The sequence below is a fragment of the Nicotiana tabacum genome, chromosome 24 (assembly GCF_000715075.1).
Source record: "Nicotiana tabacum cultivar K326 chromosome 24, ASM71507v2, whole genome shotgun sequence".
Classification (NCBI taxonomy): domain Eukaryota; kingdom Viridiplantae; phylum Streptophyta; class Magnoliopsida; order Solanales; family Solanaceae; genus Nicotiana; species Nicotiana tabacum.
The window spans coordinates 97959528-98031616 of NC_134103.1; the positions used below are offsets into that span (position 1 = coordinate 97959528).

The window sequence follows — 72089 nt, forward strand, 5'->3', positions numbered from 1 at the left end:
CTTTATTTTCACTCCCTTTTCGATCTTGGATGTCAATATCAAACTCATGCAACAATAGAACACATTGCATCAACCGAGCTTTTGAATCTTTCTTGCTCATAAGATAGTGAAGTGCTGCATGATCCGTATGAACAATAAACTTTACACCCATCAAGTACATGCGGTACTTCTCAATTGTAAAAATAATGGCAAGGAGCTCTTTCTCCGTAACAGTGTAGTTGACTTGGGCACTATTCATGGTCTTACTAGCATAGTAGACCGGATGAAAAATCTTGTTGATTCATTGCCCCAAAACAGCCCCAACCGCTACGTCACTAGCATCGCAAATGAGCTCAAAAGGGATACTCCAATTAGGAGCGCTGATAATGGGAGTGGTTGTCAACTTAAACTTTAGCAGTTCAAAAGCTCTCATACAATCATCATTGAAGTGAAACTTAGCATATTTCTCTAAGAGCTTGCACAACGGGCTCACCATTTTAGATATTCCTTTATGAATCGCCGGTAAAACCCCGTGTGACCTAAGAAACTCCACATGCCTTTCACCGACGTCGGAGGTGGAAGTTTAGAAATCACCTCAATATTTGCCTTGTCGACTTCTATACCATTCTTTGAGATCTTGTGGCCAAGGACAATGCCTTCCTCGACCATGAAATGACATTTCTCCCAATTTAGCGCCAAGTTCGTTTCTTCACATCTTGCCAATACATTATCCAAATTTGCCAAGCAATCATCAAAGGAATCCTCGACCACCGAGAAGTCATCCATGAAAACTTCAAGATAGTCCACTACCATGTCCGTGAAGATCGCCATCATATACCTTTGAAAAGTTGTCGATGCATTACATAGACAAAATGGTATCCGCTTGAAGGCGAAAGTACTATAGGGACATGTAAAAGTTATTTTCTCTTGATCCTCCAGAGCAATAAGGATTTGGTTGTTGCCCGAATATCCATCTAGAAAGCAATAGAAAGCACGACCGGCCAACCTATCCAGCATTTGGTCAAGGAAGGGAAGTGAAAAATGATCCCTCCTTGTGACCTTGTTTAGCTTGCGATAGTCCATACACACTCTCCACCCGGTCACCGTTCTTGTGGGAATCAACTCATTCTTGTCATTGGTGACCACCGTCATGCCCCCTTCTTTGGGACACATTGCACCGGAGAAGTCCACGAACTATCGGAAATAGGGTAGACAACCCCGGCATCCAACCAGTTGATAATCTATTTTTTGACCACGTCTTGCATAGCCTCATTGAGTCTCCTTTGATGTTTAATAGATGGTTTGGAATCTTCCTCCAAGTTAATCTTGTGCATGCAAAATGTGGGGCTTATTCCCCGAATATCCGCCAAAGTCCACCCAATAGCCTTCTTCCTAATGTAGAGCACCGCCAATGTAGAGTCAACCTGCACGTTAGTCAAATAAGAGGAAAGAATAACCGATAAAGTAGAGCAAGGACCAAGAAATTTGTATCGAAGATGTGGAGGCAATGGCTTCAACTCCAAGGTAGGAGGATCTTCAATTGAAGGCTTTGTAGGAGGAGTTTTCCTATTTTCAAGATCCAAGGAAAGTTTATGGGGTGCATAGTTGTACGACCACATCCCTTGCAAAGAGTTCACATATTCCATGAAGCCTTCCATCTCGTCATCATCAAAGTTGAGCAAGACGGCCTCCAACATATCACCCACATTAATCGTGGCACTTGTGTCATCAACAATCACATCGGTTACCAAGTCCACGAAAGAACACACTTCATTGCTATTTGGTTGCCGCATAAATTTGTACACGTGGAATACCACATTTTCATCACCCACCCGGAAAGTGAGTTCTCCGGCTTCCACATCAACAAGATCCTTCCCCATAGCAAGGAAAGATCTTCTAAGAATAATCGACACCTCATAGTCCACTTCACAATCAAGAATGACAAAATCCACCGGAAGAATGAATTTATCAACACGAACCAATACGTCTTCAATCACTACCAACGGTCTCTTCATGGTACGATTGGCCATTTGTAATTTCATAGATGTGGGTCTTGGTTGCCCAATTCCCAAAGTCTTGAAAACTGAATAGGGCATAAAATTGATACTTGCCCCAAGATCACAAAGCGTTTTAGCAAACTCGGCACTTCCTATGGTACAAGGGATTGTGAAAGCACCAGGATCTTCTAATTTAGGAGCCATTGAGTGCACAATTGCACTCACTTGATGAGTGACTTTGATAGTTTCAAAATTCATCGACCGCTTCTTTTTCACCAAATCCTTCATAAACTTTGTATAACCGGGCATTTGTTCCAAAGCTTCAACTAATGGCACATTGATCGAGAGACTCTCCATCATATCAATGAACTTTTTGAATTGATTCTCGCTATTTTGCTTGGCAAGCCTTTGAGGATATGGAGGAGGAGGCTAGGAAATGGTGCCTTAGCCTTTTGCACTAACTGTTCCGGTATGTCAATAACATAATCCCTAGACAGGTTCACTTTCTCTTGAGTCTCTTCCACATTGTCATTAATATCAATCCGAACTTCATCATTTGATTGCATCATATTGCCCGGGATCTCTTTTTCTTGTACCACTTGCTCATCATCCACAAGTTGCCTTTGACTCTAGGTGGGTGCATTTTCACTTTTTCCACTTCTTGTAATAACGGTCATGGCATGCCCCGGTTTTTCCTACCCTTTGAGTTCACCACCGTGTCACTTGGTAGTGCCCCCCTTAGGACGAGAATTTAGAGCTTGAAAGATTTTCCCCATTTGCACTTCTATGTTGCGGATCGATGTGTTGTGTGAGGCAAGTTGGGCATCGAAACCGACATTCTTCTCCATCATTTGCTTGAACATGTTCTCAATATGTCTCATTTCATTGTTGGATGTACTAGGACCATGGGAAGGATAAAGAGGTGGGTTGCTTGGTTGTTGATACATCGGGGGTCTTTGAGAACCCGACCCTTGATTTCCTTGATTGTTACTCCAACTGCCTTGATTGTTGCCTCCCTAATTGCCTTGGTTATCATTGTTATGCCAATTCCCTTGATTATTGCCACCACTCCAATTTCCTTGATTGTTGTTTTTATTCTAATTGCTTTCATTGCTTCCACCACTCCAATTACCTTGGTTGTGAGAATTCCATTTTCCTTGATTGTTTTGAGGCCGCCATTGTTGTTGGCTTGGGCCCTGGAAGTTGTTTCTTTGTCCTTGAAAGTTGTTCACATATTGGACCTCTTCATTTTGGTCATTATAAGAGTCATCTTGATCAAGCCCACTATCTTCTTGCACAAAATTGTTCACTCTTTGTTACACTTACGGATCCTTTGTTCTCTGTTTGTTCACCATCATGTTTACTCCCTCAATTGCATTGACTTGCCTCGGGTTTTGCACTTTTTAAAGTTGAGCCTTTGCTAGTTGGTTCATGGTGGTGGTCAATTCGGCTATGGCTTGCCCATGGTCATGCAACTCTTTGTGAAGGTGAATTATATTGGGATCACCTTGTGGAACATTAGCCCGGGATTGCCACACCGATGAACTATCCGCCATTTCATCCAAATTATCACACGCCTCTGCATAAGGCATAGTCATGAAGTTGCCACCGGCAAGTTGATTCACTACACATTGGTTGGTTGTATTGATCCCCCGATAGAAAGTTTGTTGAATCATGTTCTCCGTCATATCGTTGTTGAGACACTCTTTAACCATTGTTCTATATCGTTCCCATATCTTGTGTAGTGGTTCATTTGGCTCTTGCTTGAATGCTAGAATTTCATCCCAAAGTATAGCCATGTTCCCGGGAGAGAAGTACTTAGAAATAAATTTCTCCGCCAATTCATCCCAAGTATGAATGGAATGGTTTGGCAAATGTTCCAACCAATATAAAGCTTTCCCCCATAGAGAAAAGGGAAAAAGCCTTAGCCTCAAAGCACCCTCCATTTGTTCGTTTACTCCCCCAACACGTATCCACGAACCCCTTCAAATATTTGTAGGCATTTTCACCCGGAGCACCGGTGAAGAACCCTCGTTGCTCAAGAAAGGTGAGCATCACGTTGGTGATTTGAAAGTTGCCCGCCCTAATACGGGAAGGGACTATTACACTTGCATATCTTTCATTCGGCAACACCCGGTGTGGAGCCGCTCTTGGTGGAGGTGGGGGTGGAGCAGGCACATTGTCATGAGGCACCCGACCTCGTCTATTGGCTTGAGGTTCAAGAGGAACCTCATCCATTTGATCATCCTCAACGTCCACTTCCCCTAAAGCAATATTTCCGAGCTCATTGTTTGCCATGGTTGCACCTACAATTTCCCAACACATTAGTAACACGGAAGGAAAAGAAGATATTCCAAAAACACGCTCAAATATATATCTAACACCGTTTTTAACTCCCCAGCAACGACGCCAAAAATTGACGTATCGTGCACAATGCACACCTCAATACAAGGTATGAATCGCTCGATTGCAATTATAGTAACCCAACAAAGAGTCGGGATCGAATCCACAGGGACCTATATGGGAGTTAGGAGTATATATTCTAATGCGTGAATTTGAACTATCTTAATTTGCACTTTCACCAATTGGTTTTGTTTATGCTACTATTTAAAAACTAAGATTACAAAATTAAGAAATAAGACTAGGGTAATTGTTTTTGTTGTTTTTCAAGTTTATAAAAAGCCTAGGGCTATGACCATCGCCTAGGTGTTCGCCTAATTGGATATAAACCTTATATTTTGTTGATCGGGGTGTATTATAGCTATCAAATCTCAATTACCCACTCAGTACCTCTCGGTCAAGGAGTAGTTTTTCCCAATTTAGCTTTCTCAAGTCCCAAATGGGTATCACACAAAATGGTTGATAAAAGCTCAAGTCGGGTTATTACTATCTCTAGGTTGAATCATTTAATTGGGTTGATCAATCTCTCGATTGACCCAATTTCTTGTTAGCCAAGTTTTCTAGACTATGTCTCTCTTTCTCAAGTAGAGACTAAGTCAATTAGGCATGAACTAATTTTTGCAGCCATTAATTCCACAAATTAAATCATGAACAAGGCGAAATAATAAACACTCAATCATAAACAAGCACTAAATTAGATACCCATAAGGTTTACACACTTAGGTTGTGTAACAACCCTAGTAAAAATCTAGCTACTCATGCTTGAAATTGAAGAAATAGAAGAAACACTAATTAAACTCATATTGTAAAGTTAAAATGATAAAATCTATAGTAAAATACTCCAACATATAAAAAACTTCCAAAAGAGGTAAAGAAAAACGGCTACAGGACTTGCTGATGTCAAAAGTTGACCTATTTTTGTAAAACTCGTCTATTTATACAAGCCTGGAAATTTCGGACAAAAATGCCCTTTGGGAGGTTCTGTGGTCGCACAATTCCATATACGGTCCGCAAAATATTTCATCTTGCAGAAGCTGAGAATCTGCAGCCGCACAATTCTTAACTGTGGCCGCAAGGCAATGTTTCTGCGGTCCGCAAATTTATTAATGCGGCCGTAATTTGGTCTTCTGCGGTCCGCATCTTTACTTCTGCGGTCGCAATCTCGTCTTCTGCAGTCCACATCTTTACTTCTGCGGCCGCACAATTCTTGTGCGGTCCACAATTTTGAGGGAACTTGGACTTTGGAAATTTTGCAACCCTCTGAAGTTGATCTCCAGCTCGTCATTTGCGGCCGCACAATTTCTGTGCGGTCCGCACTTTGCTAGAAAGCCTGTTGGGGGTTTCTTCATTGTTTGCAGCCGTAGATGGAATTTTGCGGTCGGCACTTTGTGAGTTTTTATGCCTTTATTGCCTTGTGTTTAGATTACTCCTTTTTTGAGTCGGATTTTATTTCGGGAGTACAATTTCCAATATTCCTGCAATTTTGCACATTTCATCAGTTTCGGGAACACAATTCAATATTTTTAGACTAAAACAAAAGCTAAAAGGTGCTAATAAGTAGTCGAAATCCCCACTTATCAATCATGTTCTTCTTTAATGTCAATTATGAGAGCCATTGAAGAAGGTGTAATGGTGAGCATAAATTCTCTGTAACGGGCAGCGCACTAAATACTGTAAAATATTCTCCATTAAATGCTACCAGATCGAAGAGTATTTATTGCATCTTTATGAGCGTTATTCTTTGCGGTGACGGACGGGAAAATTGCCTTCGATTTTAACTATCCCCGTTTTAGATTCCATGTGTCCCTCTTTTTGGACGACCATGTAGCATACCATATTTTTCCCTATTCAACATCGTGTAAGTATTTATGATTGTAGAAGCTCATAGGCTAGCGTCTTCTCGTGTGTGCATCTCCAAGCTACTGATAATGATAGTATATGTAAGATGAGTCCATGCCACCTCATTCCGCCACACGTTTGTATTATGCCACATCAGCCCAAAAATTGCTCTTTAACCTGGTTTTTTTCGGCTTTTCTACTTTAGATGTGTTTACCCGAAAAATCGGATAATGTTAAATTTATGTATGGTTCTAAGGATACGTAATACCCTTTGATATAAAGATAACAATACAAGTATTTTGATTATGAGAATGAGAATGATGAACAGAAAGAATGAATAAGATGAAGTAAAACAAGCACAAGTTGATATCTTTGTATATGAGAAAAGATCTTTTTTGTTCCAATCTCTTCCGTGTCTTCAGTGTTTACAAGGATCCCCTCTTTTATAATAGAGGGTCATTACATTATTTATAACAAAATAATAAAATAAAGCATATAGTGGAGGACCCATGATGACTTGTCTCTTCCTCGATTCCCGCCAAGATTCTCTCTCTTAGTGCGGTTATAACGGCTCTTATCCGTGAGCTCGATACTAGCTCGAACTCGATACTGGCTCGAACTTGTCACTGGCTCGGACCTTCTGTCTTGGCTTGAGTTCGACCTTCGGGATGGGCGTGGCTCATTTCTAACCTTGAAGCAATGCCTTGCAGATCGATTTAGTCACGGGCTCGATAAGATTATCGAGCCGACTCCTCGAGCAGCCTTCGGACTCGAGGCTCGTTTGTACCATCTTCGGAGCTTATTCCCAATATCCTACTCTGGGTTTTTGCCACTCGATCTCGATCGAACGTAGGAAAGTCAAAATCTATTTTGACCGAATACAGATAGTCCCCTCAATTCTCATGAAGGATGCGGTGAGAATCGATATGATTTTTGATGGTTCGATCGGGTAACAAGCTGACGTTTTAACAGAGATCGAATATGACGTATGTGATAGTTGTCCCATCGATTTAGTCTTTCAAGGTTTTTAATGCTTGTCAGACGGTGGTCGGCCACCTCTGATATTGAACCATCATGATCAGACGGTGGTCGGCCACCTCTGATATTGAACCGTCATGATGCGAGCGTATAAATAACCCTTTCTTTTATCCTTTACTACTTTTACATCTTCTACCTTCCAAATTTCCCAAATCCCTTTTCGTACTCTCCAACTTACCAGTAATTCTGTCATTTCGTTCTGCAGAAGCCCCTCTTTAAGTCTGTCAAATTTTTTCTACTTTTCTCTATTCCTTGCTTCTGAATTCAAAAATGGCGAAAATGTCACAAACCATCCCTCAGAAAGAGAAAGCTTCATCTTCACAGTGTGCCGCCGATGATACGCGGGTAAAACCACGGCCTGAGGAGTGCGTTCCCGGGGGGTGCGTCCTTACTTCTGATTTCAAGGTCGATAAAGGCTCATCGGTCTCGGGTCGATGTGAACCGGTATCTAGGTATATATGTTCGATTACCGAGAAGCACCTCCAACAGCTAAAGAAAGATTGCAATTGGGATAAAAAAGAAATAATGATTCCTTCTTCTGACGAAGATATCACTTCGAACGTGAAAGGGTTTTTGAATGCGTATTCTTACCCTTTCATGTTGGGTCCCCTCAATTCTGCTATCATCGATTTCTGTCATCAATACCAAATTATCCTAGGCCAGGTCCACCCATCTTTTTGGCGGATCGTTATCCTGATCCGATATTTTGTGAGCAAAATCGAGGGGACCCTCGACCATCTTATCCGATTATATCGTCCTCGACCCTTTCGAGGAGGGTTAATAAAACTTTAGCATCGGGCTTCCAAGGCTCTATTCTCGAGTATTGACAAGGACAGGGACCGGGGTTGGATGAGAAGGTTCATTCGAGTATGGACTTCGGACCTGATTCCGACTGAAAAGATGCCCTTTCCCGAAGAGTGGAATATGAAACGTAAGTGTGATCCTGATATTACTTCTACTTTGTTTTTTTCATTTCTTCTCTCATCGGCACTCCTCTTTTTATGATGTAGCGGTTCCCTGGATGCCCGGAGCATTTCCTGATCTCAAAAACTGGGTACAAGCTCTTGTTTCGACCTCCACATACGCCGAGCGCTCATGGCGTGATTTGTCAAAAGTCGGTGGGAGGCCAAAAATCATGGTAAGCCCATTTTTTGTATTCTTCGAACGAGGTGGTTTTCAAATATCTTATTAAAATTTCCCATATGCAGGTTTGGGTAAGGATGCAGTTTTGAGGCCTTTGTCCAACGAGGAAGAAATCTTGACCCCTGTCCAAATACCGGCGAAGGGAAACAAAAGGAAAAGGGCCCCTGTTTCCAAAGACCCAAAACCGAAGAAGAGGATGGCTTGCAAGCCGAACAAGGATGCCATTCCTTTGAGTTTGGAATCAGTTCTGCGCCTAAGGGATGAAGATGAAGAAGAAGAAGAAAACGATGGGTCAGCGCTGGCGGCCCGAACGAAGAAAAACATCGATGCCCCATCGACGGCTGGACCGATGATGCTCCACGAGGCTCCGCCTCGCCATGATGGTATACCAAAGAAAGATTTAGTAGAGTCCCTGAATTATCGGAGATCGAAGACGCGGTTCATGGAGCCAACGAGCAGGAGATATGACCGAAGGGGCCCTCGAATCCCTTCGAACCGAAAAGAACGCTCCAGGTGATTCATTTGGGGCAAAAGCAATCGAAGATTCGCCTACTTTTTCCTCTTTTTCTGCTGGGGTGATTCGAGAAACCCAAGTTCTGGGGGCCGTCGATCTAGATAGGCCTCACAATGGAGAGGATCTCTTTCGTGACCTGTTTACCGGTATCGAGGACGTTGCTGGTACTGGTGATGAATCGGACCTTTTTCACGGGGTGCGGCAGGCTTTGAATCATGTAAGTTTTTAAAACTGTTTTGTTGGTACTACCTTCCAGTTTTACTTTTCGTTAACTTCATTTCTTGTTTCTTTGTAGGCAGCGGCAGTTCATCGAGAAGCGTGTTCTTGGTCCCAAAATGAGCTACGTCGATACGAAGTCGACCTTTAACGGGTTATTGATGAGAGGAATTCCCTAAGACTTCTCTTAGGGCAGAGGGACGAGGAAATAAAATACCTCCGAGCTGAGTTAGCCAAGGCTTACCGAGATCAGACCGATTTGTCTGAGCAGGTAATGATACTTTTGAAAGCCTATGGGCTTGATACTGGGATGATGGCTAACCTTTCGGTCTCACAGCTGCAGCAAAAAATTGAGATGATCGGGAAGCTTCGTGAGGAGGTTGACGTGATAAAAACGGAGTCTTTACAGTGGAAAGAAGGTATGGATCATTTTGCTGTAGAAAAAGAAACTGCTTGATCCCAGTTATCATCGGTCGAAGCCCAACTTCAGAAAATGAATGAAAAAGGCTCGGTTCAGGTAAGAAGGATAGACGAGCTTGAGGCTCGGTTAGCCTCTGTACTTTCCAAGGCCGAAACTGATGCCGAAAAGGCAAAGGCCGATGCGGATGCACTCGTGGCCGTCTATCGGGCCGATGCTGAAGCTGCCCAGGTCCAAGCAAGAGAGGCAGCCGAATCCGCCGATATTCGAGCACATCGGGTTGCCGAACTAGCAAAGTGCCGATCCCGAAGGGAAACCCTCGAGGAGATCCATGCTGGTGGTTTCGACCTCGCTAAAGAAATAAAATGGGCCAAAGAGCTCGAAGCGCTGAAGCTTTGGTTTCTGATGGCGATGATGATGACAATGATGATGATGATGATGATGATGATGGGGGCAAAAGCGGATCTGAGAACGGGGGGAGTCTGATAAAGAAGAGACCGCTCCCGACGATCAAGAAATTTAATCCTTAGTTTTTTCGTTGTAATCGACCATGCAGATAATTTTGTATATTGAAAATTCTGCCGACTTGCTTCTGTTTCATGAAGGCTTTTATTCACGCCTTTATGAATATTTTCACAAGGGTCTAAATAACTTTAATCAAATTTGGACTTCGTACTCTCTTTAATGTGGCCTTTAGGCTTACTAGCTGAGTCAACGATTCGAACTCGAAGAAATATAGCCCGTAGGCATGATGGTTGAGTGAGTGCTCGCTCGAACTCGAAATAAAAGTAGCACGTAGACTTATTAGTCGAAAATGATTCGAACTCGAAGTGATGTAGCCTGTAGGCTTAATTGGTCGAGTTCGAACTCGAAATAAAAGTAGCTTGTAGGCTTAGTCGTCGAGTGGATGATCCGAACTCGAAGAAATATAGCTCGTAGGTGCAATGGTTGAGCGAGTGCTTGCTCGAACTCGAAATAAAAATAGCTCGTAGGCTTAGTGAGTGGGTGATCCGAACTCGAAGAAATATAGCATGTAGGCGTAATGGTTGAGTGAGTGATTGCTCGAACTCAAAATGAAAGTAGCCCGCAGGCTTAGTCGTCGAGTGGATGATCCGAACTCAAAGAAATATAGCCCGTAGGTGTAATGGTTGAGTGAGTGCTTGCTCGAACTCGAAATAAAAGTAGCCCGTAGGCTTAGTCGTCGAGTGGATGATCCAAACTCGAAGAAATATAGCCTGTAGGCGTAATGGTTGAGTGAGTTCTTGCTCGAACTCAAAATGAAAATAGCCCATAGGCTTATTAGTCGAGTGAAATGATTCGAACTCGAAGTAATGTAGCCCGTAGGCTTAATAGTCGAGTGAAATGATTCGAACTCGAAATAATGTAGCCCGTAGGCTTAATAGTCGAGTGAAATAATTCGAACTCGAAATAATGTAGCCCGTAGGCTTAATAGTCGAGTAAAATGATTCGAACTCAAAATAATGTAGCCCGTAGGCTTAATAGTCGAGTGAAGTGATTCGAACTCGAAATAATGTAGCCCGTAGGCTTAATAGTCGAATTTAACTTAATTCTGTTTGCATAATAAATCTCCAAATAGAGGAATTTTCCTTGGATATAAGATGTCGGTAAAGAGAGAAAACTTTCCTCGCAAGTCATTACACATGTGTTCATGTTTCGTGCCTGGGTTCGGGCCAATCTACATGAGCATGGTTCATTTCGACCATTTGGCTCTTACAAATTTTCCTATTGGAACCCTGTTGTTAAATAACTCTCTTGCATCTGAATGCCCCCTCAGTATTCGAGGTTGATTGTAAAGAGGCCTCAAATATTGTTGTAAGTGCAGCACGATCAGTGGTTGCCTCATTAAAAACCTTGTCGAAAAACCCATTTGGGATAAAACCGGTCTAAGGGAAAAAGAGTGCAACGCGTGCTTTCAAGCGAAAGATCCATCTTAGCTCTTGTTCGGACTTCTGCAGGGATCAGTTTTGAAATGTAAATGAATATGGAAAGGTCGTACCTTAGCAGTAGTACCGTTTTAGATGTGATACATTCCAGCTGCTTGATAGTTGTTTTCCGTTTATAATGCCGAGCCTGTACGATCTCTTTCCGACGTTCTCCAGCACCTGATATGATCCTTCCCAATTTGGTCCTAGTTTTCCTTTGTTCGGATTTCGGGTATTGATGGTGACTTTTCTTAACACTAAGTCCCCGGGGCGGAGCTTGATTCTTCGATTATAATATCTTTCGATTTGCTGCTTTTGGGCGGCCAATTGGACGAGAACAGCTTCTCGTCTTTCTTCCGATAATTCGAGGCTGGTATTCATGGCCTCGTTATTTGATTCTTCCATCGTGAATCAAAATCTGGCACCGGGTTCATCAACTTTGACTGGTATCAATGCTTCTGACCCATATGCTAAGGAGAATGGGGTCGCCCCCGTACTGGATTTGGACGTCATCCGATATGCCCAAAGGACTTCGGGCAGGATTTCTCTCCATTTTCCTTTAGCGTTGTTCAACATCTTCTTTAGGTTTTGAACGATAGTTTTGTTCGTTGATTCGGCCTGTACGTTCCCACTGGGGTAGTATGGCATTGATAGTATCATTCTTATTTTGTGATCTTCGAAGAATTTTGTTACTTTGCTGCCAACGAATTGTTTCCCATTGTCACATACTATTTCGGCGGGTATCCCGAATCGGCATACGATATGATCCCAAATAAAGTCTATAACTTCTTTCTGTCTTATTTTCTCGAACACTTATGCTTCAACCCATTTAGAAAAATAGTTAGTCATATATAAAATAAATTTGGCTTTACCTGGGATCAATGGCAGAGGGCCGACGATATCCATTCCCCATTTCATGAACGGCCATGGGGATAGGACTGAGTGAAGTTGCTCTCCGGGTTTTTGGATCATTGGCGCAAACCTTTGACATTTGTCACATTTACGAACAAATTCCTTCGCATCTTTGCCCATATCGATCCAATAATACCCTGCTCTAATTATTTTTCGAACTAATGCATCGCCACCGGAGTGATTCCCACAGGTGCCCTCGTGCACTTCCCGTAGGATATAATCGGTATCTCCCAGACCCAAACACACTGCTAACAGTCCATTGAATATCCTTTGATATAGCGTTCCGTCCGAAGCCAATGTAAATCAAGCAGCTTTAGTCCGTAAGGCCCTAGAATGTTTAGGGTCCGGTGGGAGATTTCCGCTCTTTAAGTATTCAATATACTTATTTCTCCAATCCCAGGTTAAGCTTGTAGAATTTATCTCGGCGTGACCTTCTTCGATTACCGATCTCAAAAGTTGAACGACAGTCCCTGAGCTCAAGTCATCTATCTCGACCGACGATCCCAAATTCGCAAGTGCATCGACTTTATTATTTTGTTCTCGTGGAACATGCCGCAGAATCCATTGTTTGAAACGGTGCAAAGTGACAAGCAGTTTGTCTAAATACCTTTGCATTCTACTTTCTCGAACGTCGAAGGTTTTGTTTACCTGACTCACCACCAGTAAAGAGTTACAATTGGCTTCAATGACTTTTGCTCCCAAGTTTTTAGCTAGCTCGAGACCTGCAATCATGGCTTGATACTCGGCCTCATTGTTAGTCAATCTGGTAGTTTTAATAGATTTCCTAATAGTGTTACCCATGGGTGATTTCAAAACTATGCCTAGCCCGTACCCCTTTACGTTCGAAGTTCCATCCGTAAAAAGGGTCCATGCCCCCGATGATGTACCCGATTTCAACAGGAGTTCTTTTTCGACTTCGGGTACGAGGGTTGGCGTGAAATCGGCCACGAAGTCTGCTAAAATTTGAGACTTGATGGTCGTACGGGGTTGATATTCGATATCGTACCCACTGAGTTCGACGGCCCATTTGGCCAATCGGCCAGATAGCTCAGGTTTGTGAAAGATATTACGAAGCGGGTAAGTGGTTAATACGCTTATGGGATGATATTGAAAGTATGGCCTTAACTTTCTAGAGGTGCTTATCAGTGCAAGTGCCAATTTTTCTAGGTGCGGATATCTAGTTTCTGCTTCTCATAAGGTTCGACTCATATAATAAACAAGGAATTGCGTACCTTGCTCTTCTCAAACTAGGACACTGCTTACGGCAATTTCTAATACTGCCAAGTACAAGTAAAGTTTTTCGTCTATTTTTGGAGTGTGAAGTAGTGGTGATCTTGATAGATATCGTTTTAGTTCCTCTAATGCTTGCTGGCACTCCGGGGTCCAAGCAAAATTGTTCTTCTTTTTGAGTAGAGAAAAAAATTTGTGACTTCAATCAGATGATCTCGAAATGAATCGGCCTAAGGCTGCAATCCGACCCGTTAGCCTTTGTACGGCTTTCATGCTGTCCACAACGACGATGTCTTCGATGGCCTTGATTTTATCGGGGTTAATCTCGATTCCCCGATTTGACACCATGAAGCCGAGGAACTTGCCCGAACCGACCCCGAAAGCACATTTTTCGGGGTTGAGCTTCATGTTGTATTTCCTCAAAATTTCGAACGTTTCCTGCAAATGGGTCAAATGGCCCTCTGCGTGCAGGGATTTAACTAGCATGTCATCAATATAAACTTCCATTGATTTTCCTATTTGTTCTTTGAACATTTTATTTACTAGGCGTTGGTAAGTAGCCCTTGCATATTTTAGCCCAAAGGGCATCACATTATAAAAATACGTTCCATATTTGGTGATAAATGAAGTCTTTTCCTGGTCCTCTGGGTTCATTTGGATTTGATTATACCCGGAATAGGCATCGAAAAAAGTGAGGATCTCGTGGCCGGCCGTGGCATCGATCATGCAATCGATGTTGGGCAGCGGAAAGGAATCTTTGGGGCATGCTTTGTTCAAATCCTTATAGTCCACACACATTCTGAGTTTTTTCCCTTTTTTAGGCACTACAACTACGTTGGCTAACCATTCGTGATATTTCACGTCCCGAATGGACCCTATCTTGAGAAGCTTGGTTACCTCATCCTTTATGAATGCGTGCTTTCCCTCGGACTGGGGTCTTCTCTTTTGCTTCACCGGTCTGAACCTAGGGTCCAAGCTTAGCTGATGCGTCGTTATGTCCGGTGGGATCCCTGTTATATCTAAATGGGACCAGGCAAAATAATCGATGTTATCGATAAGAAATTGAACAAGTTTCTTCCTGAGTTCGGTGCTCAACCCCATTCCCAAGTATACTTTTCGCTCGGGCCAGTGCTCGATTAGTGTGACTTGCTCTAGTTCCTCGATTGTTGATTTTGTGGCGTCAGAATCATCGGGAATCATAAAAGATCGAGGGACCCTTTGATCATCATCTTCTTTGATCTTCTGGTTATCTGGCTGGGTCGAAGCCAATGTCTGTGATTGCTATTTGGTGTCCCGTTCTCCTTCTGAGCCCGATCCCTTTATCGGCGAAGGCGAGGATATTGATTTTTCTTCCTCGACGGCGAACATTTCCTTTGCGGCCGGTTGTTCTCCGTACACCGTTTTAACACCTCTCGCTGTCGGGAATTTGAGGGCCTGGTGTAGGGTCAAAGGTACTGCTCTCATTTTGTGGATCCATAGCCTTCTGAAAAGGGCGTTGTATCTCATATCGCCTTCGATCACGTGAAACTTTTTTTTCTGGATGGTTCCGGCCATGTTTATTCATAGGATTATCTCTCCTTTGGTGGTTTCACATGCCATATTGAATCCGTTTAAAACCAGAGTTGTGGGTACGATCTGGTCCTGCAGGCCGAGCTGTTCTACGACCTTCAATCTGATGAGGTTGGATGATTCCTTCTGCATCTTCATCGTCAAAGGACAAAGTCCCCATGGGTGCGTAATCTTGAGTCCGAGATCTCTTTTCCCTCACAATAGATGTTTTAGTACGTTTAAGCACTGGTCCCTGAGGGGTATTGATGCCGCCGATGATCATGTGAATGACGTGCTTCGGTTCTTCTTGCTTGTTTTGCTTGCTGAAATCCCTGTTTTTAAAATGGTTCTTCGCCCTATCACTCAGAAATTCCCGAAGGTGCCCTTTGTTAAATAAGCGGTCTACTTCCTCTCTTAGTTGCCTGCAGTCTTCCATTCTATGGCCATGGGTGCCATGATATTCGCACATTTGATCGGCATATTTATCAAAGCCGATCTTGCTCATAAGTCCCCGAGAATTTTACCCTCGATCAATCCTTCAATTGTTCCAAACTGTATTGCATGCTGAACCGTTATTCACCTGATCTGCGACATACAGTTGATATCGGTCTCTGTTCGACCTTTGTTCTCTGTCGATCTCCCTTTGGTTTTTAGTAGCTGTCCTGTTCTGATGCACGGGTCCATACGGAGCTCCCAACTGATCATCCTCGACCCTGATTTTTGATTGGTATCAGTTGTGTATATCTGCCCAAGTTATTGCTGGATAGTCGATCAAATTTTGTTTCAGCCGACGTGATGCTGTCGAACTTAGCTCGTTCAATCCTTGGGTGAAAGCTTGTACGGCCCAATCGTCTGTGACCGGTGGCAATTTCATGCGTTCCATTTGAAATCAGGATACAAATTCCATCAGCATTTCATTACCCCTTTGCTTTACTTTGAAGAGGTCTCATTTCCTTGTTTCAACCTTTATGGCACCAGCATGTGCCTTTACAAATGAATCTGCTAACATGGCAAAAGAATCGATGGAATTTGGTGGTAAATTGTGATACCAGATCATTGCTCCCTTCGAGAGGGTCTCCCCGAACTTTTTCAACAACACGAATTTGATCTCATCATCCTCCAAATCGTTACCTTTGATGGCACATGTGTAAGAGGTGACATGTTCGTTAGAATCGGTCGTAACGTTATATTTGGAAATTTCAGGCATACAGAGTTTTTTGGGGATTGGTTTTGGGGCCGCACTCAAGGGAAAAGGCTTTTGTATGAATTTTTTCGAATCAAGCCCTTTTATCATTGGTGGAGCCCCCGGGATTTGATCGACCTGGCATTGTACATTTTCACTCTCTTGTCCTTGGTTTCGACTCGTTTTGTGAGTTCCTCGAGCAATTTAGTAATTTCGGGAGTTGTCCCCGATTCTTGCTAGTATGATTTCACTATGGCGGGCTCCGTTTTGGGGGTGATTTCTCGAAGCGGATTGGAATCCGGTCTGCTTTGTATATGAGTTGGGCTCTGTAACTAAGCTATCGCTACTTGTTGGGCTTGTAGCATCTCGAAGATCATACGTAAGCTGGCCCCAATTTCCCCTGCGTTATGGGTGTCTCGGGCTACGGATCGAGTACCGCCTTGAATGCTTCTTTCCGGTTCGGAACGTTGATTTGCCTCCAGAGCTATTTGTGAATTGACATCCAATGGTGCTTCGGCTCGAGTTTCAGGTACTTCGATTCGAGTCTCAGTGCCATCGTTAAGTGGCCTTCCGGCCTTGGGTGCCAAGTTGTTGGTTTCACCTTGGAGGCCGGCTTCGTGGTCGATAGGTAAAGCCATTGCTGATTTGAAGTTGTAAGCTGGTGTGTACTGTAGATTTATATCAAACAATCACTATTATCCTTAGCCCCACGGTGGGCGCCAGACTGTTTATCCGATCGGATTATGTTAAATTTATGTATGGTTCTAAGGATACGTAATATCCTTTGATATAAAGATAATGATACGAGTATTTTGATTATGAGAATGGAAATGATGAACAGAAAGAATGAATAAGATGAAGCAAGACAAACACAGGGAGATATCTTTGTATATAAGAAAAGATCTTTTGTTCCAATCTATTCAATGTGTCTAGTGTTTACAAGGATCCCCTCTTTTATAATAGAGGGTCATTACATTATTTATAATAAAATAATAAAATAAAGCGTATAGTGGAGGACCCATAATGATTTGTCTCTTGCTCGATTCCCGCCAAGATTCTCTCTCTTGGTGCGGTTATAACGGCTCTTGTCCGTGAGCTCGATACTGGCTCGAACTCGTCACTGGGTCGGACCTTCGGTCTTGGCTTGAGTTCGACCTTCGGGATGGGCGTGGCACATTTCCGACCTTGAAGCAATGCCTTGCAGATCGATTTGGTCACGTGCTCGATAAGATTATCGAGCCGACTCCTCGAGCAGCCTTCGGACTCGAGGCTCGTTTGTACCGTCTTCCGAGCTTATTCCCAAGGTCCTACTCCGATTTTTTGCCACTCGATCTCGATCGAACGTAGAAAAGCCGAAATCTATTTTGACCGTATACAAAAGCCTATAAGAAATCCAAGGAAAGTTAAGAAATTTAATATCTAATCCAGAAAATCCCAGGTATTCAAAATTACTCCATATTTTATGCTCCAAGAAAACCAAACAACTTGTTGTTTGTTGTTGCATATTTGCTTTTTAGTTAAAGGATTTAAGTTATATTATACACTAAGACTGCATATAATTCTTATAGTAAGTCTAATTTGATATGTTATAACACGTGACTTACTATTATTATAAATTATTAATCAATGCTTGTTAAATAAAGGTACTAGCAATTGCGTGTTAATCTACTTGATGTTAGTAAATAATTCTTACTATCTCTGCATATTGAACTCTTACTTAAATTAGGGAAACAACGAGTTTATCGCGGAGACAGTGGCGGCTTGATAGAGCAAGAAATAAGCTGCTTAAAATACTACTTGGCGGGAGAGGCATGTTCAAAGTAATTTTGTCTTTTCTTAGTATTGACTTCCAGATATCTTCTTTATTTCTAGAAGCTATTTAAAATAATAATTATCCAAGATCCTCATTTTAATAAGCATGGATTTTGAACTATGAATATTCTACGCATGTGAACCTGTTTGAATGTGTCCGAAGTTTAAGAAAAAATAGATTTTTAGAATTTGTGGTACTAAACAAGTTAAAAAGGGTTCAGAGTATTTGTGTGGTTATAAAAGCTTTTCATTAAAGGTAGAATTGTAAGTTTAAGTTAAATCATTTTCAAAATTAGAAATGAGTTATTCCTTTTTGAACGGACGAAAAATAAAATAGGTTCACGTACACTGAAACGCAGGAAATAATAATTATAATGAGCCACGTGCCATCAGGCACTTGCTTTTGTCTTCTGCACTACTGTTTATTCAATACTCCAATAAAATTTAGCTTCTTGAAAGTACCAAAAATCATGACCTTCATTTGTTTCAATACTTTATTGTGGAAAGTACCAAAAGACAGGAAGTGGACTAGGAAAGAAAGATATATCAATATACAAAGTCCGGAACTAAAATGTAATTCTTTTGGATTCAAACGATTGAAATATGTGAAAAAAATATAATATCCAAAATATGTATAACGCCAAGGGCGCTATACCTTAACAGTCGTTTGCCCGTTAAGGTATAGCGCCCTTTAAAAGACCATTATACTTGAATTTAAAAAGACGGGTAAGTATAACGTCGTTTATTAAGGCACTATAGTATAACTCCTTAATAAACGGCGCTATACCTACATAATAAATCGTCCCCTTCCCTTCCCCACCAAACTAGAACCCCTCCCCCCCCCCCCAAATTAAAACTTTAAAAAACAGGCGGTCCCACCATTAACGACCAAAAAATTTGAGTGGAGCCCACCCGTCCCACAAAAAGTAAAGATTCTCGGTCTCACATCCTAGCTAAGGCGTTATCTCGTTGTGGGTTGCTCGTTTCGGTTTCAAATCATCAAATCTTTAACTTTCCAAAAATCTTAAATCGAGGTATTCCGATTTAATTTTTGTTAAAACTCGTATAAAAATGCATATTAGTTGTTTTTAATGTGTTCTATGTTATTTTGTGATTATTTTGCGATTTAACTAATTTATTATTTTTATCCGGATTATGATATTAGTGTGCTAAAAAAATTAGTAAAAATAGAGAAATTATTATTAGTTGTTAAAAAAATATTAATTAGTTACTTTTTGCTGTGGTATATGTATTTTCGTGAATGTTTTGTGATTAAATTTATTTGTTATTTTTTTTATTCGGTTTAGATTATTTATTTGTTTAAAGACTAGTAAAATAGATAAATTGTTACTTTAGTTCCCTCTAGTGGTATCTTGTGGCCTGATATAATGCTTGTATTTGTAATGTAGTGCCCTTTTAGCGTAGTAAAATGTAGTACCCTTTAGCGTAGTATCCTAGTAGTTATTGAAATTAATCATTTAAGTATCTATTATACCCAAAAATACGTCAAAAAAACTTATAGTTCAAACACAAACTCTGTCCAATTCTAGTCAACAATCGTAAGAAAATAACATGAGAAAACAACAATATTTTGTGAATTAAGTATGAGAAAACAATAATATTTTCAGGATACTTTGATGCTACTAGGCCTCAAATATCGAGCCCGGAACCCATATGTGTATATTTAATAATTAAATTTTGTATAATTATGAAAATTAATTATTTAATTTTAATTATAAAAATTAATTATTTAATTTTATTATAGTAAAAAATAAGTGAGTCATAAACAAAAATATATAATAATAAAACTAACATATAAATTAATAAAACTAACATATACAATATTAAACTAACATATAAATAATAAACTAACATTTAAAATAACAAACATGTTAAGTGATAAATCGAGAAAACTTTCTCATCATGAACACAAGAATTCAGGATATTTTGGTGCTACTAGACCTCAAATATCGAGCCTGAAGTGAATATTTAATAATTAAATCTTGTATAATTATAAAAATTAATTATTTAATTTTATTATAGTAAAAAATAAGTGAGTCATAAAAAAAATATATAATAATAAAACTAACATATAAAATAATAAAACTAACATATACAATATTAAACTAACATATAAATAATAAACTAATTTGTATATTAGGTTTAGGCCTCGGAGCGGTTCCTGCAGTTGCAGCCACCTCTACCACCCTTAGCTCCGGGTGCACCACCTCCTTTTCTCCCTCTAGCTAGGAGGTGGGTTGATAGGCGAGGATATGGACAAGAGTACGAGGTTGGACATAATCTCCCCTTGTGCAGGGATTTGTTGGATTTGCTGGATGGCGCACAGGTAAATGTATACCTAAGTTTACTTGTCCTGGCTTCATATGTGTTGTGTATACTCACGTTTTCTATGGTTACTTAATAGCTGGTTTGCCCGATTATTGCTTAGCCGGTCGAATTATGTGGAGCTCTTCCGTCCCATTGATGTGCCTTGATATTGTGGAGCATCATGCCACCGAGCGAGTACTTCGCCCGTTTGGCCGGCCGCAGCTTGTACCGCCACCGCCCGCCTGGCATATCACACATTACCAGCGGGATGATCGTTCCAGGGTGGACCAGACATATATGGCATGGCTAGAGGCGCAGATCGATACTTGGGACCAGCGACATGACCTGATTCCGCCCCCCTTCACCTGACCGGACGGAGACTGAGCATGATTATATAGGCGGGTACCGCAGCGTTACCCGACCTTTCGTCGAGAATCCCATTTATCGCGCTGGCGGTCGGTACGTTCCATACACCGGGAGGCACGAGACACTGGTATGTTATTTGGTGTACTTGCTTATAACGTTAACCTAGTGTTCCGTAATTTATATTTTACATGTTGTGCAGGCTATTGGCCTACATCTGTTCCACCAGTTGGGACTACAGATACAGCAACATACCGGCGAGGGATCAACCGCTTTGCATGAGTATGGCCGAAAGGTTACCGATCTGGCCTCCTAGACATTGAGGTGAGCCCGAGATGATGAGCGATTAGGATACGAGGCTGAGTATGTGGCGCCAGAGCAGTACCATCATGGGCCACTAGTGTGGCTGAAATGTGGTCAACGTGGCAGGCGTGCCCCACGAGGTAAGGGTGTCCCACGAGGTCGTGGGGGTCAGCGAGGAGGTGGTCCCCAGCAAGGGGACGTTGAGGCACCTGTTGAGGATGTTAGAGTTGATCTGCTGGGTGACCTCCATGAGCCAGACCACTCTCACAGCAACATGCCGTCATTCAGCCTTCAGCTTCAGCTCACTCCATAGACTTTGCAGATGATCCCGTCAGCTCCATTGTTGATCGCGGGCACGACCATTACGCGAGAGGATTGGGATCAGTATTTTCCTGATCTTCCAGGCCCATCGACCGTTGCTGATGATCGGCCAACACGAGATGTGGATAGTGGGCGCCGACTGAGTTATGGCTCATCATCGAGGGATGTTGGAGATCTTTCACAGGCGCAGGTATGTTTGTATTACTATTAAATTTAAATTTGTTTTCATCTCATTGTTTAGCCATACATATTTTTATGTTTGTTTTATTAAGGCTTCATCATCGCCCGTCACGGAGGCCACTTTGTGCGATACTGACTTGGCTACGACGGATGATTATATTCAGGAGCCCGACGAGACCATGGTAAGACAATTTAAATTTTTGTGACTTAACGCGTACATTACTAATATATATTTCATATACTAAAATATCTTATTATTCTGTAGGTTAATGCTGGACCGACGACCCCTTCTACCGAGCCTGCCAGCCCTATTGACGATCATGCTGCAGCGCATCCTCCGATAAAGAGGCGACGTGATGAGGATGATCCTGATAGCGTAGCCAAGAGGGATGGGATGCGCCTCAGGCCAACGGCTGCATTAAAGCATACAGGATGTGGGACACATTGATTTTTTTTGTATTTTATCTACATATGACATTCAGTAAATAATAGCAACAATTTTTATTGTTTACATTATATGCGTATTATGTTTTTATTTATCTGGTTCTTTGTTATTTTAATACTACAACACAAACACAAACACAAACATAGCAACTTAGCATAATTTAAATTCAGTACAACTAATGAAAATACATGACACGGAAAACATAAAGATAAAATACTACACTCAATACATACATGTGTTTGTTTAGTCATTACCGCCTATTATTCTCTGCTCCAACCACTTAAATTTCTCTTCCATTTTATTTTTTTCTTCTTCCGCCTCTTTTAGTTTCTCCCACACTGCCGCAATTTCTCGTTGCATTTCAGAGATCTGGCGTTAGTATTCACCGTTCATATTCCAAATATACTACAAACATGATTTGTAGTATTCCTGATTAATGGGTTCATCATACCATTCCTCAAACATACAATGATTTCTGTCATTGTGTCCAAACAATTGTTGACACATCCAGTATCTACGCCCAACATTACCATCGGACCAACATGTCTTCAAAATCGCACGTTTGCCACAATAGCACCTTGGTTGGTCATTGCGTCCAGACATTGTTAATGTAAGAAAAATGAAAAAATTATGGAAAATTTTGCTATTTGTTTTTGTTAAGTGCATATAATAACTAAAATGCGCTAGTTATTTATAGGCAAGACAACCCACATAACGTAGTATTTCACCGCGCTATGCTTCGCGTGTTAAAAATTCTTTCGGGTACAAAATAACTTTTCCAAAAGATAGCCTTTGCAGGCGAGCAGCTTTTCATGTCAACAAGACAATACACATAACGTAGTTGGACACCGCTCTATACTTTGTGTTTTAAAGATTCTTTTGGGTACAATACAGCTTTTTTAGAAGATAGCTTTTGCAGGCGAGCAACTATTTCAGGTCAATAAGATAATTATTTTTTTTAATGGGTTTATGTTAGATTTTTGTACTGAAGTATTAATGTTAAATATCAATAAGATTTAACAGCAATGGAAACATAATTTTATTTCATACATTCTGCAAGATAAACAAGTACATAAACTTATTACAACCTCATTACGGAAATAAAATACTACGTGTACCCTTGATAGTTGGGCACATTAGATGAACTTCCACCAGGAGCTGGATTACCACCGCCACCCAAACCAGCTGAAGGACATTTATGACGGTCGTGTCCTGTTTGCGAGCATATTCCACATTTGCGTGCATAAACGGTATTACCAACATCCATTTGGTTCCATATACGTATTCTTTTTTGCACCTGTCATTGACGTACATAGTCCTTGTTATACACCATTTTAAATGGTTCCAGCGGCCAATAATGCTCAGCACTCACTGGCTGTAACTGCCCACTATAGATGTTTAAGTATAGCAATACTATATTCTTTATCAACGTAGTTGGTTTTCCCTAAACCTGTATGTTGAAAGCACTTGATGGCATATGAGTACGGCATGTGGTAGATGGACCAATTCCCACAAGAGCATAACCTTCTGGCTTCATTTACGATGTGTGTATTATTCCCCCGGTTGTGATGAATAGCGGTGCGAATTTTAAAAATATTTCGCTCTTTGCAATACTGCAAAAATGAATGCCAATGTGCTCGCTTCCTGTATTTCTCAAATCTTTTCATTGGTATTGGCATAAATTCAACACCCCTTTCCATCAATGACGATGCACCTCTAGCCCTTTCAACAAACCTCTCCGTCATCTGCTTGAATGACATCCGCACCATGGCAGTGGCAGGCAATCCTCGTGCAGACTTCAATAACCCGTTGAAAGACTCTGACACATTTGTAGTCAAAATTCTCCATCTTTTGCCACCATCCGCATGCAAAGTCCATTTTGTCAAGATCATGTCGCATCAACTAACGATATGCTCCCTCATCTTCTTGCCTGATAGATTTCATATGCCTCCTGAATTTACACTCTTGGTGATCTGTTACAGCCATTCAAATTAAATCCTTATTAGGATATGCCTTCTAGAAATTGGCCTTCAGGTGCCTCACACAGTAACAGTGGTAGGCATACAGTTCCTGCCATGCACGCAAATTCTGTACAGAACTTAAAATACCACCATGCCGATAAGATATTAGACAAATACCTGAACGATGTTTAATAACGTGCTCTTTCAAGTGGTTCAAAAATAGTGTTTACGTCTCGTAGATTTCATTGGCCCAAATAGCAAAAGCTAAGGGAAATATACTTCCATTAGCATCTACTGCAACGGCGATCAACAACTTAATATCATACTTTCCATAGACATGAGTGCCGTCTATGGATATTACCGGCCGACAATGCAAAAAACTATCAATTGCTGGTTTAAATGCCCAGGACACATATTTGAATATATGTTCTGGTATTCCCGGACTCCGCTCAAGCTTTCATTCAACAACAGTCCCGGGGTTAAAGTGTTGCAATACAGCCATGTACCTGGGTAGAGATGCAAAGGACTTATCCCAGTTACCATAAATAATTTCAAACGCATGTTTGCACCCGAGAAATGCCTTTCTTTTGGTAATGGTGCACCCATATTCCTGGTGGATGGATGTTATACACTCTTTGATCTTGTACCTTATGGACGCTTCAATGTATGGAATCAAGACAAGAGAAATCAAGTCAGTATTCAAGTTAAAATGATTCCCACTGAATGTGTCCATTTCACAATTGTGTGTCAATGTATTTACCCACAACCCACATATTAATTTTCTTCTTCCTCGCACGCAACATCCAATTACAACCCGTAAACCATCTACGACAGACTACCTTGTATACATATGGAGATGACTCGCATACCGTGATCTCACGACACTCTTTTACGCTGTACATTAGCACCGTCTTGGTTAGGCGTATTTTATCGGGAAAAAACATGCCCTTTGACAACACCGTTGCTCTAGATTCATCCTACATTGTTGTCCGAATTTCGTCAATATCCCTTATGAGGGCATCCACATCCGGCATACTTGGCAAATGATCAAGGTAGGGAATCTCCCTTGAATGAAACAGCACGTGGGACTCGTACACTCCTAGTCTAATGGGGGGGAGGGGGGAGCATGCTCCCTCATCAAATCAAGTCTAACATTCTCTTCCTCCTCATCATCACCCTCATCAGGGAAGGGTGTGTCATCTCCAGACTCATCAGCATTGTTGTCATAATCACTATTCTCTTCGTGACTCTGTGCATCTGCCAGATCCCGATTAAGTATGTCGTCTTCGGGAAATTGAGTAAGGACAAGACCTTTAGGATGCTCATTTTCACTGCACAACCAACAAAATAATGAGTTACTCAAATTGATAAATACTTTACATATACTTATATCACTTCACTTATAAATCGTAATGTGTTGACATCCCATGATGGACATTATCCTGTTGGTGATGACTCCCTAATGGACCATCATGATCCAACACACCAAAATTAGGCATATTCCAACTAGGCGTTGGTTCATAACTTGTAAAATTCATATCTAGCCGATACCCCATGTGGAATATATGAGTATTAATACAAATTCAATACAGCAAAAATAAACACCGTAACACAAAGAAAAATTGAAGTTTATCACTCGTCTTGTGGATTATGTAAACTAGGAGAGAAATTATTTTCTCGCTCCTCATTCGCCCGTGGAGATAAGTTTAGATCAGGACAAACTCTTTCACCCGGAACCTGTTCGGCTAAAACTGCTCCAAAATAACCACCCGATGACTGAGGGATATCCCTGCTTTGCGCAGCCTCATTATTGCGAACGTCTTCAACCTTGATGTACATTTTCAATATTTTTATCACAAGAAATTCCCGGTATTCATCCGAACTTCTCAAAATATCTCTCAGAGTTTCATCGTCCTCGATGTTAAACTCAGCATAACAAGCAACCCCTTGCGGAGTGACAGAATACAGATATCTTCCGGTTACTTTAAGGTTCACCGAACATTTGGTCACACTCATTTATTTATATAACAACGATACCAATTTATCGTACTCCATTGTAAGTGGCAACTTAACATGACACTGTGGAGATAAACTATAGGTTACTGAGTTATTCACCGCCACAACCTCACCCCTCCCCCCCCCACCCCAATATAATGAAACCCTTACTTTTCGCTCTTCAAACATTATGACAAAATGCAAAACAACTTAACGAAAAAATATTTCAGAAGACTTGAGAATATTTATGAATGGATTTTTAAAAAAAAATCTTAACCTCCTTAAATAGGGCAAAAAACCAGTCTGGGGTACAATTTTTTTAGGTATAACGCCTTAAATAAGGGCGCTATACCCAGTTGAATTATTGTTATGTCAGTTAAGCCGAGAAGAATTATTTGTGGGCCCACAAAATATGTTTAGCGCCTTAATGAACGGCGCTATACTTGCCCGTCTTTTCAAATTCAAGTATAACGCCCTTTTAAAGGGCGCTATACCTTAACGGGCAAACGACCGTTAAGGTATAGCGCCCTTTAAAACGGCATTATATATATTTTGGTCACTATATTTTTTTTTCACATATTTCGGTCGTTGGAATCCAAAAGAACCCAAACGAACCACATTTTGATTCCGGACTCCCAACATACACATAGATGCGATTGGATAAATTTACATTGCTTTCAAGAACGACATTTACAGAATATTCCCTACTGTTACGAGGAATTAGAGGAAAAATCTTGATATTATAAGCTAGATTGAAAATGCCAATATTGCACTCTTTCCCGATAGGGTTTCTCGTAACACCTAACGCACTGAGCCAAATCTCAAATTTCGAGTAGTTTTCCTTGTTTTAAGTTTTTGTAAACTCCAACTTAAGTAGAGATTCCAATTCCATCAAGAAAATAATTAGATATTAAACTCGCCAATCCTTTTATACTTAGAATCTCATAGTATATCATTAATTGGGAAAGAGAAACAATCCAATAGGAAATCCACGACTAATCCCTTCCTTATTGTTCTGATCTAATATTCGGGGCTTACGATTTCGTCCTTTTAAGGCTCCAAAAACATCTCATGAATAATTGAATCAAGAATTCGTTCTTATATGAACCCTAACTTTCCCCCAATATATGATTTTCTTAAAGCGAAGTTTTACAAAGAACCTAAGTATTGGGATAATATAGATTACCAGACGTATAGATAAGGCCGATGCAATTAAAGCACTAATAAGTGCATGATTTGCCTACACCTTGGTCACGTATAGTGGATGTTTGATATTTGCAGTTAAGTAATATACAACTCAGAAAACATGTACACTTAGGCCTCTCGTAAATGTTTTGGGGCAGTTTGGTTCAAAGGATTAGGTTGATTATTCGGATATAATTTTGAGATTAAATTTATCTTGTGTTTGGTTGGAGATATTAGCTAAAACTAGTACTATTATTTTTTATGCCTAAAACTTGATATTTTCTGCGTTTCAGTTTGAGTGACCCTATTTCTTTTATGTTTGCTCTGAAAAGACTTGATTCCTTTTTAAATTTGATAATAATTTAACTTAAGATTTCAATTATTACCTCAATAATAAGCTTTTATAGCGACACAAATTCTCAACCAAGCGACCACTAAGTGTTAGAGTCGTGTTGCAGACCTTTACTATATGTGTCATGATAGCCAGTTGTATGACATGTCGACAAATAGGAGATATGATATTCCTCCATGTGGCACAACCATAGCCATGATTTTCATTAAAGGGAGTCAAAACATAAAGAAATAAACTCATCAAAAAGTCAATGAGTGTCATTATATAGTATATATACATATTTAAAAAAAATTTACCTAAATATACAGTGTAATTTTCCGGTGAAAGGTCTTTGGTGCTGATTCCTCCTGTACATATTAAGGGCCAAAAAAGACTACTTTAATTTAGTGGAAGGGATTGTTTGTTCTTCCTCTGTCACAATCATTGACAATTCATTCAATTTAATTACTTTTACATTTTTGGCTCACATAATCGATCTAGAAACTTTGTCAATAGCAGTCAACAGGGATTCCCCTTTCTATATAAGGTGAGCAAAACCAAAGCAGCCAACCCACCAACTTGTTATCTCATCCACTTTAATTAGTAGTACTGATATATCTTCTTTGGTATTTTAGAGTAAAAAAAAAGTGGATAAGATAAATATGGAAATGGAGCAGATAAAGAAAGCAGAATCAGTAGAAATTGATGATGAGCAAAAATGGGTTTGTGATTCTTCTGTGGATCATAAAGGAAGAGTTCCTCTTAGGGGTTCAACTGGTGTCTGGAAAGCCTCCCTCTTCATTATAGGTAAGTATTTGTCCATGCATACCCAAATAGTTTCACTTGTATATCTGAAGTCAGTTTTTCTCTTAAAGTTAGAATGGCTTCCTCTGTTAGTTCTAGTCCTACGCTGTGATAAGTGTCAACCAGAGGAGCACTCAGCTTATATTTAATGCGATCAACTGAAACTTAGTTAGGAATTTTCTTAAAGATATTCAAACTCGAAAAGGTGTTTGATGTACCGCTAAAATTTATATTTTATTTATATGAGTCTTTTAAAACATGTAGTTTCGCTCCTACCTGATATACATAAATACATATATACATATATTAATGTTGACGCCACAATTTTCAAAATAGTTAAAGATAATGTTATGAACCTTAAAGATTGAATACATCACTTTTAAATCTTATATTCGCCTCCGATAACAATTGACAAGTAAAGGTGGAAATAAACTTGGCTTATGTCTAGTCATGACCTTAACTCTAGCTAGAATAGATTTTAATATATACAAGGAAATTGGCCAGAAAACTAAATTTCATTTTCACTTTTTTCATAAGTCTAAACTACGTTTCTGGTTTGTCAATAGTTCCATTTCTGTCATCACAAGTAGTAGGTAAGTCATTAAAAGGGGCAAGAAAGCACTTAAAAGGGTGGCTTTAATACACCCTTGGCGAGGGTAGCGTTTGGCGTGTAAAACATTTACTGTAAAACTGAGGCGTGTCAAAGGAATTTGACTACAAGCTTGGAGGTCAACTATGTATTAAGCCAAAAAATTACCATGTTTATCTTGTAAAATTGACGACTTTTCTCTTTATTGGCAAGAAAGACCATATTTAATTAATAAAAATAAAGATGAAATTTACGGTGTTCCATAAACCAGAGAAGGGGATAAGATATGCTATAAGCACAAGAAGGTTTAGAGGCTTCTAGACTTTTTTTTTTTTGGCTTATAGCATTTGAAGATTAAAGGGGGGAAAAGAAGCACAAATAATAGACACACGTCGTTATGGGGGGCCACAAAAGCACTAGTGTAATGTTACTTAATGTGTTACTCACCATATCTTGTCTCATTCTCTTAAATTTTATGGACCCCGGCCAACTTATCTGGAAAAGTTCCTAAAACCAGAAACTTGATGAGATATATTTGGTGTTTTGTCTTTCTTGTTTCCACTTATGTTCCGTTGAGTTATTTATTCTCTTCAATTATCTTTTATTTTAAGGATATCCACTAAGAAAAATAACACTTACATGATCAAGTAGTTCATCTTTCAGCAAAAGAAAAATTGCTTTGAAACCAGTCCCCATTGAAACAAGACATTTGTTGGTCATAAGCACACCACAAAACAGTAGTTAGATTGCTTGTTAAGCGCGTTAGATATTGATTAGCACTGCTCAAGAAATAGACTTTCTTATCACTTAGTTGACACTCTTGACAAAAATAGCAACTGGCCAATTATTGTCAAGTGGATAATTCACTGCTGTCCGCGACACATTATTTTCTATTATTTAAAAAAATAAAATAGATTAAGTAAATAGAAAGTTTATGGTCACTATTTGAATCGTAAGAACTGTATTCCCAGTTAAGTTGCGCGGACTCTTTGTTTTTGGTGCCGCACCCATCTCGACACGGGATAGGTGCGGGTGCGGGGTACGTCCTGGATTCGGTCAACTAATTTCGGATACTTTGACCTGAGTCTATCGACAAATTTGGGGGAAAATTGAGATTTTGATTTCTCAACATCAAAAATAAAACAAATCTAAGACATGGAAAATGACATACCTTCAATATTGTAGTACTTTTGTCTCATATTTGCTGCTTTGTGTTTCAGAAAAATCAAGAATTCAAGGGGTTGTGTTCTGAGTTCGGACTTTTGATAGACAGTAGCAGCGATATAGATGGAGAGTTGGTGGAAGCCTTGAATGGCTTTCTTTTTCTCTTTATAGCTCTATCTTTTATAATTTTTAATTTTCTTAGTCGAATTCCCACACCTGTATCTATACCTGGATCCGCACCCCGAATCTTAAAGTTTAGATTTTGCCGAATCCGACACTCGGATCCGTGCCCGTACTGAATATCCGCACCTGAGTCTGAGCAGCTTAGATTCCCAACATAAGTTCCAAAGCTTAACTCCAGCCATTGCTGCTGCTATTGTGCTAGAATCATCCCAGTGACACAAAATATTAGACAGTATCTACACACAACATTTTTTTCTTTACATAATTTTTATCTTAAAATTTCAATTGCCACTAAGCATAACTATAGATGAGCTTTATATTGATTCACTTGGTTAAGAATAATCAAAGAGGTGATTAGATTTTCACTTTGTTAACATGTTCCTTCATGGTTATGCATATCAGAGACAGTGATGAATTAATTGTTACCTTTCTTACTGTAATTGAATTCAGTGAGAGGTTGAGTTACTTTGGATTAGCAACAAGTTTGATTATATACCTAACAAAAGTCATACATCAAGACCTCAAAACAGCAGCAAAAAGTGTGAACTACTGGTCAGGAGTCACCACCTTAATGCCATTGCTTGGAGGCTTTCTGGCTGATGCATACTTTGGAAGATTTTCTACAGTTCTTATCTCAACCACTGTCTACCTCCTGGTAACCACAATTTCCCTCTCGCTTGAAGTGTGTCATCCAAATTGAAACGGATGGAGTAATTTTAATAAATAACTTTTTCCCTTGTTCTGTTAATGCAGGGCTTGCTTCTCTTGACAATGTCTAGAGTGGTTCCTAGTCTGAAACCTTGTGATAGTGACCTCTGTCATGAACCTAGAAAAGTCCACGAGGCGATTTTCTTCCTTGCGATCTACCTAATCTCAATTGGGACAGGAGGGCACAAGCCTTCTCTTGAGAGCTTTGGAGCTGATCAGTTTGATGATGATCATCCTTCGGAAAAAAAGAAGAAAATGTCTTTTTTCAACTGGTGGAATTTTGGGCTATGCTGTGGACTATTACTTGGTGTTACTCTTATCGTTTATGTTCAAGACCGCATTAGTTGGGCTATGGCAGATTTGATCCTCACACTAGTTATGGCTTCTAGTTTAGTCATCTTTATTGCAGGGAGACCGTTCTATCGTTATAGAAAAGCAACTGGAAGTCCATTAACACCAATGTTACAGGTGCTTGTAGCTGCAATTAGAAAAAGAAATCTTCATCTTCCTTCTAATCCTTCCCATTTACATGAAATTCCCAAATCAGAAACTAGCCAAAGGAGGCTTTTATGTCACACCAAGAAGCTGAAGTAAGATTTGAAACTTAGTCATGATTATTGTTATGAATATACTCTTTAATTCAATGTAGGTACTATTGAAACACATTTGTGACTCTACTTTATAGGTTCCTTGATAAAGCTGCGATTCTTGACGACAAACAATATTCAATAGAACAGCAGCAGAATCCATGGAAACTTGCAAGTGTGACCAAGGTGGAAGAATTGAAGCTAGTTATCAACACGATTCCCATTTGGCTAACCACTATACCATTTGGTATTTGTGTAGCACAAGCTGCAACATTTTTCATCAAACAAGGCGTGACACTGAACCGAAAGATTGTTCACAATTTTGAGATTCCCCCTGCCTCAATTTTTGCCTTAGCAGCATTTGGCATGATAATATCTGTCACTATCTATGAGAAAATTCTCGTACCTGTCCTAAGACGGGCAACAGGAAACGAAAGAGGCATTAGTATTCTCCAAAGGATCGGTATTGGAATGATCTTCTCTGTTTCTACTATGATAGTTGCAGCTCTGGTCGAAAGAAAAAGATTGAATATTGTTCATAAAAATCCACTCGAGGGTTCAGCTTCAATGAGTGTGTTCTGGTTAGCCCCACAATTCCTTATAATCGGAATAGGAGATGGATTTACCTTAGTGGGATTACAAGAATACTTCTATGACCAAGTACCTGATTCCATGAGAAGTTTAGGCATTGCACTTTACCTTAGTGTGATTGGTGCTGCAAATTTTATTAGCAGCCTCTTGATAACTATTGTGGATCATATCACAGAAAAGGGTGGCAAGAGTTGGTTTGGGAAGGATCTAAATAGTAGTCGGCTCGACTATTTTTACTGGTTGTTAGCTACCATTACAGCAGTAAATTTGTGTGTGTATGTTTTTGTTGCAAGGAACTATTCCTACAAGAATGTACACGGTAGGAAAACTATAGCTGTGGCTGATTGTGATGATCGTGAAGCAGTGGCTTAGTATATAAATATTCCTTTAAATGTTTTACGTAATATTTTTACTACGTTTATTGACATAGTAATATCAGTGTATTCTGACAAGTTTAAAGGAAATAAGAAATCCCTCTTTTTCAATCTCAGTCCCATTGTATTTTGATTATTTTTGACGATAACCTTTGCCAAAATTACAGGGGCGTAGATACCGCTTCGTCGAAATTTATCACTACCTCTATCCCATTTCATGTGAGACGATTTGGAGTACAAGATCAAACTATCTAATTTTGTGTGAATTCTGACATAGAATCTTCAAGTTTTTTGAGATAAAATTTACTTTATCGCAATATTACTACTTTAAATGGAGATTCATTCTCTACTGATAACATGGGATGCCTGCTTAATTGATCTGACTATTTTTTTATGCACGAAACCTAAAAGGCTGAAAGTCTAACGGAAATGTTATTCTTTCTTCTGGTTTGTTGTCTGTCAAGTGTCAGCTCTAAATTCCTTTACATTTCAATTTATCTCCATGTTTTTTGAATATAATTTTTTTTAGAAAAACAAAAAAGTTCTACTATCTAACAGAAATAAATATATTAAAATACTTAAACACAAGTGTTAATATCATGTACACTAATTCATGATGATTTAAAGATTTTATATATATATATATATATATATATATATATATATATATATATATATATATATATATATATATATATATATGAGTTCGAGTTACCCAAGAGCAAGGTGAGGAGTTCTTGGAGAGAGGGAGTCGAGGGTCTATCGGAAACAGCCTCTACGACAGGGTAGGGGTAAGGTCTGCGTACACACTACCCTCCCCATACACCACTAGTAGAATTATACTGAGTTGTTGTTGTTGTTAATATATATATATATATATTGTAAATGTGCTAATGAGAAATGTAGTTCACCTTAGTTCTACTTCTAATACAAATATTTGTATTTGTGATTTATCAAATATATAAATTAATTATCGTATATATAATTAAAAATTTAATCTAATTCTATCTTAAATTAAATTTATAATAACATCAATTAATATAAATTTACTAAGCGTCGTAGCGCAGGTTATATCACTAGTATTTATATAATTGAGAGGCATTAGCCCAGTGATGTGGCAGCTTCATTGAACAGGAAGAGTTTTATTTTTTTTACGATTAATTTGTTTTGCCCTTCGATTTTTATCATGAAAAACCCAATAGTCATGGCATCCCTTTCCAAAAAGACATAATGTTTAAAAGCAATGCCTATGCACTCAATACGTTCAATTCCCTAACCGTCCTTTTGTTTCCCTAAAAGACGTAGTAACATTTAGCGAAGTACCGGCCATTCTTAATGCTGCATAATTACTAAGTCTACGAACAGTGGTCTTAATACCCAATTTTTGGCAAAGGTTTGACTCATTTTATTTGTTGCTCTTTTGGTCTATGAACAATGGATCTTTGGCTCATTTTATTTGTTGCTTTTTTCGTCAATGAACAATGTCTAAAAAGAAAATGATTGTCTTGATACCCAATTGTTTCAATAATCACTAAGTTATTGTCCTGTAGTCTGCATGAACAACTAAGCATGAAGTTTTATACTTTAGTACTTCAAAAACAAAACATGAAAGCCCAGGATTTGATCTATTTAGTACCACTCTGGCACCGATCCCAAATATGAATGACAAGATTAATGTATTTTGCGTGTTAAGGGAGAAGATATTGTACGGGTATATTTTACAAAATACTCTTTTCCCGTCAATTTTGATATAGAGAAATTTTGATATAGAGAAGGATGCAGTTAAGCATCTCATATTGTACTGACTTTCCGTAACATTAGGCAATCAACAATAATCCTAAAATCTTAGTCAATATTCTTTTATAAAACTAGAGGATCTCGCTTCTTCTAATTTTATATTATACTTTGCCGAGTAGGTGGCAATAGGGGTTTTGGGTTAAAAAATTAACAATAACAATGTAAATATTTTAAATAGGAGAAAAGAAATGAACAAAAAATGTCGAACGACTTTTCGGGCAAAATGGGGATAACATTAATGTATTAATGTATTGCCCAAAAAGTCTAAATACCTTATGTTCTTTTCTATTCTCTCCTATTTAATTATTAATTTTTATAAGATTGTTAGATAGAATAGAAATTTTTTATCCGTATGCATATAAAAGTTATCCATCCTCTATTATTTCTTTTCTTCTTTACTCCCTCTTTCCTACCATTACTTTCTTTATTATATTTTTCTATTTCTTTCATTTCTATTTTTTTTCTTATTATTACTACAATTTATTTCATTCAATTTAATATTTTTGCAACTACACGAAGCGCGAATAATTTAACTAGTTAGAAAATATGTGATAGATCCTTAATGCTAAGCCCATATCCCGGATGAGCTTCCGAAGAGTTGGGCCTATTCCTTATTGGGCCATCTTTCATTTTGTGCTTCAGGGATCCGGCCCTTGTCCGGTTATTTTTATTTTTAGCCACAATCACTTGTACATATATTATTAGGCCCAAATAAATCACAATATATACAAAAATTAATAAAGCCAAATAAAGTCAATATACAAGCTCGAATTCTTAATGTCCCCAGCAAAGTCGCCAGAGCTGTCACACCCCTTTTTCTACCCGCAAAGTAATATTGTGTGGATTAAAGGGTTTTTCCAATTAAAGTGACAAAATTGAGTAGGGATTATTTTATTTACGGAGTCGCCGCTTGGAATTGATTTTGTTGGTGTTCCAAGTCACCTTTTATTTGAATCCCTAATCAAAGGAAGATTTGACTCTATTATTATTGGTCTGCGAAAACAAAGTCCGGGTAAGGAATTCTGTTAACCGAGGAGAAGGTATAAGGCATTTCCCGAATCCGTGGTTCTAGCACGGTCGCTTTTATTGACTAAAATTTGGCTTGAATTATTTTTGGATAAAGTGTGTATTATTTGCCTTAAGTTACTATTGTCTAGTACCGCTTAATAATTAATAATTTTGGCCTAGGAGCGTGCAAGCACACAAGGTCCTTATTTGATTATATGTATTAAAACAAAGAACGTGTCGGTACACATGGTTTAAATACAATTAATATTGAAGAGTCAAGGAGCGGGAATGCACACATGACTACTTTATTAAAAATAATAATAATAATAATAACGACCAAGGACCGTGTATGAACACATGGTCTACATCTCAAACGTGCCTAAAATTGCCTATCGCTTAAATTAATTAAAAAGCGCTTCTTTTTTATATTTATTGCTTGTTCGACTGAAAAAAAATAATATTATTATTAAAAATAATTTTCACTAATGCAAGACTTTAAACCCGGGTAAACTTATGTTAAACTTTTATGGTATTGGGCCACTTATTTTATTTAACAAAATTTTTTTATTGGTTTTAAAGAAAATGCCCATCTTATTTTCTATTGTCATTGGGCCTATAAATTTTAGCTTATTTGGCCCATGTTGCTTAAGAGCCTCGATGACCGAGACAACACAAAATAACAAGTATTCTTCTAAACCCAAATTGCTTCTTACATTGATGTCCAAACTAAAAATTATTTTTTTTCATAAAAGAAACTTACATGCTAATTATTATCTTTTATCTTCTTAACCAACTTATTTCTTAAAGACTAACATAATATTTCTACTCATCTACACCAACATGGCACTAATCAAACTACACTCATTAACAACATAAAAATCATGACTAAATATAAGAACTACAAAAAAACGGTAATACTTCAATGCTAAAGAGAAGAACTATATTAAGTATAACATTATGTTGACTATAATTTAAAGCATCAAAATATTTGAAGTTAGAAGTCTTTCTTAGATAATTATACATGAACCATGAAAGTAACTCACGGAAAAGAGCCCAAACTAAACAAACATGGTTAAAAGTGGGGTCTTTATCTTTTTCTTAAACTAAGTAATCTTAACATAATGCAATTTCAATCACATATATAAAGAAGAAAACGATAATTTAACTAATCTTTAACAGATTTATATGATGATAATACTAATATGACATTCATCTTGAAATAAAATCAGATCCAATATGTTCTATCAACCAAACCGGGATCAAATCCTACTTATTATCATCAAGAATCTGCAATATAAGAATTTGAAAGTTACCTGGTTTGTGGAATAATAAAATACAGCAGTTCAGCAACAAAAAACTCAGCAGCAAATACAGTAGAAACAGCAGCAACTCAAGTGTTAAGACAACCCAAAAAACTCAACAAAGATGCTTGAAACTGGTAGCTATCAACTTCACAAATTGCCTAAGGGATCTTTTTATTTTTCTCGAGGTTTTTGCACTCAAATAATCCTCACAAAATACTGAAATTTCAGCTTGTTATATGTATTAAGCTGCTGATTTTTCTCAAAGATATATGTCTTTTTTGCAACTCTCCAAGATGTGTTTAAGTATAAGATAGAGTGTCCCCCTTTTCAGTGGGTAAGGAACTCTGCATTCTAAGTATAAGAAATTCTCTTTTATAGTAGAAAAGCAGCCCTTTCAATAGGCAAATAAAGTTAGATTTTTGGACAGATTTTGGTTCACCAAAAATCTGTCCAAAAGACTGACTTTTTGTGCTAAACACTGTTCAAGGTCTGTCCCAAAGGTGAAAGGACAACCTGAAAATCTGCTGTGTCAGAAGCAAGGAGAAAAAATGTCCTTTCAGCCACCCTACTAGTAAAAGTAAGCTACTATTACCCTATTTTGTGATAAAATAAACTAAACTTCAGATTTTAACCATCAACAACAAACTACTTGCTCAACACAAATCAAACTTGGACAACTATGAAATAACAAAGTATAGACGAGACTAAAAACGTAATTGAACTAAGTATTAAAACCAACTTGATGGGAATAAATTGGATTTGTGTAAACTAATTACTAAACAAACAACTAAATTCACAAACTAATGCTCAAAACAGAACGAGCATCGTTAATAATCGAACAACGATTAACAACAACTAAATAATCAACTAACTAAGTGAATGATTTAACTAATACACTAAAGATCATGTTTAAATCAATAACGAATCTAACAAACCACTAAACTAAATAGAGATAGCTAATTAAATAAACCTAACTTGAAACTCTAATTAACAAGAAATAACCAAAACAGAAAAAAAAAAAAATCATAAACTAATCTACTAAATAAATTAAAAAAAAAAATTAGAAATTAATTAAAGAGATGACGATTATACCTAACAAGTATGCTTGAAGCCGAAAAATAGCTAAAATGGGGGTTCAGGGCATTTTGGCGGTGGTGAGGCGGTGGAGCCGTGGCGGCGGCGAGGAGCGGGTCGGCGGCAACGGGGATTTTGGGGGTGAAATGGGTAGGAAAAGATAGGTCTCGTGGATCTCTATCCATTCATGTATGCGTTGTAGGGTGGTGTTGGCCGGAGCTTCAAGAATTTGGACCAAAAAGTGGCGGCTAAAGTTTCTTAGATCTAAAATTCAAGGAGTTTGAGGGTTTTTTGAAGGAATTGGTTTGGAGATATGGGAAGAGGAGGTTGTGGATATTATATGGTGTTAATTTGGAGGTGTTTGGAGGTGTCCGTCGCCGGTGGGTGATTTCTGGCGGCGGCGGCGGCGGTGGAGAGAAGAGAGAGAAGAGAGAGAGAGAAGAGAGAAAGAGTTATGGGTGAAATGAGGGAATTTTTTAGATTTTTGAGGCTTTAAATACCTCTTGAGAGATCAAACAAGGACCATTAGATCAATGGGTGATCAATGGATGAGATTTGATCTTGGGTCACTTAATGAAACGACGTAGTTTTGAGGCAAAACTACGTCGTTCCGGACCCTTTCAAAGGCAGCCCCTTATCTTGCACTTTTGGCCACTTTCTCTTTCAAATTTGGCCCAATTTCTTTCTTAATCCTACTTATTAAACTAAATTTACACAAACAAATAAATTAATTAAGTAACTTATTCAAATGATCAATTAACTAGATTAATTCACCAATTGAATAGTTAGTTAATTCCTAAAATGCACAAATAAAGAAAGAAATATTTTTTGGTATTTTTATGATAGAAAATATGCAATCAAAGACACAAAAATTGGGAAATATAATTAAAGCAACAAAACACTAAGGACTTTAGGAGGTGTTAAAATAGTACAAAATTAGGTATTCACTGCTGCCCCTCTTTGCTCGAGAACATGAAGAGTTTTCGTGCAAAGAAAAGTGAATGCCATGGCTAATTTTTGCTCACATATTACTCCAATGAAAGCATTTTTTTTTTAAAAATGGTGACCGAACCCTGCTTCAGAGGTAGCCTACATATCCTTATTTAGAGGAATCAGGTCAGTGTAGTTCTGGAAAAATTTGGTAGCTGGGACTACCAGACCAAAAATACTAAGATTTAAGACTGTTGTTGTTGCTGTTACTGTTACTTGCTGCTTGCATCAAAAGGAAAAGAGAAAGAACTACATATGTCTGGAAACTAAGAGTTACAAAATTCCTAATCTATGTGTCTTGTGGAGTCAAATCTTGATTCTTGACCTGCTCGCTTGTGTTGACCTTAGATTGGATCTTGATGCTCTTTGAGGAAAGGATCATGGCTCATTCTTGATTGCTTGCTTTCCGGATCAGAGTTCGGAAAAATGAAACTCGAGAAGCTGGGCTGCTGACACATTATCCAAGCTAACTCCAACTATCTTGTGACTGAAAAACTTCTTTATTATGATGAGAAAGCTGAAACTGCAAGCTTTAATCGTCGCAACATGTGCTCTACGGCAGGGCCTGCAAAGCCATCAAAGACAAACAAAACGAACAAAATTTTCTGCCCCAGTTTGGCACTGAGAAAATTTTGCTAGTTATTGGGTAAAACTGCAGGGCAGCTTATTTTATTTGAAAAATCCAAAAATGAAACTAAAGGCTCCGAAAAGGATGTTCTTATCTTAGGTATAAAATTGATATAACTTGGACTTAGGAGGTACGTGTCCCATGGGCACCGTTGGAATGACTGTGAGATTGAAGGACTCGAACTAGGAATTGCATCTCCTTGGAATAATGACTCATATTAGGGAGTGCATCTCCTATTAAAATGAATACGGTTGACTCAAGCTAGGAAGTGTGTCTCCTACGAGTGAGGTTGAAAGACTCGGACTAGGAAGTGCGTCTCCTAGGATTAATGGTTCATATTAGGAAGTGTGTCTCCTATTGGAATGACTCAAGCTAGGAAGTGCGTCTCCTACGAGTGAGGTTGAAAGACTTGGAGGGAATGTAACCAGGGGTTGGCACCCTGTATCACTGAGAACGAATGTAACCAGGGGTTGGCGCCCTGTATCACTAACAAAGAATGTAACCAGTGGTTGGCACCCTGTATCACTAAGCGGGAATATAATCAAGGATTGGCGCCCAAACTAGGAAGTGCGTCTCCTACGAGTGAGGTTGAAAGACTTGGAGGGAATGTAACCAGGGGTTGGCGCCCTGTGTCACTGAGAATGAATGTAACCAGGGGTTGGCGCCCTGTATCACTAACAAAGAATGTAACCAGGGGTTGGCGCCCTGTATCACTAAAGGGGAATATAATCAAGGTTTGGCGCCCAAACTAGGAAGTGCGTCTCCTACGAGTGAGGTTGAAAGACTTGGAGGGAATGTAACCAGGGGTTGGCGCCATGTATCACTGAGAACGAATGTAACCAGGGGTTGGCGCCCTGTATCACTAACAAAGAATGTAACCAGGGGTTGGCGCCCTGTATCACTAAGGGGGAATATAATCAAGGGGTTGGCGCCCAAACTAGGAAGTGCATCTCCTACGAGTGAGGTTGAAAGACTTGGAGGGAATGTAACCAGGGGTTGGCGCCATAACTAGGAAGTGCGTCTCCTACGAGTGAGGTTGAAAGACTTGGAGGGAATGTAACCAGGGGTTGGCGCCATGTATCACTGAGAATGAATATAACCAGGGGTTGGCGCCCTGTATCACTAACAAAGAATGTAACCAGGGGTTGGAGCCCTGTATCACTAAAGGGGAATATAATAAAGGTTTGGCGCCCAAACTAGGAAGTGCGTCTCCTACGAGTGAGGTTGAAAGACTTGGAGGGAATGTAACCAGGGGTTGGCGCCCTGTATCACTGAGAAAGAATGTAACCAGGGGTTGGCGCCCTGTATCACTAACAAAGAATGTAACCAGGGGTTGGCGCCTTGTATCACTAAAGGGGAATATAATCAAGGTTTGGCGCCCAAACTAGGAAGTGCGTCTCCTACGAGTGAGGTTGAAAGACTTGGAGGGAATGTAACCAGGGGTTGGCGCCCTGTATCACTGAGAACGAATGTAACCAGGGGTTGGCGCCCTGTATCACTAACAAAGAATGTAACCAGTGGTTGGCGCCCTGTATCACTAAGCGGGAATATAATCAAGGGTTGGCGCCCAAACTAGAAAGTGCGTCTCCTACGAGTGAGGTTGAAAGACCTGGAGGGAATGTAACCAGGGGTTGGCGCCCTGTGTCACTGAGAATGAATGTAACCAGGGGTTGGCACCCTGTATCACTAACAAAGAATGTAACCAGGGGTTGGCGCCCTCTATCACTAAGGGGGAATATAATCAAGGTTTGGCGCCCAAACTAGGAAGTGCGTCTCCTACGAGTGAGGTTGAAAGACTTAGAGGGAATGTAACCAGGGGTTGGCGCCCTGTATCACTGAGAACGAATGTAACCAGGGGTTGGCGCCCTGTATCACTAACAAAGAATGTAACCAGGGGTTGGCGCCCTGTATCACTAAGGGGGAATATAATCAGGGGTTAGCGCCCAAACTAGGAAGTGCATCTCCTACGAGTGAGGTTGAAAGACTTGGAGGGAATGTAACCAGGGGTTGGCGCCATAACTAGGAAGTGCGTCTCCTACGAGTGAGGTTGAAAGACTTGGAGGGAATGTAACCAGGGGTTGGCGCCATGTATCACTGAGAACGAATGTAACCAGGGGTTGGCGCCCTGTATCACTAACAAAGAATGTAACCAGGGGTTGGCGCCCTGTATCACTAAAGGGGAATATAATAAAGGTTTGGCGCCCAAACTAGGAAGTGCGTCTCCTACGTGTGAGGTTGAAAGACTTGGAGGGAATGTAACCAGGGGTTGGCGCCCTGTATCATTGAGAACGAATGTAACCAGGGGTTGGCGCCCTGTATCACTAACAAAGAATGTAACCAGGGGTTGGAGCCCTGTATCACTAAAGGGGAATATAATCAAGGTTTGGCGCCCAAACTAGGAAGTGCGTCTCCTACGAGTGAGGTTGAAAGACTTGGAGGGAATGTAACCAGGGGTTGGCGCCCTGTATCACTGAGAACGAATGTAACCAGGGGTTGGCACCCTGTATCACTAACAAAGAATGTAACCAGGAGTTGGCGCCCTGTATCACTAAGGGGGAATATAATCAAGGGTTGACGCCCAAACTAGGAAGTGCGTCTCCTACGAGTGAGGTTGAAAGACTTGGAGGGAATGTAACCAGGGGTTGGCGCCCTGTGTCACTGAGCATGAATGTAACCAGGGGTTGGCGCCCTGTATCACTAACAAAGAATATAACCAGGGGTTGGCGCCCTGTATCACTAAGGAGGAATATAGTCAAGGGTTGGCACCATAACTAGGAAGTGCGTCTCCTATGAGTGAGGTTGAAAGACTTGGAGGGAATGTAACCAGGGGTTGGCACCCTGTATCACTGAGAACGAATGTAACCAGGGGTTGGCACCTTGTATCACTAACAAAGAATGTAACCAGGGGTTGGCGCCCTGTATCACTAAGGGGGAATATAATCAAGATTTGGCGTCCAAACTAGGAAGTGCATCTCTTACGAGTGAGGTTGAAAGACTTGGAGGGAATCTAACCAGGGGTTGGCGCCCTGTATCACTGAGAACGAATGTAACCAGGGTTTGGCGCCCTGTATCACTAACAAATAATGTAACCAGGAGTTGGCGCCCTGTATCAGTAAGGGGGAATATAATCGAGGGTTGGCGCCATGTATCAGTGAGAAAGAATGTAACCAGGGGTTGGCTCCCTGTATTACTAAGAGAGAATATAGCCAGGGATTGGCACCCTTTATCGCTGAGAGGGAATGTAACCAGGGGTTGGTACCCTGTGTTACTGAAAGAAGTATAACCAGGGGTTGACACCCTGTATTACTGAGAAGGAATATAACCGGGGGTTGGTACCCTGTATTACCGAAAGGAAACGTAACCAGGGGTTGGTACCTTGTATTATTGAAATGAGTGTAACCAGGGGTTGGCACCCAGTATTACTAAGAAGGAATGTAACCATAGGTTAGTACCCTGTATTACCGAAAGGAAATATAACCAGGGGTTGGTACCCTGCATTATTGAAATGATTATAACCAGGGGTTGGCACCCGGTATTACCGAAAGGAATGTAACCAGGGGTCGGCACCCTATATTACTGAACGGAGCGTAACTAGGGGTTGAAAGAGTTCTACCTAGGTTAAACTACGAAAAGCAAACCTGGGCGAAGAGTAGTTCTAACCAGAAACATGAGCTGGTACCCCCTAGGTGAAAAGGTTCTATGTGCATTAAACTACGAAAAACAAGCCTGGGCGAAGAGTGCTTCTACCCGGAACTATGAGCTGGATCCCCCTAGGCGAAAAGGTTCTACCTCGGTTAAGCTACAAAAAGCAACCTGAGCGAAGAGTACTTCTACCCGGAACTATGAGATGGATCCCCCTAGGCGAAAAGGTTCTACCTTGGTTAAGCTACGAAAAACAAGCCTAGGCGAAGAGTACTTCTACCCGGAACTATGAGCTGGATCCCCCTAGGCAAAAAGGTTCTACCTGGGTTAAGCTACGAAAAACAAACCTGGGCGAAGAGTACTTCTACCCGGAACTATAAGCTGGATCCCCCTAGGCGAAAAGGTTCTACTCGGGTTAAGCTACGAAAAACAAGCCTGGGCGAAGAGTAATTCTACCCGGAACTATGAGCTGGATCCCCCTAGGCGAAAAAGGTTCTACCCGGGTTAAGCTACAAAAAACAAGCATGGGCGAAGAGTACTTCTACCCGGAACTATGAGCCGGATACCCCTAGGTGAACAGGTTCTACCTGGGTTAAGCTATGTAAAATAACCTGGGCGAAGAGTACTTCTACCCGGAACTAGGAGCTAAACCCCCCTAGGTGAGAAGGTTCTACTTGGTTTAAGCTATGAAAATGGGAGGTGTGGACAGTAATGATGCATGCTACGAATAAAGGAAAGTGGACATTTTGCAGAAACTTACCTTTGGTGACATTCGCCCTTTGAGAATCGCCATTCTGCACTGCTTTGATCCTGCTTCAAACAAAGAAAAATTTGTGAGTTTTTAAAGTGGTGGTTGGTTTGTGGCCTTGATGCCCTTAGTAGTTTGAATTCACCCCTCCACTGTCGAAGAACTGATTTTTTCAATGTGATACCGAAGTTCCCGAATACTTTGTATCGCTTTCTAAAGACATTGTCTTTCTGACGTTGCCCCTGGCTGTTTCATACCCGGATGTCCATGGTACCGCTAATCCTTGTCCCTAAGGAAAGGCAATTTTCCTTTAAAATCAAACTTAGTTGTCTTTCACCTAGAACCAATTTCTGACTGTAGTGCTTATCAACTTTTCCCATGAAGCAAGTCTTGCTTAGGCGACCTTTTCAGTTTCTTTGAGACATTTTGTCCCCCTTAAAAAAAGAGATCATATATGGATTCCTACCTTCGTCAATGCCGTATATGCTCCAAATTATGCTCGGTATTACGGGGAAACTGTGGCCAGTTTTGCAGCATTTTTTTGCTTTGCTTTTGATGCAAGATTAGACCGAAAGGGAATTTATGGAAAAGAATAGAAGAGCAATTGGAAATGAAAAGGAATTGTGTCTAAATAAAAGGTGTCCCTTTTGGGGAGAGGAATAAGGAGACTTATCTGGAGATATGTGCCGACTTCAATGAATCATGACATGCATTTTGGACTGGACGCCTGATCTGTCTGAGCTGTCTAATTCTCAAAATATGTCACAAATGTTCATCTTGAAACTATCTTAGTTGTGCTCATGCCGGAGCATCGAAGACTCTCATTCAGCTAGTAGCGCCCTTTGCGGGTTTTCGCTAACTGACCTCTCTCATTTCTCTAATCACTGGCGCCTTACAGTGCCCATACGGGTTTTCACCGATAAGACTCTCTCATTTCTTCTTCTTATTATTTTTTTTTACTAAGATACGACACGCAGAAGGTTGACCAATGCCCCTGACATGGGGACTTCAAGGATTCTCAGAGATCGATCAGAAGTTCTTAACAGGAAAAGGCGAAAGGAACCTTGAACTGAATTATAACTTTTGGAACTGTTTCTACAGGAAAACCCGTAAGATAAAAACAAACTTCTGCCCTAGTTTTGGAGAATTGGGAATATGGATTTTTGTTGCGATGGGACCGAACCCAGGGTAAGACTGCCTACGTATCCTTTCTGAATCAGGTCGTACATAGTTTAATGACTCAAAAAATTTGTTGTTTGACTTTTTTTTTTTTGTGGTAAGTACACATGTTCCAAAAGGTGTAAAACAAGGAAGAAGAAAAATACAGCTTAAAAGGGGTAACAAAAGGGTGACACTTGCTTGGAATAATGAGCAATGGTAGCCTTCGTCATCTCGATCTAAGAAAATCATGCGTGAAAGTTCCACAGTGGGTATATATCAGAGATAATATCTTTTGACTGCATCTGCATTAATAGTCATGTCTGGTACTCGTCCTTCTTCATCTACCAAGTGCAAGGCCCCTTTGGGTAACACTTTCTTGATGATGTAGGGTCCTTTCCAGTTTGGGGCGAACTTTTCTTTAGCTTCTACTTGGTGTGGAAGAACGCGTTTCAAAATGAGTTGGCCTACCTCGAAGTGCCTTGGACGCACTTTCTTGTTGTAAGCGCGTGCCATTCTTTGCTGGTATAACTGGCCAAAGCACACTGCTGCTAGCCGTTTTTCATCAATCAACATTAATTGTTCTAATCGGGTCTTTACCCATTCTGCATCTTCAATCTCCGACTCCACAATGATCCGAAGAGAGGGAATTTCGACTTCAGCCGGTATTACAACTTTCGTCCCATATACCAACAGATAAGGAGTTGCACCAACAGATGTACGAGCAATCGTGCGGTATCCCAAAAGAGCAAAAGGCAACTTTTCATGCCATTGTCTCGAACCTTGGATCATTTTCCTAAGAATCTTCTTGATGTTCTTGTTCGCCGCTTCAACGGCTCCATTGGCTTTTGGCTGGTAAGGGGTAGAATGGCGATGCATAATTTTAAATTGCTCGCATACCTCCTTCATCAAATAACTATTGAGATTGGCTGCATTGTCAGTGATAATGGTATTTGGGATACCAAAGCGGCAGATGATGTTGGAATGAACAAAGTCTACCACTACTTTCTTGGTGACTGCTTTGAAAGTGACGGCCTCCACCCACTTGGTGAAGTAATCAATTGCAACCAAAATGAATCTATGCCCATTAGAAGCCTTTGGCTCAATTGGCCCAATAACATCCATTCCCCAAGCAATGAAAGGCCAAGGAGAGGACATGGGATGCAACTCCAAAGGTGACGAGTGAATCAGGTCACCATGAATCTGGCATTGGTGACACTTGCGAACAAAACTGAAGAAATCTCGCTCCATTGTAAGCCAATAATACCCTGCCCGCAGAATCTTCTTCGCCAAAACATATCCATTCATGTGAGGTCCGCATATCCCCGAATGCACTTCATTCATGATCTGCTCAGCTTCTGTGGCATCTACGCATCTCAACAAGTTCAAATCTGGGGTCCTTTTGTACAAAATTTCCCCATTCAGGAAGAAACCGTTGGCGAGCCGCCTTATAGTTCTTTTTTGATCTCCCTTGGCTTGCTCTGGGTATTCTCTCGTTTTCAGGAATCGTTTTATGTCATGATACCATGGTTCACCATCTGGTTCCGTCTCAATTGTATTGCAGTAACTGTGGTGATTCCGAACTTGGATTTCTAGTGGATCGATATGGGTGTTTCCCGGATAAGGGAGCATCGAGGCTAAAGTAGCCAAAGCATCGGCTAGCTCGTTGTGAAACCTGGGAATGTACTTGAACTTGATGGTTTTGAATCTTTTGCTCAAATCTTGTACACATTGTCTGTATGGAATAAGCTTGATGTCTCGAGTCTCCCATTTGCCTTGGGCTTGCCGGATAAGCAAGTCAGAATCTCCCATAACCAATAGTTCATGCACATCCAGATCGAGGGCCATTTTCAAACACATGATACAGGCTTCATATTCTGCTGTATTATTGGTACAGAAGAATCGAAGTCGGGCTGTTGCAGGGTAATACTGTCCAATAGGTGAGATAAGGATTGCCCCGATCCCAACTCCTTTGATATTGACAGCTCCATCAAAATACATTTTCCATAGGGGGTTGTCGTCTGGAACTACTTCCTCTATTGAGTTGACCTCTTCATCTGGGAAGTATGTGGTAAGTGGCTTGTACTCATCATCAACTGGATTCTCTGCAAAATGATCAGCCAAAGCCTGTGCTTTCATCGCGGTGCGAGTGACATCGACGATGTCGAACTCTGTGAGCAGGATTTGCCATTTTGCGAGCCTGCCGGTGGGCATTGGCTTTTGGAAGATATACTTCAGAGGATCCATTCTGGATATGAGGTAAGTAGTATAGGCCAAAAGATAATGTCTCAACTTCTGAGCGACCCAAGTCAAGGCACAACATGTCCTTTCTAAAAGGGTGTACTTAACCTCATAATTGGTGAACTTCTTGCTCAAATAATATATTGCTTGTTCCTTTTTGCCTGTTGCATCATGTTGCCCCAGAACGCATCCAAAGGAATTATCCATCACCGATAGATATAAAAACAAAGGCCTACCAAGTTCAGGTGGGACCAGTACAGGGGGTTTTGATAGATAATCTTTGATCCTGTCAAAAGCATTTTGGCAATCGTCTGTCCATTTGATTGCAGCATCTTTTTTCAGCAACTTAAAGATGGGCTCGCACGTGGTTGTTAGTTGAGCAATGAACCTACTGATGTAGTTCAACCTTCCGAGCAAACTCATGACCTCCTTTTTGTTCTTCGGGGGTGGCAGATCTCAAATGGACTTTATCTTAGATGGATCCAATTCGATGCCTCTCCGACTGACTATAAAACCAAGGAGTTTCCCAGATGGAACCCCAAACGCACATTTGGCTGGATTGAGCTTAAGGTCATACCTTCGAAGCCGTTCGAAGAACTTTTTCAAATCATTCACGTGATCAACCTGTGTCTTTGATTTTATGATGACATCATCGACATATACTTCAATCTCTTTGTACATCATGTCATGAAAAATGGTGGTCATGGCCCTCATGAAAGTTTCCCCTGCATTCTTTAAACCGAATAGCATGACCCTGTAACAATAGGTACCCCACGGAGTGGTGAAAGCGGTTTTTTCTGCATCACCCTCATCTATTAGAATTTGGTGGTACCCAGCATAGCAATCCACGAACGACTGTATCTCATGCTTTGCACAATTATCTACAAGAATATGGATGTTCGGCAAAGGAAAATTATCCTTCGGACTTGCTTTGTTCAGGTATCTGTAGTCAACACAGACTCTAGTTTTTCCATCTTTATTTGGCACGGGCACAACATTTGCCACCCAGGTGGTGTATCGTACGGCTCTTACAACATTGGCGCTCAATTGCTTCATTATTTCCTCTTTGATTTTATCACTCATGTCCGTTTTAAATTTACGTTGCTTCTGTTGGACTGGTGGAAAATCAGGATACGTAGGAAGCTTATGAACAACTAAATCGGCACTTAAACCCGGCATATCATCATAAGACCAAGCAAACACATCTCTATACTCAAATAAAAGTTGAATCAAGGCATCTCTGGTTTTTTGTTCAGTGTGAATGCTTATCTTTGTTTCTCTGACTTCTTCATGACCTCCGATATTAATTGGCTCAGTTTCATTGAGGTTGGGCCTAGGCTTGTTTTCAAATTGTTCCAACTCTCTTTTTATTTCATCAAAAACCTTATCTTCATCATATTCGACCTCTTGATGCATTATTTTGAAATTAGACAGCTTTTTGAGATCTGGGCGTGAATTCCGCATGCATGTCATGTTATTAAAGCCGGCATTAACAAAACTGAAATGGAAATAAAATGGCAGGAATTAGGAAAAGGAAAAGATACAAAGTTTAATACGAAAATGAACTGCATTTCATTGAATTTGAAAGGATATAAGGGTTAACGTCAAAATAAAACAATCATACTAAGATATTTGGATTACAACCCTGAAAGTAACCCAAAGTACAAAAGAAAGAAGCTGCAAGAGTCAACTACCAAGACTCCTTCCTTGTGGGGAGAGGAGTTGCTTCCCAGTTATTGAGCATGGTTTCTGGGCCAATTAGTTGCATATCGGCACGACTAGTGCCTTCACCATCCTGGATCATATTCACTTCAAAAAACATCTGCCTGAGGCCATGGAAAATTTCATCAATGTTTGCATGCGCCGAGGAATTTTGACCATGTTTGAATCATGGCTCAACAAAAGTGTAGAAAATGTGAGGGATAGGTTGCTGCAAGACCCACCCATGCTTTTTGCGGTGCTTGGCTTTGTCTTCGTCTGCTTGTGTTGGCCTGAAGCCTAAACCAAAAGTACCCCTGTTACTGAACGGAGAAATGAGTTCTGAAATTCCTTGCAATGATGCCCCCAAACCTTTTCCTGGCTCATAACCTTGTCTCATCATAAGTGCAGCCACCATTACGGATGTGGCGGAGAGACGCAGATGTAGAATGGGTTTTCCTTCCTCAACATGGTCCACAACAACTACTTCAAAAACCTGATAGACAATAGACTCACATCCTTCCTTGGCCTCAATACATGGGATTAACGGGTATTTATAAATGGATGACTCGTCTTCTCCGTGAACAATAATTTCTTGCATGTTGTGCTCGAATTTGAGCATCTGATGTAACGTGGATGGCACAGCTCGGGCCGTATGGATCCATGGCCTTCCAAGAAGAAAGTTATAAGAAGTTTCCATGTCCACTACTTGGAAGACAATTTCAAAATCAACAGGCCCAATCGTCATGGTGAGGTTGATCTCCCAATGGTATCTCTCGCTGAGCCATCAAAAGCCCGGATACGAACATTGCTGGGTCGGATCCTGTCTGTATTGATCTTCATGCTTTGCAAGGTAGAGATAGGGCATACATCTACAGTCGAGCCTCCATCAACCATGACTCGCTTCACATAATGCCCCTCACATTTGACAATCAGGTGCAAAGCCCTATTGTGACCGGCTCCCTCCTCAGGAAGTTCATCATCAGTAAAGGAAATTCTGTTAACCTCAAAAAATCTATTGGCCATCTTCTCTAACTGATTCACGGTGGTATTCTCTGAGACATGTGCCTCGTTCAGGATTTTGATTAGTACACGGGCATGCTCTCCTGAGTGTATAAGCAGAGATAACAGAGAGATTTGGGCAGGAGTCTTTCTCAGCTGGTCAATGATTGAGTAATCCTGAACTTTCATCTTTTTCAAAAACTCCTCCGCCTCTTCTTCAGTGACCGGTTTCTTTATTGGCATTTGGCCTTCTCTGATTTGCTTAGCCTTCCTCAACTCTTCTGGAGAGTAACACCTCCCTGATCGAGTCAAACCTCCAGTTTCCCCCACTTCTTCTATGATTTCCTTACCTTTGTAGGTTACTACGGTTTTGTCGTAGTTCCAAGGGATGGTTTTCGTATTTGTTACACGGGGTTATGTGGCAGGCTTGATTATGATCGGCTCTATTATGCCCGTCGTACCGCCCTGATTCTCCTTTGTGATGGGGTGACCTCCAAGGATGTATAACTTTGGGCTTGGAGAATAGGAGCGAACCTCCAACCTCGAGATTTTTGGAACAAATAAAGTTTTCCTCTCTGAGCTCTGGGCACCTTTCACAATCAACGGTGCATCTAGGCTTGGACTTACTTCCAGTTTGGTTCCCTCTTGAATTGTTACCACTGTCATTTTTGCTCGACCAACCGGCTTGTATACATGATCTCGTCCAATCATTCCCACAAAATGAACATCATTGTGTACTGGCAACAGGTTATTGGTCACATTAGGAGGGTCCTCGCCATTCGTGACTACAATCAATTTTTCAACAATGAGTCTTTCTATGGCTCTTTTCAGGGTCCAACAGTCATCAGTGCTATGCCCCGGAGCACCTGAATGGTACTCACACCTAGCATTTACTTGAAATCCGTGCGAATCAGGATGCATATGGTGGGGAGCGATGGGTCCAATCACGCCCATCTGCTTCAACTTCTGGAACAGACTAGAGTATGATTCAGCCAATGGAGTAAATCTTTCCACCGGCCTCTGCTCTCGACCATAATCCTGCCTAGGACGAGCATTGTAGGGTGCCCGAAATTTTTGCTGCTGAAGTCGGGGGAATCTTGGAGCTGGTGCCCGTACCTATTGATTGGGAGGACGAGCATATGATTGAGCATTAAACACTGTATATTGTGGCGGTCCCACGGAGTACTGAGGAATTGGAGGGGGATAGTAATGTTGAGGGTAGCTGGATTGCCCCTGCTGAACTTGCACATAAGGGTGCGATGCCCCTCTTTGAACTTCCCTAGATCCCGAAGTCATCATGGACCCTTCATCTCTCTTCTTTCTATTTGCCAAACTTCCCGACCCATTTTGGATAGCTTGGGTGGTGGCTTTGAGAGTAGCTTGACTTACAATTCTGCCAGTCTTGAGGCCATTTTCGACCATTTCTCCTATTTTGATCGCTTCCACAAAAGGTCTACCCATTGCGGACATCATGTTCTGAAAGTAATCAGGCTCTTGGGCCTCCAGAAAAATAGTGATCAACTCGTGGTTATCCATGGGTGGCTTAACTCTAGCTGCTTGCTCCCTCCACTTGATTGCATACTCCCTACAGCTTTCAGTTGGCTTTTTCTTCATATTGGACAGGGAATTGCGATCCGGCGCAATATCTATGTTATATTGAAATTGTTTAATGAAGGCTTGGGCCATGTCGTCCCAGACATGCCAGTGAGAGATATCTTGGTCAATGAACCATTCGGAGGCTACCCCCACAAGACTTTCCCCAAAATAAGCCATCAGTAATTCTTCTTTTCCACCTGCACCCCTCAGCTGGTTGCAGTACCTTTTCAAATGGGCGATAGGGTCGCCGTATCCATCATACTTCTCGAATTTTGGGGTCTTAAAACCTGGTGGCAAATGGATGTGAGGGAATATGCATAGATCACTGAACGAAACACTTTTGTGACCCCCTAGTCCCTGTATGTTCTTTATGTTTTGTTCAAGACTTTTCATTTTCCTGGCCATCTCATCCGGCTCAACCGTCTTGACAAGCTTTTCGTTTTCCACTGGTGACTCATACTGAGGAGTCTGATTATATGGAGCCAAGACCCCGAAAGCCATATTTGGAGAGTAGTATTGGCCATCATAAGCATGAGATGGTGTCTCGTTGATTGGCCTCGTCACAGGAGGTGGAGGCGGGATTGTGTATGCCGGTGCACCAGACACGACTGGAGGAGTGTTCCTGACCGGTGCGACTGGAGGTCGCACATTAGAGGTACCAGGAGCAACGTGGAGGCTGTAATTTGGCACATACCCTGGTGGTAGGATGTGGTCGCTCGTTGTATGGAGCGGTGGTTGAGTAGCCAGGGGTACGGTGGAAGTTCCCTCTGAGGGACCACGGGGTGGAGGCTGACCAGACACCCAAGCTTGATATACATCACACAATTGCTGTCTCAATTTTCTTATTTCCTCCGACTCTTGTTCAACTGATTGACCCTGGGGGTCGTCAGTGATCAGCTCGATCTCATCATCGTTGGTCATTACTACTGCTCCCTTAGATCTAGTGAAGTAATGGTGTGTTGCCAGTTTCACCACAAACCAACCACCTTAAGCTTACTAGATAAGAGACAACAAACGCGTTAGGGTTAAGCATTTTACAGATATGAGTCAGACGTAATATGCCATGATCCTAACAATATCACCACTTCTAATATGCTTTTGGAAGGCTTCATATTTCATTCCGGCTTATAAGGTTGCTGCATATTATTTTCTCTCTTTCTTCTCTTTTCTTCTTCTTCTTCTTTTTATTTTTTTTTATTTTTTTTACTCCTTTTTATCTTCTTCCCTTTATTTTGGAATTATTGAGAAATATTTCGATCGAACCTTTTGGGGGTTGCCTACGTATCATGTCGCCACATGAATCAGATCGTTTCGTAGTTCAGGGACATGATAATTTTTTTTTTTACGAAACAAAGTTTTCCTCTCTTCCTTTTTTTTAATGTACAAAAAACAACATCTTTTTGTTTCATTTTCGAATTTTTCTAAAACAAAATCTTTTTCATTGATTTTTGGATTTTTTTTTTAATACAAGACAAAGGAAAATTACATAAAGATACAACCAAAAAGACAAATATTTAAATAAGACTAGACCCGACTCAAAAAAAACTTTTAAAAAATAAAAAAAATAAAAAAATAAAAGGCAAAACAACAAGGCTCAAAACACCAAAAGACTTTTACAGTTTCGATGACTACAAATGAACAATCAAAGTGGACTGCCAACTAAAAGAAGACTCTAATCTCTGCATGAGAATCCACCGGCATCAGTGTAGTTAAAGTGTTTATTCCTGCGGCTTATCTTCCATATCATGGTATATGCGCTTCAAGTCTCTGGCAATGTGGCGTGCAAAGTTGGGCGCTACCGTAGCAAATTGCTCTCGGGTCAAACCCTGACAAGTCACACACCCTCGAGCGGTATAAGTAGCCACTTCATAGACCCTCCTTCTAACATGCTCCTGGCTCTGACTTAAAAACTGGATCTGTCGCTCATGGTTATTGGCTATGTCCGATATATCCGCCTCGCATTGTAACGCTAGATTTAGCTGGTTCTGGACCTTTGCTAGCTCATTCTCTACCTGGTTCTTACCTGATTCTGCAGCCTTGGCCCGAGCCCTTAGATCATGAATGATAAGGCTGTGATGCATTTCTTCGTGCTTTGGAATGGCTGCATATTGCTGAGCAACAACCCTTATTCTCGTTTGCCGAAGTTGTGCTTGAAGTGCTTGAACCCCATGTGTCAGTCTGATTTTCTCCTCTTCAAACTCAATGCACTGCAAATCTATATTCACGTTGGCGATACTTATATCCTTACGTAGAGCCCGGATGATGGATTCATAATCTCTTGTTATTTCTTCCTTGGCATGCCCTACTCTTGTTCTGATTTCAGTCTCCCATTCTGTCGTGCTCTTCAGAACTGTCTCTTGCCTGGATCTAAAAGCATCTTGGTCATAGAACCACTCAAAATATGCCGGGTTTAACTCTCCTCGATCCTGATCGTCCACCATAGTGTGAGATTCAAGCACCTTAATTTCATCCCAAACCTGTTGAGCATAAGCCTCACGAACAAGATCCTCTGATATTACCTCCCATGTGAATCTTTGCATGTGCTCCACTATGGGCACTACTTGTTTTCGACCTAACTGGCGTAGGGCTCTCATAGGCACATATGGTTGAAAACCCCGAAGACCCATCAAAATCAAAAATGAATGGTGGTAGGATCTGTATATGACTTCTTTTGGTGAGAACCAGTGGTAGTTCCATGTGATTTCAATAGCGGTCAACTTTTGAAGATGCCCTCTCCATGCTTCGACTCCCTTGGGAAAGCTACTGTCTTCAGTCAAATCTTCAAACTCATCTCCAAGCTCATTGTGGCTCCAATGAACACTAAAATTTACCCGTGTTGGATGACTGAGAAGGTGCTCTAAAAACCATATTTGGAGTATGATGTTACAGCCTTCAAAGAAATCTTTTCCTTCTTGACACTTGGTCAGGGCACGGTAAATATCAGACAATAACATAGGAATGATAGTGACGTCCTTTCGATGCAATAAAGTGGTGACTATGCCAGATAATCGAATATCAATATTTTTGTCATGCCTCGGGAAAACCATTGTCCCTAGAAATGCCACTAGGAATGCTTTCCGCCCATGGCTTTGCCAAGCTTTGTATCCAATTTTATTATCAAGCTCCTTTCCGTGCTTTGAAAATCCACCTGGACACCCATACCTATCGTACAAGAAATCCAATCGGACGTGCCCTCGTTCCACACTTGCTATTTTATTTTGGCTGATTGTCATCTGCTCAAGGAACTCACTGCCAGTGACATCCCTTGAGGCCAAAGGTCTCTTCTTCCGAAGATCATCACCTAACCTTGTGTATCCAGCTAACTCCTCCAAAGTGGGAGTCATTTCAAAACCATTAAAATGGAATACGTTGTAATTAGGATCCCAGAAATGCACCAATGCCTCGATTAAGTCCCTCCTTGGGTTGATCTCCATAATGTTCATAAAGTGACCCAGATGGTCCTTTATCTTTTCCTGCCCACAAATGCCCATATTTTCCCACCACTGTCTCAACAACCGGGGTGTTTTATGCACAAGCCAAATCTGTGAGGGCTCGTCATCTTTCGGTCTTTTGTCAGATCTTCTTTTCATTGTATCCATATCGCTCCTAAGTAGTAGAACATGAGGTTAGGACCGATGCAAGCTTAGATAATACAAAAATCTCTGATGCCTTGGGGTTTGACTCATGAAAGTTAGAAATGGCAATGTGGGACTCAAGTAACCGACCCTAACCGTGTTTTGAAGTGAGGGTTTACTGAAATTGAGCGGACACTCTCGTTGGGAGATGATACAATTTCGAAAGATCATTCAATTGTGACCATAATGGTAAGACTTGACCGATTTGGACGAGGCACCGAACCATAAAAGGGTTGCTTACATATTTTACATAGGGTCAGGAATCGAGTGCGCGTAGTTCGTACAAGAGACAAAACTGGACTACAAAGCCTTCTTACAAAAATGAACCTTTCGCACTTCCAAAGAAGCTTTTGGGGCAGTCACAGCAAAATAGCCGAACATAGGGACAAAATGATAAAAAGTCGATAAAATAAATAAAATGGTTATTTTTACAAAAACGTCCCTTCGATACTCCCGAGAGAGGCTTAAAGGTTGTCTCGGCAAATACTACGACCATAGGGACAAAACAATAAAAGGTAGACAAAAATAAAGAAAATGGCCATTTTTCCAAAAATGGCCCTTCGGTACTTCCGTTGAAGGTTTTAAGGGTGTCTCGGCAAAATGTCCAGACACGAGGGCCAAACAACAAAAGGTGACCAAAAATAGCAAATTTATTTTTTGAAAAGTTTATGCACATGCGTAATTTTTATGCTTTTTTTTTTGAAAAATGTGGGTTGAACCTGATGGAGGTTGCCTACGTATCTCACATCCGGTGAGAATCAAACCCGCGTAGTTTGGTGATAAAATTTCCAATGAAACTAACTATATTTTCTCTCTTTATGAAAAATTAATCATGGACACCAAACCAAACACACCAAATCACTTTTTTTTTTAAAAGAACGAACATTTGTATGGAAATTGGGAGCATGTTTTTATTTTTTTTTTATTTTTCTCTACTTGTTCAACTAATCCACCCTAAAGCCGGTCGACATGCAAGCCTCCCAAATAAAGTAACATGTAGCACATAAGTGAACGTTATGGTCTCAAAGAGGATACCTGTCTTATACGGACCCGACCCCTGTGCCGAGTTTCGCTAAGTCAAATGCATGTGATGCAAATAAAGTGAACCTACTAGGGATATCCGGCATGAGGTAGGTTCTTCTAGGTTGAAATCCTGATGGAGAAGGTGTCTAGACTGGCTTACTCGAGCGGACAACCCGAGCCGAGGAGCGTCAAGCGTCAACAGTAGTAGAACAACACTGGCTAGCTAACGACTCTCTCGCCTAAGCATGTGTGACTAAATCCTTCACCAGAAGCTGGTAGGCTAACTGGCTTTATCTCAAGACAGAAATTTTGTGATGCTGGTAGGCAAACACAACATAACTAACTATAAGAAGACTTAGAGGGGTGCGAGAGAGGATACAATTTATATGTACAGTTCAATAATATCAAAACAGTATAAAGTGGACAAGTAACAAATTAGGCCCAAATAAATCACAATATATACAAAAATTAATAAAGCCAAATAAAGTCAATATACAAGCTCGAATTCTTAATGTCCCCAGCAAAGTCGCCAGAGCTGTCACACCCCTTTTTCTACCCGCAGAGTAATATTGTGTGGATTAAAGGATTTTTTCAATTAAAGTGACAAAATTGAGTAGGGATTATTTTATTTACGGAGTCGCCACTTGGAATTGATTTTGTTGGTGTTCCAAGTCACCTTTTATTTGAATCCCTAATCAAAGGAAGATTTGACTCTATTATTATTGGTCTGCGAAAACAAAGTCCGGGTAAGGAATTCTGTTAACCGAGGAGAAGGTGTAAGGCATTCCCCGAATCCGTGATTCTAGCACGGTCGCTTTTATTGACTAAAATTTGGCTTGAATTATTTTTGGATAAAGTGTGTATTATTTGCCTTAAGTTACTATTGTCTAGTACCGCTTAATAATTAATAATTTTGGCCTAGGAGCGTGCAAGCACACAAGGTCCTTATTTGATTATATGTATTAAAACAAAGAACGTGTCGGTACACATGGTTTAAATACAATTAATATTAAAGAGTCAAGGAGCGGGAATGCACACATGACTACTTTATTAAAAATAATAATAATAATAATAATAATAACGACCAAGGACCGTGTATGAACACATGGTCTACATCTCAAACGTGCCTAAAATTGCCTATCGCTTAAATTAATTAAAAAGCGCTTCTTTTTTATATTTATTACTTGTTCGACTGAAAAAAAAATAATATTATTATTAAAAATAATTTTCACTAATGCAAGACTTTAAACCCGGGTAAACTTATGTTAAACTTTTATGGTATTGGGCCACTTATTTTATTTAACAAAATTTTTTTATTGGTTTTAAAGAAAATACCCATCTTACTTTCTATTGTCATTGGGCCTACAAATTTTAGCTTATTTGGCCCATGTTGCTTAAGAGCCTCGATGACCGAGACAACACAAAATAACAAGTATTCTTCTAAACCCAAATTGCTTCTTACATTGATGTCCAAACTAAAAATTATTTTTTTCATAAAAGAAACTTACATGCTAATTATTATCTTTTATCTTCTTAACCAACTTATTTCTTAAAGACTAACATAATATTTCTACTCATCTACACCAACATGGCACTAATCAAACTACACTCATTAACAACATAAAAATCATGACTAAATATAAGAACTACAAAAAAACGGTAATACTTCAATGCTAAAGAGAAGAACTATATTAAGTATAACATTATGTTGACTATAATTTAAAGCATCAAAATATTTGAAGTTAGAAGTCTTTCTTAGATAATTATACATGAACCATGAAAGTAACTCACGGAAAAGAGCCCAAACTAAACAAACATGGTTAAAAGTGGGGTCTTTATCTTTTCCTTAAACTAAGTAATCTTAACAGAATGCAATTTCAATCACATATATAAAGAAGAAAATGATAATTTAACTAATCTTTAACAGATTTACATGATGATAATACTAATATAACATTCATCTTGAAACAAAATCAGATCCAATATGTTCTATCAACCAAACCGGGATCAAATCCTTCTTATTATCATCAAGAATCTGCAATATAAGAATTTGAAAGTTACCTGGTTTGTGGATAATAAAATACAGCAGTGCAGCAACAAAAAACTCAGCAGCAAATACAGTAGAAACAGCAGCAACTCAAGTGTTAAGACAACCCAGAAAACTCAACAAAGATGCTTGAAACTGGTAGCTATCAACTTCACAAATTGCCTAAGGGATCTTTTTATTTTTCTCGAGGTTTTTGCACTCAAATAATCCTCACAAAATACTGAAATTTCAGTTTGTTATATGTATTAAGCTGCTGATTTTTTTCAAAGATATATGTCTTTTTTGCAACTCTCCAAGATGTGTTTAAGTATAAGATAGAGTGTCCCCCTTTTCAGTGAGTAAGGAACTCTGCATTCTAAGTATAAGAGATTCCCTTTTATAGGAGAAAAGCAGCCCTTTCAATAGGCAAATAAAGTTAGATTTTTGGAAAGATTTTGGTTCACCAAAAATCTGTCCAAAAGACTGACTTTGTGTGCTAAACACTGTTCAAGGTCTGTCCCAAAGGTGAAAGGACAACCTGAAAATCTGCTGTGTCAGAAGCAAGGAGAAAAAATGTCCTTTCAGCCACCCTACTAGTAAAAGTAAGCTACTATTACCCTATTTTGTGATAAAATAAACTAAACTTCAGATTTTAACCATCAACAACAAACTACTTGCTCAACACAAATCAAACTTGGACAACTATGAAATGACAAAGTATAGACGAGACTAAAAACGTAATTGAACTAAGTATAAAAACCAACTTGATGGGAATGAATTGGATTTGTATAAACTAATTACTAAACAAACAACTAAATTCACAAACTAATGCTCAAAACAGAACGAGCATCGTTAATAATCGAACAACGACTAACAACAACTAAATAATCGACTAACTAAGTGAACGATTTAACTAATACACTAAATATCATGTTTAAATCAATAATGAATCTAACAAACCACTAAACTAAATAGAGATAGCTAATTAAATAAACCTAACTTGAAACTCTAATTAACAAGAAATAACCAAAACAGAAAAAATAAAAAAAATAAAAAAAATCATAAACTAATCTACTAAATAAATTTAAAAAAATCAGAAATTAATTAAAGAGATGACGATTATACCTAACATGAAGCCGAAAAATAGCTAAAATGGGGGTTTGGGGCATTTTGGCGGTGGTGAGGCGGTGGAGCCGTGGTGGCGGCGAGGAGCGGGCCGGCGACGACGGGGATTTTGGGGGTGAAATGGGTAGGAAAAGATAGGTCTCGTGGATCTCTATCCATTCATGTATGCATTGTAGGGTGGTATTGGCCGGAGCTTCAAGAATTTGGACCAAAAGGTGGCGGCTAAAGTTTCTTAGATCTAAAATTCAAGGAGTTTGAGGGTTTTTTGAAGGAATTGATTTGGAGATATGGGAAGAGGAGGTTGTGGAGATTATATGGTGTTAATTTTGAGGTGTTTGGAGGTGGTCCGCCGCCGATGGGTGATTTCCGGCGGCGGCGGCGGCGGTGGAGAGAAGAGAGAGAGAGAAGAGAGAAAGAGTTATGGGTGAAATGAGGGAATTTTTCAGATTTTTGAGGCTTTAAATACCTCTTGAGAGATCAAATAAGGACCATTAGATCAATTGGTGAGATTTGATCTTGGGTCACTTAATGAAACGACGTAGTTTTGAGGCAAAACTACGTCGTTCTGGACCCTTTCAAAGGCAGCCCCTTATCTTGCACTTTTGGCCACTTTCTCTTTCAAATTTGGCCCAATTTCTTTCTTAATCCTACTTATTAAACTAAATTTACACAAACAAATAAATTAATTAAGTAACTTATTCAAATGATCAATTAACTAGATTAATTCACCAATTGAATAGTTAGTTAATTCCTAAAATGCACAAATAAAGAAAGAAATATTTTTTGGTATTTTTATGATAGGAAATATGCAATCAAAGACACAAAAATTGGGAAATATAATTAAAGCAACAAAACACTAAGGACTTTAGGAGGTATTAAAATAGTACAAAAATTAGGTATTCACACCCCCTAGTACCTCACTTGATTCTTCCCATCCTTTATATGTGCATGCATCAGATAATCCGGGAGTTACATTAGTGACTGTCCCTTTCTCTGGTACTGGATATGTATCTTGGAGAAAAAATGTTCTTATTGCTCTCTCTGCTAAGAACAAGGCCGGGATGGTTAATGGGAGAATTACTCAGCCACCCCCTGACTCTCCTTTGTATGACAACTGGCTAAGATGCAATGACATGGTCTTTGCATGGTTGAGTAACTCAGTGTCTAGGGATATTGCTGACATTGTACTTCATTGTGACACTGCAAGAGATCTTTGGAAGGACATAGAGGAGAGATATGGTCAGTCTAATGCTAGTAGGTACTACCAAATCCAAAGAGAGATTGCCAAATTTACCAAAAGAGAGAAAATATTGCTAGCTATTATACTAGGTTAAGAAAACTATGAGATGAGTTAAAGACTGATTCGTTTGGTCCAGCTTGCACTTGTGGAGCAGAACTACAGTGCAGTGAACGACAAAAACTCATTTATTTTCTTACTGGGTTGAATGAAACATACTCTAATGTTAGAAGTAACATTCTTATGATGAATCATGTGCCTTCCCTAGGTAAAGCCTATTCCATGTTATTACATGATAAGAGTCAAAAGGGAAATTCAAGCTTCAGGGTCTCCATTTCTTTCAGAATCAATTCATTTCATGCCAAGTCCACTCCTGTCCAAAACACTTCAGTAAATAAGACTTATTCTCAGAAGATCAGTTTTGAGAATAAAAAGACAAACATTACGTGCAAATACTGTAGAAAACCTGGTAATTCTATTGAAAAGTGCTATAGGCTACATGGATTTCCTCCTGACTTCAAATTTACCAAAGGGCAGAAAATTGTAGCATGTGTTCAGTTTGATGATCCTAGAACTGATTCTCTTTCAACTCCTAAAGTCTTACCTGGAAGTCCAGTTCATGGGTTCAGTAAAGAGCAATATCATCATCTCATGAGTCTATTTCAACAGTCTCAAATATCTGTTGTAACTCAGGATCCTGGCATTGGCTCTTCTGCTATGGGAGTATTTGCAGGTGTATTTTGTAGCTTTGCTAAATATTCTGTTGCTTTATGCTGTGCTTCTCAATTAAAGGTTAATACTTGGATTCTAGATTCAGGAGCTACCAATCATATGACCCCACATAAAGAACTCCTACAAAATATTCAACCCTTACCTTTTCCTTACTTAGTAACACTTTCAAATGGTTACAAAGTAAAAGTCAATTACACTAGTTCTTTAAAACTGTGTAATGCTCTCATTTTAGCAAATGTTCTTTTAGTTCCTTCTTTTCAATTCAATTTGGTTTCTGTGCCACAGTTAGTTGATCAATTTCACTGTACAACCCTCTTTCCCAATATTTCTTATTATGTACAGGCCCCTTCTCTGAAGAGGCCACTGGAAATTGGTAGAGCTGCTAATGGGTTGTATGCCATTCATTCAGATCTTATTGTGGCATAGTCTGTTTCATCTGTAAATACCATTTCAGCTACTTCTTCATTTCGTAAATGTGATTACAGTGCTTGCACCACTACTTGTAATCATGTTTCTTCTATTAATAAAGCTAATATTTTATAGCATCAAAGACTAGGGCATATGCCATTTAATAGAATAAAATATATTTCAATTCTTTCTGACAAATTGTCTTCAAAACAATCATTTATTTGTCCTGTTTTTCCCTTAGCTAGACAACAGAGACTCTCATTCCCAGATAGCACTATCAAGTCTACTCATTCTTTTCAACTTGTACATATTGATCTATGGGGTCCTTGTCATACAAGAACATATAATGGTTTTAGGTATTTCTTGACTATTATTGATGACTTTTCAAGGGTGACCTGGACACACTTACTTTCATGTAAGAGTAATGCTTTTTCTATTATCAAAGTTTTTGTTTCCATGGTCCAGAATTATTTTAACTCTAAAGTCCAAACAATTAGGTCTGACAATGCATTTGAGCTAGGTTCCAGTTCTTAAATTTCTTCTTATTTTGCTGATTCTGGTATTCTTCATCAAACCATAATTCCCCACACTCCTCAACAAAATGGGATCATGGAGAGGAAACACAAACACTTTTTAGAAACATCAAGAGCACTTTTATTTCAATCTAAACTACCTTTCAAATATTGGGGTGATTGTGTGCTTACTGCCACCTACTTAATCAACAGGTTTCCCTCTAGTACTTTACACAATTTGTCACCTTTTGAGAAACTTCATGGTCATTCTTTTACATATTCTCATCTAAGAACTTTTGGTTGCCTTTGCTTTGCTACTTTGCCAAAGGTGGGTAGGGATAAATTCTAACCTACAGCATCTCCATGTGTATTTCTGGGTTATCCTTTAGGAAAGAAAGGGTATAAGTTGCCAAATTTTACATTTCATTCTATCATATTTTTTAGGGATGTCATTTTTCATGAATATATCTTCCCTTACCATTCTTCATCTCCCCCTCCTACTTTTCCTACTTCTCCTGATTCTTTTACAGATATCTTACCTACCCCTACAACTTCTGCACCTTTCCCTATTCAGGTTCCTCACTCTACCTCACATGTGGCTCCTTCTCCTCATGCCACATCTTCTAATCCTTCTACTACCCTTTCTACTATTCCTTCCCATGTACCCCTTAGGAAGTCCACTAGAGAATCTAACACACCTGCCTACCTTCAAGACTATATCTGTTACTCAGCCATTCCTACTTTTTCTGTGAATTCCAAGGTTACCTCTACTGAGATTCACAAGCATGAACCTCAGTTTTATCATCAAGCAACACCTTATCCTGCCTGGCAGGATGCTATGCTTAAAGAATTTCAAGCCTTGGAGGCAAATCAGACTTGGGATATTGTCCCTTTGCCTCCAAAAAAGAAGGACATACCATGCAAATGGGTATATAAAATCAATCAAAGGTCTGATGGTTCAATTGAGAGATAAGGCAAGGTTAGTGATTAAGGGTGATTCTCAGAAAAAGGGCACAAACTATTTTGAAACCTTCACTCCAGTTGTCAAGATCATAACTGTCAAGTGCCTTCTCACCTTGGCAGTCAAGCATGGTTGGGTTGTCCACCAGTTAGATGCCAACAATGCTTTTCTACATGGAGATCTCCATGAAGAGGTATACATGAAAATCCCTTTGGGCTTGACTGTTGGTCCTTCTTCTTCTGATCCTCATTTGGCCTGCAAGTTAAAAAAATTCCTCTATGGTCTAAAACAGGCTTCCAGACAATGGTGTGCAAAGCTCTCACAGTCTCTCCTTTCCAGAGGTTACCCCCCTAGCAAAAATGACTCTGCTTTGTTCACCAAAATCACTGTCTCTTCCATTGTCATTTTGGTGGTATATGTGGCTGATATCCTTTTAGCTGGAGATAATGGTCAAGAGATTGCACACTTGAAAGCCTTTTTAGATCAACAATTCAAAATCAAAGATCTTGGTTCTATCCATTATTTCCTTGGTCTTGAGGTTTCTCTGGTAGAATGTGGTTATGTAGTCCATCAACACAAGTATACAACTGACCTTCTATCTGAATTTCATTGTTTGGATACTAAGCCTGTCACCACTCCTCTTGATCCCCAGAACAAGCTTCATATTGACTCTGGCGATCCTATTTCTGATCCTTCTACCTACAAAAGTTTGATTGGCAAGCTAAACTTCTTCCAGCACACCAGGCCTAACATCTCCTTCTCTGTTCAACATTTGAGTCAGTTCCTGGTGTCTCCTAAAGTTCCTCATATGTTGGATGCACTACATGTTCTCAGATATCTTGCCAATGACCCTACTCGGGGTATCTTACTCAGCAGCTCTTCCGATTTCACACTAAAGGCTTATTCTGATTCAGATTGGGCTGCCTGCCCTATCTCAAGGAGATCTGTTACTGGATATTTTGTTCTTGGTGATTCTCCTGTTTCTTGGAAATCCAAGAAGCATCCTACCGTTTCCTTAAGTTTTGATGAAGCTGAATATAGAGCATTGAGACAGGTGGTTGCTGAGGTTTCTTGGCTGCTTAGGCTTCTTGCCAATATGGATTTGTCTATAACTTCTCCAATTTCTATTTTTTGTGATAGTCAGGCTACTATGCATATTGCTAGAAATCCAGTTTTTCATAAGCGCACCAAACACATTTAAGTGGATTGTCATTATGTTAGGGATGTTCTTTCTTCTGGTGTGATTTCTCTTCACCATGTGCACACTTCTGCCAAACAAGCCGATATGCTTACCAAGGCCTTAACAGGTGTATCCTCATCACGGACTTTTATTCAAGCTTGATGTTCACTCACCCTCAAGCTTGAGGGGTGGGGTGGGGTGGGGGTGAGAGACCCTTAATGCTAAGCCCATATCCCGGATGAGCTTCTGAAGAGTTGGGCTTATTCCCTATTGGGCCATCTTTCATTTTGTACTTCAGGGATCCGACCCTTGTCCGGTTATTTTCATTTTTTGCCACAATCACTTGTACATATAAATAGAGTCACTTGACTCTATTCTAAATTAATGGATCACATTTTATTTACCCGGTTGTCTCTCGTGTCTTCTCTCTCACCGACTTAGATAATTAGGGTGTTCTCTTCGATCCAATCCTCCAATTTCTCATTGATTTCATGGGTTAACAATATGCGAGAATAAGATATCACTATTCATGTTTTATTGTTAAATCTTATTTTTTACACAAAAATTACATAAATGATTATATTCATCACGACTGTCCAACTAGAAGTTATTTTATTCTCGACATAGTTGGAAATGGCCAAGAAGGAGAAGTTATTTGCTAAAGTCATCTGTATTATGTTCCACGTAAATCGCACTTTGCACATGTTTACCCGAAAAACGGTACAGTTGAATTTGTTCGTGGTTTCTAGACAAGTGAATTAATTTGTTCCAAAAAGTAATGAAATAACTGATGAAATATGAAATACTTAGCCTTAGAATGTAGATGAAACAACAGAGCTAATGAGTCCGGGAACAAGGTTTCCGGGCACAGCAATAATAAGATCAAAAGCGAGAGAATCAAATTATGTTAAAATTTTGTATAGAATATAACATAAATTAGCCAGAAAATTCCTCTCCTTTACAATGATAACTGAGCTCTCTATTTATAGCTATGTCTAGTGAAGGAAATCATAGGATCATGCCCTTCTTTAATGTCAATTATGAGGGCCATTGATGAAGATGTAACGTTAGACATAAATGCTAAATTCCTTGTAACGAGCCATCATCCTTAATGCTGCAAAATATTCCGTATTAAATGTTAGCGGATGCAAAGTATTTAATACTCCTTTTATGATCATTATTCCTTCCGGGACAAGCGGAATAGCTATGTTCGATGGCCATCTCCATCTTGTGTTCCACGTGTCCGTCCTTTAAGCGTCCACGAGCCATGTCATATTTTTTCCTATACAGATAGTCCCCCTGCTTTCCGGTGACATAACTGTATTACCGGGAAGTTGGTAGAAATACTCTTTTGGCGGGAATTACTATAATTCCTTTTGAAGGCCACTGACGGTTGATTAGACGCATGTCTCTCCGCATTTAATGCCTCGAACTTGTGTCTTCCCATGATTTAGTACGCCTTTTGCCGATTATCGAGGTAATCAAGGCAATGAATTTATCCGCCAAAATTTTAGTTATATGCATCATCTTTCTCTTATGTACTTCATAATCTCTCAAACTTCTAATTTGCACCTTTATTTCCCAACTTTTCTCTAATCTTCTTCAAATCAGAAATTTTCTTTCCTTCTATTCCAATGGCTTCCTCTTCAAAACGTGCTAGTTCTTCAAAGGGCAAGAACAAAACCGAGGATACTGTTCCTCCGACAGTGGGTTCCATTATCCCAAGAAGTCTTAGTACTTTGAAGGATTTTGAAGAGAAATTTCCTACTGCTAACCCTTGCACATGGGCCGTTAGTAGGTACCCTTCTTTTATTTGCCCTTCCAGTATTCTTGCTGTGAAGGAAGACTGTCGCTTCCATGAGTTGAACATCGTTGCTCCTGATCTATCGGAGTGAGTGACCCTTCCCAGGGAAGGATTTACATATTTGTTTCACGTATCCCTTTACTTTGGGTGCATTTTCTATGAGCGAAGAGCTTGATTCCGTGATTGCGGAGTTTTGCCTTCGCTACCAGGTGTGTTTCGCACAGGTAAGTCTTTCAGTATGGAGGACGGTCGCCTGCCTTCGGCGTTTGTGCCTAGAAACTGGGGAGGAGCTAATCCTAGCTCATATGATGAATCTTTATTCCCCCAAAATCTTCTGCGAGGGAATGATAAACCTTTGCAAGCATGGACGACGACAACGACCGTGGGTGGATGGAACGGTTCGTTGCAGCCGCCACCAGTGACCTTATTCCAATAACAGCTTCATCCTTTCCGGTTGCTTGGAACCGCACTCGTAAGTTCTCTTTAATACATCTTTTCTTACTAAATATTCTTCCATGCTTGTATTGATCTTTCAACCTTCGTTTGTTATAGCGACTTGATGGATCCCACCGGTGATATAAGGCTTGGACCGGTGGGTTCAGAAAATCTTGGACATCACAACGTCCGAAACCCATTTGTGGAAAGAACTGTCCATCAAATACGGGTGGAAGGCCAAAAATCATAGTAACTTTAATTTACCTCGCTTCCACTTTTTGTATATGAAGAACTTGGTTGAACCCTTCTAACTTGCTCACGAAATTAGGTCTACCTGCGGGCTCAGTTGGTGTCCCTGAGGAGGATATTTTGGCTGACCCTGCTAATGTGGCAAAACTGCTTCAGGAGACACTTACTCGAACAGGCGTCTTCAGGCCTACTTTGGGCGCAAACATTTCTTTACGGAGTCCCCGACTAGAGAACAAGAAACCAAAAAGAAGACATTCCTCAGCGGCCGGGAAAAGAATAAGGGGTAAAGGTTGATGCCCCCGAGTCATCTGCGGTGGTGATGATGACTGGTCCTCCTTCCGGGCTGGCCATAGACACCGTGATGATCAATGATGATGAAGAAGCTAATGATGAGGGAGCTTCTTTACACAGAAGGCGACGATCTTTATCATCTCAACAGGATGCTCAACCTGTTGAGACAGTCACACCAACCGAGGATGATATCTCGTCACTTTGGGGAGAATTTGATTTGGTAGATAATGCCAACTCCCGTTGTCGAGCCCCAATTATTGTGCTCGGTACTGCAAGGCAGAGTACCGAGTTCGTGCCGTCTTTGGTTGGCGAGCATCAAACAACCAGCACTGCATTTGATGCAGTTGCTTCACACTCTTCAACTCCATCAGCTTCATCTCCACCTTCACCATCACTAGCAACTGCCACATCATTTCCATCTTTGTCCACTCTTCCACCAGCAGTTGCTACATCACTTCCACCGGTCGTACCTAACCATGAAGAGGGTGCACCTCTCCCATAGTCCCCAGTTCATGTCAATTTGGGGCAAAATTATGCTGCCCCTTCTAAAGATCCACAAAGGAGGAGGAGTGTTACCCTTTCGGTCTCCAACAGGTGCAACTTGCTTTTGAGGCCGGTGGAGCTTGTTAACTATCTTCAGAAAAAGACTAGGAGAAGAATCAAACATTCTCGGGAGAGTGTTTGTTGAACAATGTTATGCATACGCCGCAGTGGTACGTTCCTTTCTTCTTTTGTTATTTCTTCTACTTTTGAACAAATGTACTCTAAGTTTTACCTTTTCCTATTTTGTAGGCCAACTTTCTTGCTTCTGAGGGCCTCCAAAGGCTGATTCGTGAGAAGGAAGAACTTACTTCTGAATGGGATCAGCTTTTGGCGGAACGGGACCAGACTGTTCTCCGCCTCTCGGTACTGGAGACCAAGGCTACCGAGACCGTTGTTTTGGAGGCCCATTTGCAGCAGAGCCAGCAAGAAATGGTGGCCCTTAGCCAAGAAATTGGGCCGCTGAGGGTTAGATTTGATAAAGCCAAGGCTAAATGGGCAGAAGTCCATAATGTCTTTCTTTATGCAAACGATTGTGAGGCTGCCTCTGCTGAAAGCTTGATTAACATAGAGGCAGCCTTAAACTCCAAAAGTGAAAAGTTTGTTGCTGTGGTAGTGAAAGATGCCCAGTTGGAGGAGAATTATAGGAAAACTATCGAGCATAATAGGCTCTATAGTTCAACTGTTCGTGAGCTCGATGTCAGTCTCAAATCTGCTAGGTCCGCCCGAGAAAAACTTTTCGCCAAAATTTCTCAACTCAAAGAAGAACTCAAGCGCCGAGCGGCTTCCCTCATTGTTGAAAAAATTTATTCCATTTATAGCATGAGGAGAAAAACCTTGGAAGAGGCCAAAACTGGTACCATTGACATTGATGCCGAAATTGCTAAGGCCCGAGAGCTTGAGTTGTCTACAAAAAATGGACTCCCAGTGCAGTCTGACGCTCCAGGTTCTTTTGATTCTGGTTCCGAGTTTTCGAAAACTGAAGAGGGATCGGAAAGTGATGATGCCGAAGACCAAGCTAGGGAAAATGTTGAGCAATCGGTGGAACCAACTCTCGGGGATGCGGATACTTCTCTTCCTCCTGATTCCGGAGACGTTGAAGCTTAGCTTTTTCCTTTCTTTTTCTATTTTGTACCTTTATCCCTATGACGCGCCCTTGTAAATAAAAACATATTTTTTGCTCAAGTATCGTTTGAGTCTTATTTTGCATTTTAAATATTCATGCAAGTCTTCTAACTTTCATACTTGCTTAAGTATTCTGCACATGTTATTCTGTTCGCGCTTTATTATGTGTAATCTTGGATGCTTTTTCTTCGAAGCATTTTAGTTCCAAGAATTATACCTTTTACATGAGGGTTTCAATAAGTATTTGCGCAAGTTTGCTTTTTACGTCTTTTTCGTATGCAGCTTAGAGTGTATTTTTACCGAATGGCATTATGGATTCCGGACATTGATTCTTCCGGAACCAACCTTTTTACGTAAGGGTTTTTATAAGAGAGGGGCCTCTTATATTTATGGTGCTCTTGAAGTGGACGTCTCCTATTCATTACGGCACAAACATTTGAAGTACTTGTTTAACTTTCAAATGGTTAAATTAATCATTGTTCAGACAAGAAACAAGATAAAAACAAAATGATTTCATTTCATTTAATTTCTTCTATTTTCAAATTTTACATAAGCATTTTGCTATGTAGAAAAGAAATTGCCATGACTTTTGGCTATAAAAAAATTGCCATAACTTGTGGCTAATCTTGTACAACTTGTTTCTACGGGGCTAGTTGCGCAGTCCCAGGTCCCGATGATGTATTCTGTTTCAAATTTTCATTCCCCGGTTGACGTGGCATTCAGTGTTGACGTATCCTCATAGCATTCCCCCAGTGTTCGAATGCGAAGAATGAGAATTGGAACACTAGAAGTCTTGTGTCTTCGAAGATCCCACCAATGAATTGCTAGGTAATCCTTTACTTGGCAACATATCTTGTTTCCCATTATGAACCCATGCTATCGAGCGAAAGAATACCTAACAGTCCTCTAGTGATTTGTGCTCGGGAACGATCAGGTAACCCCTGTTCGGTAGCAAACTTAACTTCTCGGTGGGAATTTTCTATCGAAGCAAAGATTATCTAATCATCCCCGAGTGGAAACTTGTTTGTTTGCCTTGTTATCAAAGGTCTTACCACCGCTATCTTCGTAGTATGCTTTCCGTCGCTGCCAGAAAAACCTAATTGGGACAAAAACTGAATGAAGGGTAAAAGAGTGCAGCACATACTTTCCGTTTGACTGTTGTTCTTCAGCAGTAATATCTTTTGAGGTGATCCATGTTCCAGATGTTGGGCAACTTATCTGCATTTTGGTTCTCCAACTCGTATGATCCTTTCCCAGTGATAGCTGAAACCCGATAAGGGCCTTCCTATGTTTGGCCTAACTTGCTCGAGTTGAGTGACATGTGCCAAGTCCATGCATTCCTCGAGCAACTCCAAGTTGATTAGCATTGCTTCGTTGTTCGATCCTTCGTTTGCCTCGAAATACCTTAAGGTTGGTTTCCCCACTTCCACCGGTATCAAAGCTTCTGCACCGTATACAAGGAAAAAAAGGGTCTCTCCCGTGCTTGACTTGGTCGTTGTTCGGTAGACCCATAGAACCCAGGTAATTCTTCGGGCGAGTTGCCTTTTGCTGCTTCCAACCTTTTCTTGAAGTTTTGAATAATCCGTTTGTTTGTTGACTCCGCTTGACCATTTGCGCTCGGATGATAAGGTCAATAGGTTATCCTCTTTATATTCAAGTCTTCAAGGAACTTTGTAACTTTTGCGCCGATAAACTGCGGCCCATTGTCGCATGCAAGCTCTTTTGGTATTCCAAACCTGCAAATTATATTTTTCCACAGGTAAGTCGATCACTTTGCGTTCTCTGATCTTCTGCTAAGGACCTGCTTCCACCCATTTAGAAAAATAGTCCGTCAAAATTAAAAGAAACCTTACCTTTCTAGGAGCCTGTGGCAATGGTCTGAAGAGTGTTGCCGGTTGATCACCCCTTATCTGTTTGATCCCCTCGGGTGTCAGAAATTTTAACAATTGGTGATATGTTGAAGGCACGACTTTCATCTCGTGCAGCCATGGTCTTCCCAAGATAATGTTATACCCCATGTATCCATTTACTACTTCAAAGAGTGCTGCCTTTGTTAATCCCTCCCGGGGTTGTCAGGCTTGCGAGGTTGAATCCGGCGAGGAGTTTCGTTGTCGAGATAATATTTCTGATGAGTTTAGCTTGCTCCAGTACTCTCCATTGTATGATATTAGCTGAACTTCCTGGATCCACTAAAACACGTTTAATTTTAAAATCTAACACATTTAAAGAAATTACCAGTGCGCCATTGTGCGGCAGTAGTAATCCATCTGCATCTTCGTCCGTGAATGTGATTTTGCCTTCCCGGAGACTCTTACTATAAGTTATCAACACTTTTGTCTTCTTTGCTGCCAAAAATGTGACCACGCTAATTTCATTCCCTCCAAAGATCATGTTGATCGTTTGGCGTGGAGGTTTTTCTCTTGCTTTCGAGGTTTCTGCATCGCCCCTGTTCCGACCATAGTTGTTTTTAGCTCGATCGCTCAAGAATTCTCTGAGGTGACCATTCTTTAACAACGTTTCCACTTCTTACCGGAGTTGTCGGCAGTCCCTAGTCCGGTGGCCGTTAGTGCCATGGTATTCACACCATTAATTTCGATCCCTCTGGCTGGGATTGGAATTCAAAGGCCTTAGGAATCGTGCCTCTTTGATATTCCATATGGCCGACACCAGCTCTACTACACTTATATTGAAGTTATACTCTGGTAACTATAGGTAAGAAGAATCTCACGACCCCCAGATTTCTTTATCCTGCAGCGATATGTTGTTCCGGCCACGATCTGTCCTTCTATCAACGATGAACTTGTCTGCTATCCGAAAACTCCTGCCGCGGCCTTCTGCCCGCTCGTAGGGCAAAAACCGGCCCCTCGAAGTCTGTTTATCCATGTCAATATCATCTTTCATTATTTCTCTGTTCTTCTCTCGTCCTTTGGTCGACGATGGAACGTCAACCTGATCGTCTTTGATCCTTATTTTCGACTCGATCCTGAATATGTCGGCCTTTCGGGCATGTACCTTTCTGGCACCGGCATGAGTCTTGATGAAAGAATCTGCGAGAGGAATCTATGGAATGCTCGGGCAATAGTGAATACCACGTTAAAGCTCCCCTCGTGAAAGTCTCACCAAATTTTTTCAGCAACACAGACTCATTGTGATGAGGAGCAAAATCATTTCCTTTTACTGTTGTTGTATAAGTGGTAATGTGCTCCTGCGGATCTGAAGTTCCATCATACTTCAGCACTTCGGGCATTTTGAACCGCTTCGGGATTAGTTTCGGGGCCACACTCAGCTTGTATGGTAACTAAATATACTTCTTCAAATTCGGGTCCTTCAATACTG

The 72089-nt window shown here is 40.2% G+C and overlaps 1 protein-coding gene across 2 annotated transcripts; it reads left to right on the plus strand.

Annotated features, from left to right (window-relative positions):
- Positions 1–28146: 28146 nt before the first annotated feature.
- Positions 28147–32695, plus strand: LOC107761322 (protein NRT1/ PTR FAMILY 5.7-like). Of its 2 annotated transcripts, none has more exons than XM_016579547.2 (4): positions 28147–28391; positions 30843–30979; positions 31078–31622; positions 31718–32695. In XM_016579547.2, exons 1-4 carry the CDS (start codon positions 28247–28249, stop codon positions 32580–32582), a joined length of 1692 nt encoding a protein of 563 aa, XP_016435033.1. In that variant the 5' UTR covers positions 28147–28246; the 3' UTR covers positions 32583–32695. The 2 variants fall into 2 exon arrangements, with proteins under 2 accessions (XP_016435033.1, XP_016435035.1); XM_016579549.2 differs by having other exon boundaries at positions 28252–28391; positions 30775–30979.
- The last annotated feature ends 39394 nt before the right edge of the window (positions 32696–72089 follow it).

What these genes read in the sequence shown, in the direction of transcription:
- LOC107761322 (XM_016579547.2), top strand. Translation starts at nt 28,247, where the DNA reads ATGGAAATGGAGCAGATAAAGAAAGCAGAATCAGTAGAAATTGATGAT. An exon ending in CAACCACTGTCTACCTCCTG is followed by an intron (nt 30,980 to 31,077) that starts GTAACCACAATT and finishes CTGTTAATGCAG; the next exon opens with GGCTTGCTTCTCTTGACAAT. An exon ending in TGTCACACCAAGAAGCTGAA is followed by an intron (nt 31,623 to 31,717) that starts GTAAGATTTGAA and finishes TCTACTTTATAG; the next exon opens with GTTCCTTGATAAAGCTGCGA.